Source organism: Mirounga angustirostris, unplaced genomic scaffold (genome assembly GCF_029215605.1).
Source record: "Mirounga angustirostris isolate CCGP_5_RB_7025 unplaced genomic scaffold, mMirAng1.0.hap1 SCAF_15, whole genome shotgun sequence".
Taxonomy (NCBI): domain Eukaryota; kingdom Metazoa; phylum Chordata; class Mammalia; order Carnivora; family Phocidae; genus Mirounga; species Mirounga angustirostris.
Window position 1 is genome coordinate 55,936,431 of NW_026991723.1, and position 71,127 is coordinate 56,007,557.

Here is a 71,127-nt window from a genome sequence, read left to right on the forward strand (position 1 = left end):
CTCCCACAACCCTTGGAATTTCCTAAGTGACACAAGGGACAAAGGTGTCTCTTGTTATGCTAACGACATGACTTTTGGACTACACCTAAGGATGAGGCTGGTTGCCAGAACAACCAACTCTGATTCTAGGGCTGGAATTCTCAGTCCCACCCCCTGACAACTGGGGAGTAGAGCTGGAAGTTGAATCTATCACCAATGGCCAGTGATTTGATCAGTCATGCTTATATAATAAAGCCACCATAAAAACCCAAAGGACAGGGTTTGGAGAGCTTCTACCTGGTGAACAGGTGGAGATTTGGAGAGGACGTGGGAACTCCTTGTCCTTTCCCACACCTTGCCCTATGCGTGTCTTCCATCTGGCTGTTCCTTAGTTATACCCTTTTCTAATAAACCGGTGATTAAGAAAATACAATGTTTCTCTGAGTTCTGTGAGCTACTCTAGCAGATTAATCAAATTCAAGGAGGAGGTCATGGGAACCTCTGATCTATAGCCTGTCAGTGAGAGGCACAGGTGATTACCTGGATTTGCAACTGATGCCTGAAGTGGGATGGGGTGGGGCAGTCTTACAGGACTTAAGAACAATTTCAGTATACTAAGGGCAAAAGTCAGTTTATGGGGGCGGCTGGGAGGCTCAGTCGTTAAGCGTCTGCCTTTGGCTCAGGTCATGATCCCGGGGTCCTGGGATCGAGCCCCACGTCAGGCTCCCTGATCGGCGGGAAGCCTGCTTCTCCCTCTCCCACTCCCCCTGCTTGTGTTCCCTCTCTCGCTGTCTCTCTCTCTGTCAAATGAATAAATAAAATCTTAAAAAAAAAAAAAAGTCAGTTTATGGTGGAAACACTTTCAACGTTTCGTTTGTTCATTCATTCATTCATTCCAGTGTGGCTACTGGGTGTACACTGGCAGGCAGTTGTGAAAGGAAGGATAGGAAAAGAAGTTAAGGCTTTTTAATTTTTCCCAAGTACTTAGAGCTCCATTGGCCTACAGAGTATTAGTGCTGTGATTCACTTGTGCTTTACATATGTGATACAGTTCAAACTGCTGAAAACAATAAACAGGGTGAAGTTAAGTGACGTACTCAGTTTGATACAAGCTTGGGTAAAGTAGCTTCACAGTGGTACACGCAATCCGTGACTGTACCCACTGGGGCTGATTTCTTCAGTCAAGGTCCATTCCCTGTAGCTAAAGACTGAGGTCCTGAGGTCATTCGGACATTTCTGTAGCATCAAAGGATCTCTTCTCAAAAGGAAAATCCTTCCACTTGGCATACAGTTTCTGAGCTCCAGTTGTAATATCCTCCACCACAAAGCTTTCTATTTTTATAACTGGAATCTCAAATGTCTTATACTTCACATGGATTCCCCAGTCATGGCTACAGTTCTGTCTGGCACAGAAGATCTTTGCTCTCTTCTCAAAATGCCCAAAGGTCTTTGGTTTGGGGTGTAATTTACTCACATAGCACTTCTTGAAAGCATCTCCAACCACAGCGTAATGGCAGTCCTACAGATGAAGGGATTAAATAACACACAAAACACAACATTAGAACTAGGACAGAACTGTGATTTTAAAAAACTCCACCACAATCTGAGATGCAGAGCAGATAGGATCCCACTTATTTTACAGATGGAAAGAAGGAAATATGGAAGGAAATATGCATTCACCTGAAGGCCAGACTAGAATCCATACAACCGGACTCCCAGTTACAAGGGTGGGGGTGGGGATGCAAGTGAGGTGATAGGGGCCGTCTCATGAAGAGGAGGACTAAGAAGTTTCCAGGCAACTGAGCTTCTGAAAATAGATGTTCTTTATTAATTCAGAAACAAAAGGGGGTATTTGTTGAAGATCTCCAAAGCCTGGGTTCACCTGACAGACACAATCCAAAGGATACAGAGAACAATGAAAGGTCAATGTGGATCTGCAGAGGGTCACAGACTAATGTGTCCAGAAGCTCCACCTACAGCCAACTTGAGAGTCCCAAGAAAAGCCACTCTCTACAGAACAAATGCAGACCCAACATGCCAGCCCCTCGGGGAAACAGTCACAGAGGGCCATTTCAATAGAAAAATCACTCAAATTGGAGCTGAAAGGACCTTTTCTAGCTAAAGAAGCAGATTCATAAAGGCATGGGAATTTGCTAGTACCACCCTTAATATTCCGCTTCTCGCTCAAACAGATGGACTGATTAGAGACTTCAGCTTTCCAAAGACCAAGGACAATCCTAATAACTCATCATCTGAACCAGCTTCCCCTCTATCAGCAGCAATGCAGTTACAGCCCATTTTTGTCTTTGGAGATTTTTCTATCCAAAATTTTTAAGAAAAAAAAAATAGAGAAAACTAACCGGCAGATGTTTTTAAAATGAGATATTTTGTTTTCATTATAAAAGTGATCCATATCCCAAAAGGAAAGTTTAGAAAACATAAAATAGTAGAGAGAAAAAATCATGGAGTCTCACTGCAAAATAGTAATATATTTCAATATATTTCCTCTAGTCTTTTTTTCTGGACAAAGATAATTTTTTGACGTTTTTGTTGTTGATGGTGATGGTGGTTTTGTTGCTATTATTTCACACTCCTAAAGTCCCAGCATATTTACAACCTTGTATCCTTGTTATTTTTTCTACTTCACCATTGTTTGTAAGAAGTTTTTCATTATACATAAGCTTTGTGATCATTTCATTTAATAAACTTTACTTTGGAATTACTTTAGATTTATAGAAAAAGTGCAAAATTGTCCAGACATTTCCTGTATCCCCTTCACCCAGCGTCCCTGAATGCTAACATCTAACATACCACAGTGTATTTGTCAAAACTAAGAAATTAGGATTGGAACCTTACTGTTATCTACAGATTTTTACCACTTTTTCTAATTAATATTCTTTATCTGTTCTAGGATCTAACCCAGGATACCCCATTCATTTAGTATGACCATTATTTTTAGTGGCTACATAATATTTAATTAAGTAGCTGCTGCTTCTTCATTGTTAAGGGTTTCAAAACTTTTTTGGCTTTTTAAAATATCATGGCCATAACAACAACAAAAATAATAATATTCTTACTATAAATATCTCACCAATAGAGAGTAAGCTTTGATTAGTGCTAAAAAATGACCCAGTGCTCTTTGCTCAAAGGCTGCTTACCTCCACCACTCTGATGTCAGCTGTATAACATGCAAAGCCCTTGCACTTCCGGCAGAGCAGCTTTTTATTTTCCTTATCAGGTACAGGTTCTACTTTTCCTTGACTATCCCTGATTAATTTTTCTTGAATCTGTATCTGGAGAACCTACATGCAAAAACCCAAAAACCAAAAACAAAATCCACTTAGCATAACGGTATAACTAGGAGGTATTTACGCACACGCACATACACCTGCACATACATGTTTATTATCATTCATTCATGTACAGCTTCCATGAACATACAGTACCTGGCTTTGTTTATAAAAATCCCATAGGTAATTTTATTGGGTTCTCCTAATTCTTTGTTAGTGTTTAACTGTGACCTCCGATGAGCCTTTTTAATTTTTGAATCAAAGATGCCCATAAAGGGAGTGCCTGGGTGATTCAGTCGGTTAAGCAGCTGGCTCTTGGTTTCAGCTCAGGTCATGATCTCAGGGTCCTGGGATTGAGTCCTGCATCAGGGAGTCTGCTTAAGGATTCTCTCCCTCTCCCTCTTCAACTGTCCTTCCACTCTCTCACTGTCTTGCTTTTTTTTTTTTTTTAAGATTTTATTTATTTATTTGAGAGAGAGAAAATGAGAGAGAGCACAGGAGAGAGGGGAGGGTCAGAGGGAGAAGCAGACTCCCTGCCGAGCAGGAAGGCCGATGCGGGACTCGATCCAGGGACTCCAGGATCATGACCTGAGCCGAAGGCAGTCGCTTAACCAACTGAGCCACCCAGTCGCCCTCACTGTCTTGCTTTTCACAATAAATAAATCTTTAGAAAAAAAAATGGTCATAAAGTACTAAAGATGTTCATAAAACAGTCGTGTGACCCCTGCTTTCTACTTTAGTAGTTGGCAAAATTTTTAAATCCGTCATAAATAAACATGTATTGACTGTTTCAGGCATAACTACACCCACTTCTAGGGCAGAGACCTCTTAAATGGAACCACAGGCAGAAGAGTCCCCAGCACGTAAATCTTTTTTCTCTCTCCCCTTCCAACCACAGAGAGTATTGTTGAGTTACAGGAAAGTTAAATGCATGTATAGTATGACTGCATTCTATTTCAAAACTTACAACTAAGGGGCGCCTGGGTGGCTCAGTTGGTTAAGCGACTGCCTTCAGCTCAGGTCATGATCCTGGAGTCCCGGGATCGAGTCCCGCATCGGGCTCCCTGCTCGGCGGGGGGTCTGCTTCTCCCTCTGACCCTCTTCCCTCTCGTGCTCTCTGTCTCTCATTCTCTCTCTCAAATAAATAAATAAAATCTTAAAAAAAAAAAAAAAAACTTACAACTAAGAAACTGGCCATTATAGGGGTGCCTGGGTGGCTCAGTCGGTTAAGCGTCTGCCTTCAGCTCAGGTCATGCTCCCAGGGTCCTGGGATCGAGCCCTGCATTGGGCTCCCTGCTCAATGGGGAGTCTGCTTCTCCCTCTCCCTCTGCCGCTCACCCCACTTGTGCTCTCTCTCTCTCTCACTCTTTCTTTCAAATAAATAAAATATTAAAAAAAAAAAAAGAACCTGGACATTATAGATAAAATAAACCTAAGAAGATTCAGAAGGGAAGGCAGACAGCTAGAAAACACAAAACCCTAAGAACAAAATGGTGGTGAGCAACCTGGGTTTTCTTATATATCCCAGACTTAGGGCTGAAGGAACTGGCAACCAGAAGTGTCTATGGACACAGATAAAATAAGTGTCTCAACAGAAGCCTACTACTCTCTCTAGCCAAAGGACCAGGAAAGGGGCAGCCTAGCGAGACAAGAAACTTTTAGACAATAGCTGTTCTACTCCTGCCAAACATCACAGAATAAAACAAACAACTGTAGCCTAACCGCAGCCCATGCCAGCAAAGACTGAAGGGGTACCTAGATTTCCACCTTAACGAAGCATCTCAACACTCCCACCTAATGGCGTCAGAGAAGGCCAAGCAGGGAGCCATGCTCTCAACCCTGCCACGTGGTAGCAGCCCTTGCCTGTGATGTTAGTGGAGACCCTGCAGGGAGCCAGAATGCCCACCCCCACCCACGGAATGACCAGCCAACAGGTCCCGGTTACACTGGTTCTGGGCTCCCTCTCATCCTTTACCACCTCTGCCCGTTGTCTATGGCTGTTAGGGCAATCCCAGATGCTATTCAACATATGTGTAACCTGTGTTTTCCTATCCCATTCCTCGTCCTGGTGAGCTGGCTACAAAAGAGTCTGTGTCTGGCCGAGCCTCCATCTCCCTCAGAAGGCTTTTACTCTTTTTTCCTGCCACACGAGTCTACGTAGTTGGTCACCCAGTGGAAAAGACAAAAATTATGGCATGGATATTAAAGCTATCATGGTTTTAAAGACTTTACTGCCAACATCAACATATGCTACAAAACGGGAAGATGACTCTGTGAAAAACCTCTATTTTTAGTAAAATTCAGGAGGAAAATTAAGAGGAACTAAAAAATTTCCCTGCAGTTCTTCTCAATGAAAATGTGGAAGAAGTATTTTTAAATATTTTAGTCTCTAAACTTTAGGAAGAAATGTTTCTAAAAACGAGTAAATACTGACATAAAGTTGTCATTTTATGTCCTAAAATACGTGTTAATTTGCTTTAGAGCACTGCTCAAAATTTTTTTGAGCAAAGAGATTATGACTTTTTAAAATTATGGACACTATGGAGTTGGTCTACTGAATTGTAAGGTTCATCTTTGTGAAGTTAAAGTCTGCCTCATGCCTCTGTCCATCACAATACTCATTTTTTGAGCACTTACTTTATTCCAGGCACTGTGCTGGGCAATGCATATACCCCATTTTATCTTCCAAACTGCCCTGTGAATTAAATACCATTACTTTCCCAACTTTACGAATGAGGAGACAGATGATTTAAGAGACAGAGTAAGTACCCGAGGTCACACATCTTCCAGGTGGCAGAGATCCCAAGATGAAAGTCTCTGCAGAGGGTCTGGAGAAAGTACGCGGGGCCTGTGTGCCTGTGTGTGCGTGTATGTGGTGTTTGTGTTTCTTGACTTTCCCCAATCTGGTTCCATGCTTCTGTGTTATAAAGGAAATTACAGTAAAATGAAGGTCACTACCAAGAGGCTGAACTGAACAGATAGGCCACTCCACAGCGTGCATTCATACCAATATCTACAAGCAGGCCTTCTAACACATGCACTATCCACGGGGAGCTTTTTTCTGAGGACTCTGGGTGTTAGAGAGAGACAGATTGGAGGGAAAGACCGAGAAGGGCTGTGTTTCGCCATGTTAGGGTGCAGTCCTCAAGATGAGCTGCCGACTTGAGGGTCATCTAACTCAGTTTGCCCTTTTATAACTAAAAACGTCACTTCAAATATTAGCACTAATAACATATATTTTAATCTCATTGAGACCTAAAGCAGAATGAACTGATGTTCACTGCAGGACAAAATTTTAAGCATAAACTTATTGTTCTTATGCAACACTCAGAGCAATATGATAAAAGGCACCAACTATCCTCATATTCTGTTTGTTACTCATGGTCAGATTCTGCAAGAGTGACACAGATTAAAAGACTTACCTTTTCTTTAAATACTGCTTTATCCCACGTCTGAAGCCTTAAAATGGAGTCATTCATCATGTTTTCTTTGTATATATTTATTTTTTCTTTTTCAATTACATCAGCATTGCTGGTCAGAAGGAAGCACTTGCTACCTCTTGCTCTTCCTCTGCCTATCAGAAAATAAATACCTTATTTGGTGTCTTTGACTTAAAACTCTGATAAATCTGAGAAGAAGTTAACAAAGGGGTACTCCTAAAATTCAACTTTCATAGGAAAGCTTTCACAGGTAGGCTGAGCTGTTAGAGCATGGACTCCAATGCAGGTGTGCACCTTCATATTAAACTACATGTTAAACTAGGAGCCCACCTTAGACTGGCTTCCTTGGGGGGTCAGTCTCCAGACAGTATAATTGAACAGCTACATTATCAGAGACAATGCCTTAAAGACAATCCAACATGAATACTCAGGAGGACACTGTGAGCACTGTAAGATGAATAATGAACAGATCTTCCCTCAAGAGCCTTCAAAGAGATGGGGAAATAGATATGTTCACAGCCACCAGAATATAGGTGGAGATAATAAGTGTGATAAGGAAGATAAATGTAAAGAACTATGGGCATTCGAAAATTTTTTGCCAGCTGAGGGAATCAGGGACAGGTGGGGACAAGAGGGAGGAAGTAAAACAAAGATTATCAGTAGCAGTACATGAGCGCTTTCTTCAACAAGGAGAAAATGATGAAGTCAGGTTGGCAGAAGTGGATAATGAATAAAGGGGAAGAATGAGAAATAGATTGGAAAGATAAGCTGGTGCTGGATTTTGAGCTTTTTAACATCACATAAATTGGGAATGACTAGAGACTCTATATAGGGAAGTGACATGCCCAGAGCTGTTTTTCAGGAAGTAAAATGGCGGCTGTCATTAGGGAAATTGGAAAAAGTAAGAGAGGCTAGTTAGGAGATCACCTAGTTCAAGTGAGACAGGAGAATTCTATGGAGTATCTCTTCTAGAATACAGGGGGCCCATCATTACCACAAGCACAACCATGAAAGTTCCACACATTGGCTGCCAGAGTCTCAATCCAAGTGGGAATTATCTTACCATAAATATGTCTGTCAATGTTGGTCAAGTAAACAGTATTCATCATAAACAAGAATCAAAATAGGGTATATATTAGTGGGCAAAACTGTACCCACACAATCCTGATCAAGTAAGCCACCGTCAGGGCCAAAGACGCCAGAGTCCACTGTGCCAATGGTCATACAGCCACTATGGCTCGGTAAAGGAGAAAAGACCAGAAGCACAATGACTGGGACAGAGTACGTTTCTAAATGACAGATACGCTCACAAATCAGAAAAATTGGCAGCCATTTAGTCATGGCATCAAAGCTTTTCTCACCTCTGGTTTGGATCATTCTGATGACATTGCCCACATACTCATACAGGATGACCAAATTACACTGAGCAATGTCAATGCCTTCATCAGCAACTGAGGTAGCAATCAGAATCTTTTTATCTCCATCGGTTCTGAATGCATCCAATGCACACTTCTGTGCTGGGAGCGTCATTCCTGTGTCAGAGTCAGAGGGCATTCATTATACAACTCACCAAAGAGGGAACTTTACCCTCGAAAAATAGCCATTAATTATGGAATGCTTATTATGTGCCAAATACTGTGATAAGTGCTTTATATTCATGATGTCAAAACAACGCTAGGCAGTAGGGCCTATTCCTAGCCTTGTTTTAGAGAGGACATTATGATGGTGTTTAACAATTTGGACTCTGCCCCAAGACTACGTGAGTTCAAATCCCAGCTGTGGCACTAACCAGCTGTGTGACTTCAGTCATGTTATCTCAAAACAAATACTGATTTTTTTAAAAAAAACTATCAACAACTATCAACAATTAATTGTTTTTTTGCAAAACTATTCATCATAATGACTTTGCATATGTATAGGACTTTATAGCTGGCAAAACAGTTTCACAACTAAGTACTTACTGGAACTTCACAAAGCCCTTTTAGGCTGATGTGGCAAGTGTTATAGTTCTCCTTTACAGATGAAGACTTTGAGGTTTTGGAAGTATGATAAACTGACAGGCTAGTTAGTGGCAGAACCTAAGTCTGAGACCCTAACAGTGTGCGGTTCTCAGCCAGTGATATACTGAGAAGAAAAAAGAATTTCAGTGGTCTCCACCTCCAAGTTAATAGAATTTATATAAGTTCTAATTTTTTCCAGTAGTACACTGGCAGCCAAAATCTTCAGATGTATTTTAAGGCCAAAACAAATTCTTTTTACCATCCTCTTCTACTGAACGATGAGCATGCCCAAGACAGACACCATACTTCATGAATTTCTAAACTTACTCGTCCACTTGTTCATCAAACATTTATTCAGCAATTATAGTTTGTCAGGTAAAAATACATGGTTAAAAGGTCCATTTTTATCTACAAGGATCTCATGGAAGAAGGATATCAATAGGAAGCTATAATTCAAGGTGATGAGCAATGGGATGGAGGCAGAATTGCATCTATGGAACAGGGAGGAGAGACACCTCTACCAGTCTTGGGTGGTTGGGGAAGGCTCTTTTGCAGAAGCTCAATAACTGGTAAGTTTCTAAATAAATGTGGATGGATGGATGGATGATGGATGGGTAGGTGATGGATGGATGGATGGATGGATGGATGGATGGATAAATGAACAAACAAGAAAATGTCTTGAGTGCTTATTTGTAAAGAAATAACAAAGTTTGAAAATCAACTCATGTTAGAGTCAGACTGCAGAGAACTTTGAATTCCAACTGCAATAATGTGGTTTTGGACTTCATTTGGTAAGTTAAATTTTCAAAATCTGAATATACTTTTTTCGATTCATGAAGTTTAAAATTTGCATAAGGGGAAAGTGCAAGAGTAATGATTGAGGACTGACAGGATAGGGACTGCTTATTATACACAAAACTAAACAGGAGGAACAGAGTGAGGATCTGTCCCAGCTGGTCACTGAGGGGTGGGGAGCACAGCTATGAGAATGTCAGCTGAGGGCTGGCCACCCAGGGATCCTGCTGGAGGATTACAGAGGCAGCCCTTCATCCTTCAGCCACTGTAGCTGGATTTCAGGATTGTGTGCTTGAACTTTTTTTTTAATTAAAAATATATATATTTCACATAAAAGCATCTATAGCTTAAAAAACAATAAAATGGAAACAGAACATTTTTATTTCCAGCTAATCTTAATCTACTGATTGAGAATTGGAGAAAAAGAGTGACGTGCTCAAACAATATTTTTAAAAATAACTTTGGTTTTGTCTGCAGGACCTATGGGAAGAGGAGATGTCTACAAGTTTTTGTATTCAAACACTGTGATGGCTTTCTGATGTGTCAATGTGGCTAGGCTGAACTACAGTACCCAGTTATTGATCTAGGTGCTTCTGTGAAGGGAATTCGCAGATGTAATTGAAGTTCCTAATCACTTAACATTTAAGTTACAAAAGGGATTTCATTCTCAGTTGACCTGACATAATCAATCGACCCTTTGTAAGAAGGCTTAGGCATTAGTCCCTGAGCTCAGAGACTCCAAACAGCTCATGCCTGTGAGGTTCAGGCCTGCTCTTGACCACCTGCCCTATGGATTTCAAATTCACTTTGCCAGTCCAGTTGTGCATGCTAATTCCCAAATCCCTATGAGTTTGTGCGTGTTTGCGTACACACACATAAACAACATATAGGTATATATGTATGTGTGCATAATCTCTTACTGGTTTTGCTTCTCTAGTCGAACCCTGACTGATACAAGCATTAAAAAAGAATTTGAATATATTATAAATATTCTTATACATACAGTATCCTAACTCTAATTCATATATAGTACCTGTGTTATGATTTGTTTTGCCACGTCCAGTCAATATGCCAGGTTTTAGAAAGCTGAGTTCAGAATTTTCTTCAATCCATTTCTTCAAAGCCTGAAAGTCAAAAGCAATTATCAGTTGGACACTATCTGTAGAACACATTTGTGTAACTATTAATTCAATGCTGATATACTGCAAGAAGAAAAAAAAACTTTAAGTTAGTAAACAGTTCAGTCAGTTGTCTGACAAACCTGAGAATAAAAGCTTTTTGGAATTGAATTCTATGCAATAATTAACTATAATGGTTAAGACCTTTGTGATCTGATACAATTTAATCTCTACGACATCCCTTATTTAAATGAAAAAAGCAATGTTTGGAATAGTGAGTGTGTAAAACTAATAAGTGAGTTTTAGCAAGATCTCAGGACATAAGATCAATATATGGAAATCAGTTGTATTTCTATTCACCAGCAAACAAGCAACTACAGGTACAATTTATAATAGCATTAAAAAATTGACACTTAGGTATACGTGTAATAAAATATGTGCAGAATCTGTATGCCAAAAACGACAAAACAGTGATAAAAGAAACCAAAGATGTAGTAGGTGGCCTCTCGGTTGGCTCCCAGTGATCTCCACCTGCTGGTCTTCAGATCCTTGTAATCCCCTCCCTTCAAGTGTGACCTGCTTCTAATGAATAAAAAATGGAAGAAATGCTCACTTCCAAGTCGAAGTTACAAAATGACTATGACCTCTATATTAGGCATACTCTCTCAATCCCTCTTGGATCACTCACTCTAGAGGAGGCCGGCATGCTCTGAGGCAGCCCTATGGAGAGGCCCACATGAGTGAGCTCAGAAGCACATCTTCTGAGGCCCGCCAATAGCCAGGGAGGTATGGTTGGAAGTTAAGCCTTTCAAGTAGAGTCTTGAGATGACTACAGCCTGGGGAGAGATCCTGAGTCAGAAACATCCAGTTAAGTTGTTTCCAGATTCCTGATCCATAGATATTTTAAGAGAAGAGTTTGTTGTTTCCAGCCACTAAGTTTTGAGGTAATTTGTTATCAGCAATAGGTAACATACAGAAACTATATAAATGAAAAGAGAGAGATATACTATGGTCATGGATTGGAAGACTCCATATTGTTAAGATGTCACTTTTCCCCAGTTTTATCTATTGATTCAATGCAATCCCAAACAAAATCCCAGCAGACTTTTTCATATATGTGAGTGAGCTGATTCAAAAATATAAATGGAAAAGCAAAGGAGGATAGCTAAAACAATTTTGAAAAAAGGAAAAAAGTTAGAGGACTCACACCATAAAGCTAATCAAGACAGTATGGGAAGGGTGAAAAGATAGATGGATATAGATGAATGGAACAGAAGAGAGAATCCAGAAATAGACCTACATAAATAGAGCCAACTGATTTTTCAAAAAGTAACAAACGCAATTCAGTGGAGAAAGGACATTCTTTTCAACATACAGTCCTGCAGCAATTGGATATCCACATACAAAAAGAAAAAAAAGCATCTTAATCCGTAACTCAAAAGGGATTGTAGACCTAATTATAAATTGCAGAACTATAAAACTTTGACAAGATAACAAAGAAAATCTTTGTGATCTTGGATAAGCAAAGGGTTCTTATATACAATACCAAAAGCACAATCCCCCAAAAGAAAAAATTGTTAAAATAGACTTTATGAAAAGTTAAAATTTTCAATCAGTAAAAGATACTATTCAGAGAATTAAAAAACCAGAAGAAAATATTTACAAATCACATTTCGGACAGAGGACTTTTGTCAGACTATATAAAAAACTTTTTAAACACTCAACAATAACATGGTATACAACTCAATCAAATCCTATTTTTAAATGGGCAAAAGATGTAAACGGACACTTCACCAAAGAAGATATATGGATGGCTACTAAGTTTATGAAAAATGCTCAACTGCATTAGCTGAAATGCAAATATAGTAAAATGAATTTTCAAACCCTAGGGAGATACCATTACATGCTCAGAGAATGGCTAAAATTTTTTTCAACTGACAAAAAAATTTTTAAAGTATGAAGTCCTTGTTCTACAGGTACAAAGACTTACTATAAACCAGAGTGATGAAGATAGTGAAGTGTTTGTATAAAGATAAACAAAGAGAGAATCAGAACAGAATAGACAGCCTAGAAACAAACCCACACATATTTGGGTGGGTGCCTGACTGCAGAGCAGTGAGGAAAGGACACTCTTTTCAGTAAAATGGTACTGGGTCGATTTGGTATCCACAAGAAGAAAGAAGCTTACATCCACAAGTGCTCTGGTTTTCACAAAGAGGATGGTTCTACTCTCTGGATTTAAGTGGTACTCCTCTTGCAAGATGAAGGAGAGATCTTGGAGTTTAGGGTTCTCATTGCTGGGATCCATGGAAACACTTTCCAGTTCCTTCAGCTTTTCTGCAAAAGGGGAACATTCTATAAATGGCTTATAAATTCTACAAATTTAGAACACACTGTGACCTTTAGCTATAGTTCAGTTGATCTCTCAATCTTTGACCCGAATTCCAAGAGTAATAACCACTGCTTTAATGCATGCATTAAATGCAGCAATAAATGCATACTTATTTTCCCCAGGCAGCTGGGTGCTCAGTGCATAGCAGCACACCACGGGGCTACATTTATGTATACTAAATACTTTGACATAGGCCAAACTAATTTATTAGCAGTAATTACCTTGGGGAAAAGAATTTTGAGAGAGGGAGAAGGCCGTACTTTTTATTTCAAATCCTCCTATAAACTTCTTGATACATGAGCAGTAGGATTATGGGCCATCTTGGTTTTCTTCTATATATAAATTTATATATAGCATATATAAATTATAATCTCTCTAAATCATTAAAACACTTTTTTAATATTTTTATTTATTTATTTTTACAGATTTTATTTATTTGACCGAGAGAGACGCAGCGAGAGACGCAACACAAGCAGGGGGAGTGGGAGAGGGAGAAGCAGGCTTCCCGCTGAGCAGGGAGCAGGATGTGGGGCTCGATCCCAGGACGCTGGGATCATGACCTGAGCCAAGGCAGATGCTTAACGACTGAGCCACCCAGGCGCCCCCCCCCCTTTTTTTAAATATTTTATTTTTTATTTATTTGACAGAGAGAGGGAGAGACAGCTAGAGAGGGAACACAAGCAGGGGGAGAGGGAGAGGGAGAAGCAGGCTCCTGGCCGAGCAGGGAGCCCGGTGCGGGACTCGATCCCAGGACTCCAGGATCATGACCTGAGCCGAAGGCAGTCGCTTAACCAACTGAGCCACCCAGGCGCCCCCCCCCCTTTTTTTTAAGATTTTATTTATTTATTTGACAGAGAGAGGCACAGCGAGAGAGGGAACACAAGCAGGGGGAGTGGGAGAGGGAGAAGCAGGCTCCCCGCAGAGCAGGGAGCCTGATGCGGGGGCTCGATCCCAGGACCCTGGGACCATGACCTGAGCCGAAGGCAGACGCTTAATGACTGAGCCACCCAGGCGCCCCAAACACTTTTTTTATATTTTTAAAGCATAGTAAAATTACTAAAAGTTGAACAAAAAAATGCCACTACCTCTCAACCATGAGAGATTTTGGACTCCGGGAAACAAACTGAGGGTTGCAGAAGGGACAGATGGGCGAGGAGGGGGGCAGGGTAACTGAGTGATGGGCATTAAGGAGGGTGCATGATCTGATGAGCACTGGGTGTTATATGCAACTAATGAATCACTGACCACTCCCTCAAAAACTAATGATATACTATATGCTGGCTAACTGAACTTAAAAAAGTCTCTTATAGATTTAAAAAAAAAAAGCCACTACCTATTATAATTTTTATGGGATGTATCCTTTGCAAATCCTATTTTTCCTTTTTCAAAATAAGAAATAGTGTAAGCAACATATTTTTTCCATAAGTACCAGATTTCACTGAAGCTTAATAGTCCTGCTGTCTATAATTATCTTCTTAAGCCCAGGACAACTCCTGAGCATCACCGTACACTAAATATAATACAAGTATCCTGCCACTGGAGTCACCAGGCTCCAGTGGCTTCTTCCTCTAGAAACACTACCCACCGGGCGCCTGGGTGGCTCAGTTGGTTAAGCGACTGCCTTCGGCTCAGGTCGTGATCCTGGAGTCCCGGGATCGAGTCCCGCGTCGGGCTCCCTGCTCTGCAGGGAGCCTGCTTCTCCCTCTGACCCTCCCCCCTCTCATGTGCTCTCTCTCTCATTCTCTCTGTCTCAAATAAATAAATAAAATCTTAAAAAAAAAAGAAAGAAAGAAAGAAACACTACCCACCTTCGAATCTCTGAGTGAGATGCTGCTCAGTCTCATCAAATCCTGCAGCTCGGACATCAGTGAAGAAGTCTTTCAAGTAATCCAGAGCATCTTTCATCCGTGCATGCTCATTGATAATGAGGGCATCATTATATTTCTGTTTAAAATGAAAACTGAGTTTCAGTGTTTCCAAGGTCTAATGCATTTGCTGTACTGAAATTCAATTAGCTGTACTTAGCATGGAACTAATTTTTAAAATAAGCTCTTCTTAAATCTATCCCAACTTAGTTTTTTAAGATGAGTGGTTTCTAATGGTACTGCAATAAAACCTTTGAACCAAATACTATTTAAAAAATCTTAATCAGCTAGAATCATTAATTAATTAGGATCATTTTGGAGTCTAGAATTACACCTTGGAAGAAAAAGAGAAAATTACAAGAAAAATGCATGTCAAAGATTAAAAAGCAAAAAACAAAAGCAAATCAACTTCCGCATCAACTTGCCTCGTGATTCAGACATTCAACTTAATCTCCTCATACATCCAGAGCCATCAGGGAATTGCAATAGCACCTGTTCAGAATGATGGCACTGACCACCTACCCCAAATATGCAACTAAGTTCACTAAAATTCTATAAATGCATGCTGAGTGCATTTTTAAATACTTTCAACAGCATGATAAGCAGAGGTGATGGTTGTTGTTTCTTAACTTCTTGGTTAACCAGAAAACAACCAAAGACCCTGGGTTTCTGAGCGTGTGGCTTTGCCAAAGTTAAGAAAACACATGCTTCAAGATAAGGCAACAGAAGTCACTTACTGAATTTTCAAGATGGCTGTCACCTATCACATATCTACAATCATGTTCATCATCCCCCAAATTCTTCCAGTCGTGTCAATCATGGGAATACTAGAGGCACATGGTATAGAACCCCAGCATTTGTTTCTATCCTGTGGCTGCTTGTATTACGTTTCAGTAAGCTGACAGAGAAGATGCTGAATGGGATAACTTTAAAGTTTGCCTCATAGGAACCCCTCGGAAAGTTCCTAAGTGAGCTCTTGGAAAAGGGTGAAAAGTTGATGTTCTCTTGGCTCCCAGAGCAAAGCTCCCAGTAGGTACTACAACTAAAATATATCGCTGCAAAGAAGCCACATACCCGCAAGTGGGAAGTGTACAAATAGAGGGCTTTACAAATCCTGCTCTCTTCATCTTTGTCGGGCAACTGAAACACCATGCATGCCTTCTGAACAGAAACGATCCATTGTTCATATTTCTGTGTTCCAAAATTCCTATTTTGAATTTGAGATACACTTTCTGAGGAAAAAAAAAAAGTTTTTCATTGTGCCATATGGTCAGTCATTTAAAGTTCTAAGCATGCCTCACCCTCAAATTTTCTTTCTTGCTCTCTGTAAGCAGAGTATTCCTCCTGAAACAGTCGGTTTGCAGCAGTAGTGAATCTGTGTTGGCATGTGATTTCTTACTGAATACTTTGCACCAAGAATCAAAGTGTCTTACACTCAAATCCATTTCATTTTCACAAACCTCTGAGGTGGATGTTATATTTTACAGGTGAGGAAAACAAAGCTCAGAAAAGCAAAGTAATTTACCCAAAGTGACAGAGCTAGCATGTGGGGTGAGTGCAGGAATGCAGATCCAGGTGTGTCTAATACTGAAGGCTTGCCAGCTCTATGAGCTGACGACCAAAGCAGCCCAGAGGTAAAACGATGGACAGGAAAATATCTAACTTTGCCTCTAACAATAAAGCAGTGAATAAAAATAATAGGTCTCATGAGCTTCATCAGGAAGATATATAAAACAAGTGAGAGAGAACTCAACACACTCTCTTCTACCTTGCTACGAACTTAAGCTGTCTGATCTCCACAGCACCATTCGCAGGGCCGAGCAAAAAACAGGCACTCAAAAGATGCTCGTCGTGGATGCTTCTGTATGTGTGCATCTCCTAAGCTACGCCTCAGTTGCTCGGTCCAAAAATTGAGCATCAGCTGTGGTCCAGGCTGTGTGCAGGGTGCTGGTGGTAAAAGGATGCAGAAAACAGAAGAAGCCTATTCTCAAGTAGCTCAGATCTCCAGGGCTCCCTGGGAAGAGCACAGTTTAGTAAAACTCACAGGCAAGAGTTATAATTCTGGGTTAAACTGCTCCTCTCACCCATTCATGTTTAGCAGGAGGAACAAAGGAGGCTATTCAGACAAGTAGCATTGACATGCTTCTTTCCCAGCTCCAACTACAAACAAGATGGTCAGCAGTAAACCAGATGAATTAACAAGTATTTCTTGAATGTGAGTAGGTGTGAAAATGAGCTAAGCAATCTGGAAGTGAACAGCTGACAGGATGTAGACTGGGGAAAAGGTGGAGGTAGGGAATTAGAAGTGGGGGGAATAAGAAGATAGAAATTCATGTCTCTCCACCCTTCTGCTACCTCCCTAGTTCAGACTACATCATAATGTTCCTGGAAAATATGACGGCCTCCTAACTTCTTGCCTTGGTCCCTCCAATCCACTGCCCACTCAGCAGCTAAAGAGAGAGTTTCCAAAATTGCAGATGAAACATTTTGCTACCCCACCACTTAAACGCCTGTAGTGGATTCCTCTAGCCAAAATCCTACCCAGTTCTCAGGATCCTCTGTGATCTAGCTTCTGATTCTCATCTCCAGCTGCTCTGCTTCCTGCATTTGACAGGACTAATGGAAGTCCTCATACCATCTCTGCTTTCCTGGCCTTTGCGCATGCTGTTCCCTCTGCCTGAAACACACCTGATCACCACCATCCACCTACCCTATCCCGTTGTTTTATTATTCCTTATCTAACTTTGGCTTTATCATTGTTCTGGAAATGCCACAAGGGCAGGAGCTGTATCTCAGGGTCCACGCTATCGCCCCATCAGCTAGCACACTGCCGAGCACCAAGTAGATGACAAGTGAATGAACATGTTCAAGGAACCGCTAAATCAAAGGATCCGAGTAGGGAAGGAGTGGAAGGTAAAACTGGAAAGAAAAGTAGAACCAGATTGTGCAGGTAGGGCCCAGACTGGCAGGTTAGAGGCTTGTAAGGCAGATTCAAGCAGGATACTAACATGATAAAACTGGTATTTCAGAAAGATCAACCAGGTAACAGGGGGCTGAATGGAAAAGTGAGTGTGGGTGGGCAAACCAGCCAGACAGCAGTCAGCCTAAGTCCTAAATCGAGCTGTGAAAGAAGAGAAGAGAAAAAGCAAAATAAGTGCGAAGAAAGGTGAATTCACAAATTCAACATCTCCAAAGCTGCTCCTAGTTCTGGAACCAGCACTCCCTACTGGTATATCAACAAGTGTGCAAGCCAGAAACCTGGTGCAAATCACTCCCCACTCCCACCCAAAGCCGGCTGGCCATGAAATCAGAACACTTCCTGTTTGCAGTGCTCAGCGCGAGCCTCCTCCTTCCACCAGCCTGTCTTGACTGCCTCTGGCCTTCTTTGTTCACTGGTATTCTTATCACATCGCGAATCAGTTTAAAATCTTCAGATGCTTCCCCCTGCTTTTAGGACAAAGCCTTTCCTGGTCTGGCCCCTGCCTCTCTAGCGTCACTCCTTTCTACTACTCATGCACTGGGAATACCACGAAATGCTTGCTGTTCCTAAAACTTTTTCTTCCATCAATGCCTTTTCAACCTCACGTGGTTGTCTCTCCTTCTTAGCTTGGCTGACTTCAAGACTGCCTCAGGCACCACCCCACCCCAGGAAGCTTCCCTGCAGCTCATTCCAGGCCAAAGTTCCTACGTGCTCTCAAGGCACCGAGGTTGTACCTCTGCCCTGCTGTGTGGGAGCTACTCACATCTGATTCTCATTATTGACTGTGAGTTCCCTGAGGTTGGGACTATGTCTTTAACCTTGTCCTTTCCATTAGCTGGCACAATGAGTATCTGGTGAATGAATGAAAGAACAAAAGAGAGAAGAGAACTTGGTAACTTCATGAGAGAGTCTCAAAAGAGGAAGAATCGAAGATCACTGCCTGTTGCAATCTGAGCCATCAGGGAAATGGTGGTTTCATTCATATAAATGGGGAAGTCAGAACTTAGAACTTTTCAAATTAGCTAATTTGAAAGCCATGAACTGATTTAAATATGGTATTGTTCAGGTATGTATGTCCAGAGATTTACTTTGAATTTAAAAAGAAAAAAAAAGGAAGAGAGACTAAAGGAGGACTTACAGGTTTCCTGAATAACCTATAATCAGGAAAGTTAACCTCTTGATTACGGTCTTGACCCTGTCTGAACTGAAGAGAATGCAAAAAGACACTAGTGAACAATATATGGTTATTCCTAAATGGAGAGAATACAAAATGAGATTTATCTCACCGAGAGTTACGGTACCGAGTTTGTCAAAGATATTCTTTGCCAGACTCTCTGTCTCCCTCATCAGCTGTGATATGATGCATTTAAATCTGTCAGTAGTCCGTGATTCCACTTTCCTGAAAACTAAAGCCATTAAAACAAAGTGAGTATTTTTCAGGAAGAACACATCATAGTTCGAAGCAGGCATCTGCACACCTTTGTCTGCCTCTGTTACTTCTGCAAGACCTGAGGCCCCAAGCTCACAGGGTGGTAGTCTAAATGATGTATCAAATGCTCAAAAACCTTGCAAGAGCTCCCGAGTGCTTAATGTACAGATTCTAACATCTCTGTCTTTCATGGTCTGGGTCTAATCCAACTTCTCATTCTGGTTTTCCTGTTACTCAACATGGAGCCTCTACTCTGACAAGGGTGGTATCCATCTTATCTCTGCAAGTACAACACTTTTTAACCCTCTCTTCTTTGATTTTCTCCTTTCCCACCCAACCCCCAGAAGCGCTCACACTGTTCCTAAAATTCATTATTGCATTGTTTCTGCAGAAATTTAATAACTGCCTACCACGTGGCACGTTCTGGTGATAAACAGTTGAAAAGAACACAGTCTGTGCTCCAGAGAGGTCTGTGTTCTCAGGGGAGAGAAAGGTACATTAGCCAAATAACCACAGTAAACTGCCATAATGTAAGTATGTGCCAGGTGTCAAGGGGCACAAGGAAGGAAATCTCTAATTCTTCCAAAGGAGGAAATGCTGGGGGATAACTAGGGAAAGAGGAATGAAGGAAATGCACTTGAGGAGCCCAGAGGAATGCAGCATGGTTAGACTTATAGGAGGGGGCAATGAAGTACAGAGGGCAGAGGGGACTGGATTCCAAAGAAGTTTGTACTTGGTACTAAAAAGTTTAGATTGGGTACCTTCCCTAAACTCCTTACAGGCAACTCCCAGGAAGGAACTGAATTGCCCCTCCCTGGCTATTTAATGTGTGTTTGCGATGCCTCATTCAGTCATACACTATCCCCAGAGCAAGGATGAAGGCATATATGTCTCCTCTTCTGCTGTCTCTTGCTGGGTTAGTATAGCATTGGAATTTAGTAAACATTTGCTGGTCAATCTTTTTAAAAAATCATATTGATCTGCTGAGGAAAAATATGAACTCAGATTAATTTCATTTCAACCCATATCATCAGATACATTATTCAAATAATGAATGATCACACAGTATCCTCCTCAGGTGTGCAACTCAGGGAAGGACTGAGCCCAGCTCTTGGCCATTTACATGCTTTGATTTTCTCATCTTGTCTCTCTCATTGTTAGTATCCTTATAAGAACTTTATCAAAAACAAAACAAAAACAAAAAAAGAACTTTATCAAACTGAAGAGTAAGAATGTTTGCTTTCAACAGTCCACACTCTTGAGGTTCATCCATTGCTTGAGGACAGAGTTTGATTGAGGAAAGAGGCATGAAATGTAATTATTTCCCAAGTTTGGGGTTAAATATTTTCTACCAAACAGAAAAGGTAAAAATTCAGTATTCATCCAAATGTCTCTGAACTAGGAAAAGCAGAGGGCAACGAAGTTCTAAAGGGCTTGTTACTGGATTCCACTTACACTTCTGGGGCTTATAGACAATTTCTTCCAATTCCTCCAAGTTGTCTTTGACTGTTGCTATCACTGATGTGTCAAGAGAAGCACACAGTTTGCAGATATATTCTATGGCTTCCATTGTGGTTTTGGCATCCCCAATGCCAACCGAGGCAGTCAGCCCAATGACCTGTGAGGATCATTCCAAATTGTCAGACATCTGGAAAACAGCATGCCATTTCCACACTCCCCCATGCAACCCTTTCCTGCTAAAGTAGGGGTGTTTGTTTGTTTGTTTGTTTTACTAATTAAAGAGTAAGAAAACTAATTTTTTCCCTGATATTCTCTATGACACTGCAAATGGAAAGGTCCCCATTAGGCAAAGCAGGAGTCACAACTTATCAAATGAACACGAATTAGCAAAGAAACCAAGAGCAAAAACCATTTCAAGGCAGGATTTCTTTCTTCTCTACCCTTGTGTCCTACATGATATGCAGAACAACATACTAAAAGGAAAGGGACCAAATCAGACACAACTTCATTCTAAACGCAACCATGTCACACTGGCTGTGGATTCTTGGACAAGTATCTTCAGCTCTCTTTAAAGTTGGGAAACAATAGCTATTTAAAATGGTGGGTGTGTGGGGCGCCTGGGTGGCTCAGTTGGTTAAGCGACTGCCTCCGGCTCAGGTCATGATCCTGGAGTCCCGGGATCGAGTCCCGCATCGGGCTTCCTGCTCAGCGGGGAGTCTGCTTCTCCCTCTCCCGCTCCCCACTCTTGTGCTCTCTCACTCTCAAATAGATAAATAAAATCTTTAAAAAAATAAAATAAAATAAAATAAAATAAAATAAAATGGTGGGTGTGTGAATTCAGTAAGATAACATTTGTAAAAAAAAAAAAAAATTAGCTTAATGGTCACCTAATAATTTATGTCTTCCTTGAATAGCCACTCAGTAAACACTGAATAATTGACTCATTAGCAAGGAATCTAATCAACCACCAATTTTTTTTCTAGAACAAAAAGCTGTAAGAAATGTGATTGCTACTGAATTTTGTCTATGGGTACCATACTGAATTTCTTCTAACCTATGCTTCCTAAACAGGTAGTTATTAGGGCTAGAGAACTTTAGGTACTGTGATATTGGTATACTATAAATTCAGGGTTTCCAACCTCATCTGGATCCTTAATGTAACCAAGAAATTCTTCTATATATTCCTCTTAGTTCTCTCTTTCATTTCAAATTCTCTCCATGTATCTTGAGCTCTTTCCCCCATTCCTATCTTGATTATTCTCAGCAAATAATTTGTCTACCTCTTCTACACATAAGAGAAAAGAGAGATTAAATGCCAGGGATTCCCTACCTTTCCTGTCCCCATCTAAGAACTACTACTCTCTCTCTTGACTCTTCTCACACCCTCACCTCTGATGACACCAAAAATGGTGTCCCATCTGCTCTTCTCTACTAATGCACATTCCTGCCTACTTATCCCATACCCTCTGGTCTCTCCTAACATCTTGTTCTATCGATCATTCCCTCTATCCCACTCTGCCTCACCTATTGCTATTTACCACTTCACATTTTACACTCAAATGATATGTAAGACCTTCAGGACTCTTGGGCACACCATGTCCTCTCATACCTCTGTGCCTCTGGACACACAGTAGTGCTTCCTGAAAACCATCCAGTTATCTACCTTGTACATTCTTGTTAGTTTTTACCTAACTTCTGTTGCGTTTTGTCTTACTTTCACAGCACACTTACGAGTTTTCACTTCTGTTCTGACTACACCGTACCCATCTCCATAGTGTGCCATCACCATATATTATGACACAATTCTTACATGTCTGGCTCCCCATGAAACTTCAACTGTTTGAGATTTATGTCTTTTTATATTTGTATCCCCAGTGCCTAGCACAGTGGATAACACAGGGGGGCACCTAATGCATATTTGTTAAGTGAATAAGTGAATGAACAAATAAAAATTAATGAACTATACAATATGGACTTAGGACCTGAGAAGACCATCCTCAATGTGGTCAGTAGAGTAAGTAAATAGGATTTAAGATGGTTATAGCTCTTCTGAGGAATCCACCCGACTCTGGAAATACCTGAGGCAGTGGGTCTGAAGAATCTCCAAGTTTCTGATCTAGATAATTAAACATGATCATATTATAAGGATGGTGTTTACCAGTGTTGTGACATTCATCAAATATCATCAAAGTAAAGACAGAGAGTGATGGAATAGTCCCATTTCTAAGGTTATTCACAAGAATCTGTGGAGTTAAAATGATGATGTCATTGTTCTCAACAATCTGTTCCATTAAGATATTCTCAGATGTTGCTCCAGAAACACCTGCAACTTTGTACCTGGGAAATGACAGAAATTCCCTATTACCAACCATGATGTGAATGAGGAACCATAAAGACATGAAACACTAGGTCAGAGCATTAACTGATTAAGTTCTCCCTAACTCCAAAAGGAATATATGGGAGACAAGTGCTTAGCACAGAGCCATACACATAGTAAATGGTCAACAGCTGCAAGCCAGCTAAAACTGCTAGTAGAGTATGTTAATTCCTTCAAGTCTTAAGAAAATAGTACTTAAAGGAAAGAGTAATATTAAAGAAGTTATAAAATCATTAAAAAGTTAAATGTGTCATTTAAATGTAAAACTGATCTCAAGTCATTTACTTACTCTGCAAGAGCTAATCAAAGGAGTTTAGGATTTCAAGCATACCTAACAAAAGAGACTTGCATCCATGAAAAATTAATTACATCTAGATTATATAAAAGCTAAATCTATTATAAATTTTTGAATCCTAGCTTTCCAAAATTAAACTAAGCTGAATACACACCAGTTAAATGAAGCTAGAGAAAAAGAAATGGGACCAACTGTTATACCTACCCAAGTTTTTCAAAATATTCGGAGAACACGGATTTCTGCTGTTCATACACTGGGAGTTGAATAGCAAAAAAGACAACCTTCCCCTTTTGTCCTTGTGGAAATTTTTTAAGATGATGTTCACATATAAGAAGGGAAATAAACGTTTTTCCACAACCTTTTAACATACAAAGAAAAAGAAAACATGTAATTGATATTATACTAAAATATTTCTATAGAAAGGTAATTATTTTTGGCTCCCCTAAAACCACTGCACCAACTAATAAACTAGGAATGTCGACAGAATTTATACCAGGACAGAAAAATATCAAGTTACTTCCTAGGTAACATGCAAATAAAATAGTCAAGGCATAAAGCAAGCTAAAACAGAGCATTTTTCTTTCCTTCCTCAGGTTCCTTAAAATACCTGGAGACTATATTAATGGGAAAGTTTTCTCAAAAGATATATGGAGCAAGGAAAAAATGGAAACTTGTCCATTTTGTCCCAGTATTCAATACAAGAAAAAAAAGGAAGCAAACACAGAAACAAACCATGTAAGTAGTGGCAATCAACTTACCAGTAGGAGCACATATTATTGTGTTTTCTCCTTCCTTAGCAGGCAAAGCGAGCTCTAGTTGGTAATTTCTTGGCTTCAGTGGGGTGCAAGTAGGAGAGGCTTATGTAATACAAAAGGAACAAAATTACCAAGTAGTTACAGTTCTGAGGAATCAAGGAAAGAGCTGTCATCAAATAGACAGGAATTCTGACTTTAGCAAAAAAGGGCCTCATTTAAGAAAATTTAGAATCCTTGACTCTTGTTAACCATTCCAGCCTCAGCACTGATGTGAAGTACAAAATTCTCCCTCAGTGACAAAGTCCCAATGGCAAGAATCCTTTGAAAAAGCCACAAAGATTTCTTTCTTAAATAACCTTGGAAGTCTAGTAAGGAGAAACTAAAGCAAGAATGGCCTAATTCAGGGCAAGACAGATGGCCACTGGTTAAAAGGAAATGCTATATGGAACAAAACAACAAATCCCTCCTAGATCTCTGAAAAGCAACAAACTATAAACAATGAATTCCCAGAGCAATCTCTTATTGAAGAGCAACCATGCTTTATAATTCTGCAGGCTCTCCCATGGTATCTTCTCTCAATAGGACCAGAAGTTTCAAAAAATAACCAGAGGCTTTTTTCCACAACAGATAAGCGTATGGAATGTTACTGCTAGAAAAGACCTTAGAAGTCATCTATTGACTCCAACCTATTTTAAAGAAAAGGAACTTAAAAGGTTAAGTGAGTTCACTAAAGTCCCTTACATGTCAGAAAAATTTAAAGCAATTTACATTCAGTGATTTTACTCTGAAATGACAAGAAAACTTGTATCATTTGGTTGCAGAAGTAATCTGTAGATCTTCTTGTGGTGTTATCCCCAAATCACACCTTTCTTCTCACACTACCCAGTATTAATCAGAATGTCTTCCCTGATGTTCTTTTGTAAAAAACTTTTTACTGTGGCTCATTATGCAACTTTCTGGTCCCCTCATGAAAACATGCTTCTAGAAAGACAAGGTGGGCCTTATACCTAAGTTATACAGTGCCTTTGTGTGAAATTAGAAAAAGGAGACCCTCTGGAAGGATACAGCCCTTCTGTGCACTGTTTGGCAAATAGCACAGGCAGGATCTCAGTCCTCACTCAAGCTCAGCTGGGTACATTTGTGCAGTGCACAAACTTCATCAACTTACACTGCAGCCCTGGGATAGTAAAAGGAAAGTGAGCAAGTGATTCATAAATATTAGTGTTTCTTTAGAGAGCAGAGCTGATTTTAGATTTCATAGACACTAAGTTTCTGGGAGGACCCTATGTGCATTTTCAATGTAGACATGCACATATGTTCTTAGTGACAAAAGAAAATAAAAGAGGCTGACAATAGCTTTGGAAGAGAGAGAATAATATGTTTTCATTATAGAAAAAGTATCTATTCTAATATAAATTATCTTTTCTTTAAAAAAGATAAATGATCTTTTCTTACTTTTCCTTTAAAACCCTTTCATAACACTATGGCTTTGGGCACTGCAGGCCATGTCCCCACACAAAATACCCAAAGAATACCATTATGGAAAAGAACAATGCTGGGTACCTGAAGGTGGAGATAAGTTCTGACTAAGATTCTGGCATTCTGGTTCTTCCTTATAGAAAATCTGTATGTCAGAAGTTTCTATTTCATCATCCTCAAGAACTTTCGATTCAGCATTTTTTGCATCTGTATGAGACCAAAAAGCATCTTAGAATCTTGATCTAATCTGATGATTGTCTTGATAGCACAAGTCCTACAAAGAGGTCATAATCCTAAAATTTTCAGCTCCATTAAAATTTCTCACAACCACTCCCTTTCACCTTCTAAAACAATGAAAAGAATCTTTTTGAGTGTGATGTCTCAATTTGCAGTCTGAACTTCAATGTCATTTAGGACTTTATTATTCAAAGTGTGAAACATGGGCCAGCAACTTCCAGAGCTTGTTAGAAATGCAGGCTGTGTCCCTACTAAGTCAGAATCTGCATTTTAACAAAATCCCCAGGTGATTCTCACAGACAGTAAAGAAGAGAAGCACCACTTAGCAGACATTTATGGCTTCCATTCCTGACTTAACCCAAGAAATCAGATGGGTATTTATATATATAGACATTTTCTAGAACAACTTGTGATGTAAAGAAGCCTAGGACAAGCGAAGACCAGGCAGTTGATTTACCAAACTCAGACTTTAAAACAATGCTCTGAGCAGAGGTTAGCTTCAGGAAATCACATGATGGCACAGATACTCCTTTTTCAATCCTGTTCTGGCTTAGTTCCTGATGGCTCAGGCAAGAGAAGTAGGCTATGTCTATTATGATTCTACTCTGAAAAGGGGGCAAGTCCTGGAGTTTGAACCTTTCACTCTAGAATTTTAAAGCTATTTCTCTGATAATCTAGACCCAGAGAGTGAGCTCAGATTCTGCCTTCCCCAAATCCTTTGGACCAGATGGGTTAATTCTGGATGAGAGCAGTTTGCCCTGGTCCATTTTAGGGGTTACACACAACCAAATTACTTCTGTAGGCAAGTAGCCACTTGCTTCCCAGAGCTCAATTTCATGCTGCTCTCTCACTAGAGATGTAGCCATGGGTCTCTGAAGGGCAAAATGCCTCTGACGGTGAGTGAAAGACAGGTAGGAATGAAAGAGACCCTAAGTAGAACTATGAGAAAGGTAGAACATGTTTTCAGACCCTCCCAACCTTTCAGAGCTCTTCCCTGGAATATCCTACCTTTGTCCACAATCCACAGTTGACTGAACTTGTTCTCGTCCATCTCCAAAGCAAGTTTCAAAGTTTTGGGCCAGTTTTCCTTGTCTGATCTGAGAAGGCATTCAACCATTTTCTCCGCACCTGCCATCAGCCCCTTGTTGGAACAAACCTAAGCAAGACAACTGCAGCTGATCAATCAATCATTTTAAAAGTTTTCCTTTTATGAGTTTTTATTGAAGAAATATCAATTCAAGCAATAACTGACTTAAAATAATTGTATACTATGGTTTAATAGGTCTTATTCATGACCATTTTTGCCCCATCCAACACAGTGTCTTTTAAGACACCCTTTCCTTTGTCATTGTCTTTACACATGGCATTGCTATGTCAAGCCAGGTGTTTTCACATCCTCTGAGACCTTATATGTATCATCCTCAGCAATATTAGGAAACAATCCATTTGACAACCATTCAAAATATGGGTATATTGGCATGGAGAGATATTTGGAAGAATATAACAAAATATTAACAAAAATTTTTTCAGGATAATGGGACCTATGTGATTTTTATTATTCATCATAACTAAAATTTATTGAGCACTTATTATTATGTGCCAGGCATATGTAAGCACTTTACATATATTATCTCATTTAATCCCTCTAAAAATATCATGTTAATAAGGTACTATTATTATTTCCATTTTATGTGAAGAAATAGGTTTAGAGAAACTAACTTGCCTAAGATCATATTACTAGTAAATGGCTGAACTAGGATTCTAACAAGATTTGTGTGCAGAGCCTGAATGCTCAACCATGAGAGTCTACAGCTTTTGTTCTTTTTATTTGCTAAAGTGTTCAACTTAAAATTTGCATAGAACATTATTCACAAAAGTAATAATAATTTTAACTGAAAATAGGGCAAACCTGAAAAAAACTCGTGACACTAAAAATTACTCAATTCACAACTAAAAATACTATTCTAGGTAATTATGCCTTAGATTTGAGGACTTCTGTGGATTTCAATGATCTTTCTCAGGTCTAAATCAGTGGAGAAAACAGAAGACATTTCCCATGTTCAAATTACCTCCCCCCAATTTAGTATTTTATATTAAATTAAATTAATTATAATTAATTTTGCTAAATAAATTAATTAAATTACCTGTATAATTTCTTCACATTCCTGACTAATTAAACATTCAGATATTTTAGGAAGGATATCTTTTGGATTAACTGTGGTTTTAAATTCTGGTTGTAAACGCTTTAAAAGTATTCTATACTCCTCTAGACTTTCAATTTTTTGGAAATCCCAAGTTTCAATGGCTTCATGAAGTCCAGAATAACCTGGAAAGAAAGAAGAAAATGGGGGCTTTTATGAAACCAACTAAAAGATATTTTAAGATTGTTATCATAGGAATCATGTTTGAATGTATATAGTAAGAGAACTCAAAAGATATCTGTAAATCACCTCAATAATTAATGATCTTTCAAAAAGCAAACTCAGTATTTATTATAGGCAGCCAACATTTTAGGTCCTCTAACAAAGTTTTTCCTCTCTTAGGAAAAAGTACTTAGGATAATGTGAAGTCTTACATTTGGTCTTAGTTCCAAGTGCCCCGTGGACCTCACCTACAACCTCTGACTTGTCTTCCAGTGAGTTAAATCATCATGAAATTATTATCTTCCCAGTGCAAAGTAGCAAAGTGGGCAAAAGGAAATATAAGTCTTAATTCCTGCCTCTTAGGAACTTAACCTTCTACATTACTCCCAGAAAAGAATATTAAGTATAATAGGAAATATGAGGAGAAAAAAAATTATTTCCAACTGTAATAATTCAAGAATGCTTCAATCTAAGTTTCTCAAATAAAATCACCAGATTTGTCTGACTATACAGCCCATATTCTTTTCATTTGGCTATAAAGAGCCTAACAACAAAATGAACACATGGGAACCCACTACCCAACTTAACTAGGATTTCCCAGTACTTTTGTGGGAGTGTGCCGTCTTTTTCCCCACCTTTTCACCTCCCTGCAAAGAGACTACCATCCTGTATTTGATGTATCACTCCCTTCATTTTTTTGAATAGTTGCATGGCATACACTTGATTCCTTCAACAATGTATGCTTAGGGGTGCATGGATGACTCAGTCAGTCAAGCGTCTGCTTTCTGCTCAGGTCATGATCTCATGGGTCCTGGGACTGAGGCCCACATGGGGCTCCCTGCTCGGCGGGGAGTCTGCTTCTCCCTCTGCCTCTGCCCCTTCCCCCTGCTCATGTGTGTATGTGCACTCTCTCTCTTTCAAATAAACAAAGCATCTAAAAATTTTTTAAAAAAAAATAAAGGCTTTAAAAAAACAATACATGTTTAGTTTGGCTTGTTTGGAACTTCATGATTACATCCTACTAAATGTACTTTCCTCTGCTTTTTAAAAAGTTTACTATTACATTTCAAAGCTTCAGCTGTCTTGTTGTCTGTAGCTGCGTTCATACATTGTCACTGCAGTACAGTGGACCCATCATGTGACTATTATAGAATTTTATCATCCATTTTCTTTTTGAAGGATACTGGGTTGCTTCCAGTTTTGTTTGGTTGGTTGCTTGCTTTTGTTATTACAATTATTCTATGAACATTTTTGTATGTGTATGCTGCAATATATGTGCAAGAGTTTTTCTAGGGTACATACTTAAGAGTGAAACTGTTGGAAACTGAGGGTTGCTGGAGTGGTGGGGGGGTGGGAGGGATGGGGTGACTGGGTGATAGACACTGGGGAGGGTATGTGCATGGTGAGCGCTGAGCGCTGTGAATTGTGCAAGACTGATGAATCACAGACCTGTACCTCTGAAACAAGTAATACATTATATGTTAAAAAAAAAGAAGAAGATAGTAGGAAGGGAAAAATGAACGGGGGGAAATCGGAGGGGGAGATGAACCATGAGAGACGATGGACTCTCATGAGAAACAAACTGAGGGTTCTAGAGGGGAGGGGGGTGGGAGGATGGGTTAGCCTGGTGGTGGGTATTAAGGAGGGGCACGTACTGAATGGAGCACTGGGTGTTATATGCAAACAATGAATCATGGAACACTACATCAAAAACTAATGATGTAATGTATGGTGACTAACATAACACAATAAAAAAAAAAGAATGAAACTGTTGGACAGGTGGATACAAGAGAGTTGAACTATATTAGATGATGCCAAATTGTTTTTCAAAATAATTGCATTAATTTACACTCTGTATAGTGACACTTAAGATTTCCCATGATTAAATATCCTCTTCAAGCCTTAGCATTGTTGGACTTCCTAAGTTTTGCTATCTAGTAGTTAATAAAATGCTATCTCATTGAGTTCCTAATTCACAATTCCCTAATTGCTATTTGGGCTGAAAATCTTTTCATATGTTTATCAAGCTTTCTTACTCCCTATTCTTTATAATGTCAGTTCACACTTTTGCCCTGTAGATGTTTTCTTTTCCAAAATGATTTTAAGGCCTTTTTAATATATTCTAGATATTAATCTTTTTGGTGATTATATATTTTGCAAAGATCCTCTCCCAGTTTGTGCCTGTTTTTTCACTTTCTTTTGTGTTTGACAAACAGATGTTTTTAATTTTAATGTCATTAAATATATCAATTTGTCTTTTATGGATAATGCTGTATCCATAAATCCTGCCATACCCCAAGGTTTGGGTAAAACCTTTTTTGTTTCATAAATCCTGCCATACCCCAAGGTTATAAAATATTATTCTATATTCTTTTCTAAAATTGTTAAAATTTTGCCTTTTAGAATTAAGTCTTTAATTCTTATTAATTCATTTTGTGCGTATGTGTGAATGGAATGAGCTAAGGAATACAAATTTATTTTACATGGGTATGTAATTTAGGGTTTGTTTGGTTTTTAACATTATCCTGTTTATAATGGCCCACTGCAACTTATTAAAAGCCCCTCTGTTCCTAATGATCCTCCTTTCCCAGTGATCTCAAATATATCAGGTTTTCATAAATATATGAATTTAATTGAAGACTCTCTATTCTATTTCATTGGTCAGTTGGTCAATGCCAGGACCAACGTTATGCTGTCTCAATGCCTAGCATAAATCTTGCTATTTAGAAGGGGAAACCCCAGCCTACTTAAGTCTTCTTCTTCAGGAATGTCCTGACTATTCTTGGATCATAATTCTTCCATTTACATTTTAAAATCATTTAGAAATTTGTCAAGCACATGAAAAAGCATGTAGGATTTTTATTAAAATTGTATTGAATACAAAAATCAGTGTTGAAAGAGCAGATATTTTTATGGTATCAAGTCTTTCTCTCCATGTGCATGGGTATATATCTCCACTTAGATAGGACTTCTTTAATATCTTTCAATAACATTTTATCATTTTCTCCATTTGGACTTTACACACCTTTTGCTACATTTTTCCTAAATATATCACAACTTTTGTAACTATTCTAAGTGATATTCATTTTGGACTACATTTTCTATTTGCTTCCAGTGGCTAGAAATGCAGCTAATTTTAGTGCTTTATTTTTATTACAGTATAATTAATATACAGTGTTTTATGAGTTTCAAGTGTGCAACATAATGCTTCAACAATTCTATACATTACTCAGTGCTTAATATGATAAATGTACTCTTTATCCCCTTTATCTGTTTCACCTACCTCCCTACCTACTTCCCTTCTGGCAACCACCAATTTGTTCCCTATATCTAGGAGTCTATTTTTAATTTGTCTCTTTTTTATTTTGTTCACTTTGTTTCTTAAATTCCCCATATAAGTGAAATCATATGGTCTTTATCTTTCTCTGACTGACTTATTTCACTTAGCATTATACCCTCTAGATCCATCCATGTTGTTGCAAATGGCAAGATTTCGTTCTTTTTTTTTTTTTATGGCTGAGTAATATCCCATTGTATATATACCACATCTTTATTCATTCATCTATGGATAGACATTTTGGTTGCTTCCATATCTTGGCTTTTGTAAATAATATTGCAATAAACATAGAGGCGCCTGCATCCCGTTGAATTAGTATTTTCGTTCTCTTTGGGTAAATACCCAATAGTGGATCATATGTTAATTCTACTTTTAATATTTGGGGCACCTCCATACTGTTTTCCACAGTGGCTGTGGCAGTTTGCATTCCCACCAACAGTGCACGAGGGTTCTTTTTTCTCCACATCCTCACCAACACTTATTAGTTGTGTTGGCCATTCTGACAGGTGTGAGGTGATATATCATCGTGGTATCTCAGTATCTCATTGTGGTTCTGATTTGCATTTCCCTGATGATTAGTGACGTTGAGTATCTTTCTATGTGTCTGTTGGCCATCTGTATGTCTTCTTAGGAGAAATGTCTGTTCATGTCTTCTGCCAATTTTTTAATCAGATCGCTTGATTTTTTGGTGTTGAATTGCAGAAGTTCTTTATGTATTTTGGATATTAACCCCTTATTGGATATGTCATTTGCAAATATTTTCTCCCATTCAGCAGGTTGTTTTGTTTTGTTGATGGTTTCCTTTGCTGGGCAAAAGCTTTTTATTTGGTGTAGTTCCAATAGTTTAATTTTGCTTTTATTTCCCTTGCCAAAGGAGATAAATCTAGAAAAATGTTTCTATGACTGATGTCAAAGATATTACTGCCTATGTTTTCTTCTAGGAACTTTATGGCTTCTGGTCTTATATTTAAGTTTTTTAATCCATTCTGAGTTTATTTTTGGGTATGGTGCAGAAATGCAACTAATTTTTGTATACTAATCTTATATCCAATGAACTTGTTAAACTCTCCCAATAATCTCTCTGCAGATTCCTTTGGCTATTTCAGGTAGGCAATTATATTATGTGACTGAAAATAATCTTTACATTGCATCCAATTAAGAGACATGAGACACATGAGGATAGCTCAAAATTAATAGCATTTCACTTTTACAGCATTCTGAAACAGTCAAATAATATCCTCTGATTCATGAGTAAGAAGAATGAACTAACCTGCATGAACAAGGGCATCCAAAAAGCCACGGAACCAGCCTTCTTCCTGGAGCTCCAATAGGAACTTAAGAAAAAGTGAGGCAGCCTCCATCGTGCCCTTATTGTTTTTCTCAGCCTGAATATGCTGTACCTCATCTACAAACAGAAGCAAGAGTGGCTCATCAAACTGCACAACCACTAATCACTGGAAGAAAAACCTGAAAAGGGTTGTCAGACTTTCTCAAATGGGGATGGCGATTGTAACAAATCCCAGCAATGGAAGGAACTGCGAGAAGGCAGCAAATTCTCTGTTCAGGCAGATGATGCCCATTCTTCACCAACCGACCTTCCCTCCCACCTCCCATCCTCTCTAGAAACTTCTCCTAGTTTGGTGTGGGAGTCTGGGAACATATTCCATGGCAATCCTTTAAAAAGGGAGTCTCTTAATGATGTGTGAAAAAGTATCCCCATAACAAAGGAGAAACCACTGTAACACTGGATTAGGTGGAGGAACAAAGGCTTCTCCAACATTTGGATACTCCCTTGTTCAAAAGTCTGAATTAAAAGCAGGACTACAAAAGTGTGAGGATAGGACTACTCCTTGGCATCCTTAATTACACCAGACTCAGAAAACAGAGTTAGAAATAAAAAAGATGCTTTCGTGGTCCTCTTTCCAGGTTTTTGCTTAGACAGTATGAAATACGGGAGAAAAGAAAAAGCAAGAGGAGCTAAACAGAACATGAGGCCAGGGTGCAGAATACTATCCACCAAACTGTTGGTGGTCACACGACTTTGTACACTACCTCCATGTCTGGGGCAGTGATGATCAAATGGTTGCCTACACATGACCTGACATTTGATAGTGTTCCTTTTTTCCCCCTTAATGTCAGTGGAATGTAAATTCCAAGCAATAAGTCTGGTTAACTGCTGTATCCTCAGAGATTAGAAGAGGACGTTCTAGCACAGTATAGACACTCCACAAAGGTATACTGAATGAATGAAGAAAGGAAGGGATAGCTTCCTTTTCTGCCAAGGTCTCCGTCTTGGGAACAATAAAATTAACAATTTTAATGTGTAAAACCCAGTGGTTTCTAGAACTGTGGATCTATCACCACTATCTAATTTTAGTACACTGTCATTACTGTAAAAAGAAATCTTGTAGCCCCTAGCAGTCACTCCCATCTCCCTTCCCCCTTAAACCCAGGCAACCATTAATCCACTTGGGTCTCTACAGATTTGCCCACTTTGGACGTTTCAAATGAATGAAATCATACAATATGTGGTCTTTGTAACTGGGTTCTTTCACTTAGCATAATGTTTTCAAGGTTCATCCATGTTGTAGCTTATATCATTCGTTCCTTTTTTATTGCTGAGTAATATTCCATTGTATGGATACACTACATATTGTCTACCTAGTCATTAGTTAATTTTGGGCTATTATGAGTAGTAATGCTATGAACGGTCATGTACAAGTGTTTATGTGGACGTATGTATTCACTTATCTTGAATTTATGCCTAACTGAAATTGCTGGGTCATATGGTAACTCCATTTAACACTGTAAGGAATTATCAAACTGCTGTCCAAAGGAGCTGCACCATTTTACATTCCCACCAGCAATTAATGAGGATTTCAATTTCCACACATCCTTGCCAACACTTTTTTTTTTTTTAATTTTAGCTATCTATATTAGTTTTCTGTGGCTGCAGTAACAAATTAGCACTAACTGGTTGGCCTTAAAACAATAGAAACTTATTCTCTCACAGTTCTAGAGACCAGAAGTCTGAAATCAAGATGTTGGCAGGGCTACACTTCCTTTGAAGGTTCTAAGGGACAATACAACCCTTATAGCTCCTAGTGGCTGGTGGCCTTTGTGGGCCTTTGTGGGCACATCAAATCTTTGCCTCTTTCTTGTGGCCGCATCACTACAACCTCTGCCTTTGTCTTCACATGACATTCCCTTTGTCTCTCTGTGTCTTCCCATGGCTATCTTCTTATAAAGACACCAATCACATTGATTAGGATCCCACCCTACTCCAGTATGATCTCATCTTAACTAATTACCTCTATAAAGATCCTATTTCCAAATAAGGTCACATTCTGAGGTCCTGGGGCTTAGGACTTCAACATATCTTTTTTGGGGAGGACATAATTCAACCCATAAAAGCAACCTATCTTATCACCTATCCCAACTTTTCTGGGCACACAATTTAACTCTATTCCTTTAAGAGAGTTAATCCTGTTCCTAAACCCCATCCTTAGAGCTGGGTTCTTACTCCCAGGCCTCCCTGCTGTTTGTTCTTTCCTCAGACATGCTACCAGCCATTACTGACACTCCACATGAAGGCCCAGATATATCCCACTCACAGCTGAGCCTTTCCCAGTTAAACTGTCTTGCTGTATCAGGGGCAGTTTAGCTTTACTCTGCACATGGTCGGGCCCATCCTGCTGCTACCTGGCCCCGATAACTGCTTCTAAGTAGTGCTACTTTCCTCAAAAGTACTGGGAGTCCGATGCAGAGAAAATTCTATTTTTGGCTGTCAGTATTACCTTTGCCATGCTGGCCACTCTGTGATGCCATCCTCAGCTTCCCAAGGTGGAATTTCTTGATCTCTTTTCTGTGCTTTCTTGGTCTCTTTACATGCCTCTGACTAGAGCACTGACACTGCACAGTATATAGTAACTGTTTGAGAGTCTACCTTTTCCCATTGACTATGATCATGGACATGTTGTATTCATTTTTGTCTTCATCTTTGCATTCTAATCATCAACAAAGTGCCTGGCTCATGCATGTGTCCAGAGCATGTTACTGAAGGAATGGATAAATACTCAGAATTCTGCTCCCTCCCAGATTACTACCCAGGGCTCCTCCAGGATAAGAGTTAGCTTTTGACTCCAAAGGGATACTACCAAAAATTTGTAGCCCACAACCTGGTCTACCTTCAAACATCCTGGATAATATGTGAATAAGCAAAGCCCTGCAGTACCCTAGTCACCATGCAAGGTCTCCAGAAGAAACATGGCTTCGATTCTCCTTTCCCAAGATTCAACTAGTACACAATATCCAACACGTGGAAAGCAGGATTATGGTAAAAGACATACTGGTTATTGCTGGTGTAATTTAAACATATTGGTGTACTTGTGTGTGCATGGGGGAATGTATGGGCATAAGGAGAGTGTGGATAAGCTCCCACTTATAAGGGCAAAAAAATGAGTCCAAATGTTTATAGCCAGCCATAACACTCATGTCTCAGCTCCCTGACTGAATCCTGACTGATAGAATATACTTGTCACAATTAAAGTTAACTAATAGATTCCAGAGATTCCAAAGCATCCAAGAAAAAAATGGGCGATGGAGAAACTTTATCAATCTAACAGAAAACAGAAAAAGATAGGAAGAAAAAAGTTTATGGATACATGTGCACATGATAAAGTATAAAGAAATGAACAGGAAAGATGTAAGCCAACTAAATGACAATAGCTTCCTCTGAGAAGGAGCTGGAAATAAAACCTCTATGGTGTCTTTAACATTAAAAAATAAGACAGTATTACATATAGTGTTCTTCAGCTTGCTGTCCCTATTTACCTTTTGGTATTTTTAATGTGATTGCATTATAACTACAAATTAAAACTAATATATATATTAAAAAGTATGCCACCTTTGCGCTCCCACAGCACACTATAGTTTTCTGGCAGAGCACTTCTGTTTTGTCATCTATGGTTTGTTTAGTAACCTGCCTTCACATATGCACTCTGACTTCTATTACGGGCCATTTCTATCACACTCACCATGAATTTCTCAGTTCCTACTAGGACACTTCTTATTAGATAATATGTGTAATAATATGTGTCAATTCTGTCCAATGCTAACACAATGCCTAACACATATGAGTTGCTTGAATCGACACGAGTGCAAGAAAGAATGGGATTCACACCAGTTTGTTAGTGTTTCATTCATGACAAGATTTCTAAAAGAGATGTCCTGAAGGGGCTTACACTCTTCTGGGGCCCAAGCTACTCTGTGGTCATTAGGATGTTACTTTGTTACCTCTCTCTGAGCACAAATAGAAAGCAGAAGCCCACTTTTGTTGGTGGTATTCTTTCACTCCTCACTCCACAACCTGTGGTTTTTGCAGAGCAATGGGCACTCAAATTACGTGTCTGCTTTCACACAATTTCCCCAAACTGCCTCACATCAGGAAAGATATTTAGGCACTTGGAGCCTGAAAAGGAGTTGCCAGATGCCCTCTCTCATTTCAACTCCTTCGAAGCACCACCTCCCTTTTCCTCTTTCCTCAAAGCCTCTGTGCATCTCCAGCATAGTGCACCTGGATTCAAATTTACAAAGTGGCATTCATCCATCATCAGGTGTCTCACAAGCTAGACAGAAACACTGGAAGTGAAGCCTGTAGCCATTCAGTCCAGAGAGTCTTGCCCTCTCAAGCTGGTTATTACTAAGTGCAAATAAGACCTGGCAAGAGTTAACTGTCAATTACCTTGTAGCTCTGACAGCATTTTGTAATCATTTATGTACATCTGTCCTCACCAGTATCCTGCCCCCAAAATCTTGGCTGCAAAGTATTTTAAAGAGCCAAAAAAAAGGGGGGGGGGGCTATATCTTACTCCTGAATCTGTCAGTACAAAGCCGGACACCTTAGACATAACCATTAGAGAAAATAAATGAAATGGACAATGGTTTGTCTCCCCAGCTTTGAACTTAAATAGATGTGCAATCCTACACAAGTCATTTCACTTCTCTGGGACTGTTTGTCCGTCTGGACCTCCAAAGGCTCCTCAAATTCTCCTGGCAATCTCCAGTCTTAAAATGCTGTGAGGATCTTGCCTCAACACCCGCGTTCCTAGCAGGCTACTTCGCGCTGATTAAAAGGAAGGGGAAAGCAAGTCCTGAGTTGTTTCCTGGCTCCAAGGGGCAGGCGTCACTGGGGACCACTCACCGTCCTTAAACCAGGGGGCCATGTAGCTCAGGATGCAGGTAGGGTCCAGAGTCTTCGTGACATAGTCCCGGAAGGCGTGCAGATTCCGCCGATCCTCGGCCGACATGCTAGCAGCTTGGCTCCCGGTGGGGTCCCTGCTTCGCCCGCGTCCCACTCTCTTGAAAGCCTGGTGGCGGCGGGCTGACACAGATCTTCTGACAAGAGAACTCAGACCCAGTGCTGAGGGGTGGAGCCGCTTGGGAATCTCAAGAGCAGACAGGAAATCGAAACTGCAACCAGCAACCGGCTGGGGCATGCCACAGCAGCTGGACTGCCGCAGGTCCCCGCCTCCCCGACCGCATTTTTCCCTGAGCTTTCGCGTCCTCTGGCTGCCTGGATTGCCAGCCTGTGGGCGCTCGCTCACCCAGAGGGGCCGTTTTTTTCATTTTGCTTTTATATCAGGAAAGTTTGGACTCAAAAAAATGCACAGATTTTAAGTGTATAATTCCATGAGTTTTGAAAAATGTGTATGGGTGTAACTGCTTCCTCCAGGTCGTGTAGGTCCTATGGTAAGTGCATGTTTAACGTCACAGAAACCTGCCCCGTTTTTCAAAATCGATGTACCGTTTTGCATCCCCACTGGTAGAGTAAGAGCTCCAGTAGATACACATTGGTCAATTTGCCATTTTGGTCAGTGTGAAACAGTGTTTCATTGTGGTTTTAACTCCTCAAACGGTTAATGATGTGAGCACATTTGCATGTATTTATTGGCCATTCATTCATCTATCTTCTTTAGTGAGGTATTTGTTCCCATCTTTTGCCTGATTGAGTTTTCTTTGTATTATGGATTTACAAGTTATTTATTCTGGATATGAGCCCACTGTCAAATATATGTATTCTAAATATCTCTTCCCAGTCTGACTTACATTTCATTTTCTGAAAAGTTCTTTCAAGCAAAAGTGAAATGACACAAAGAAAGCAAATGGAGTCATGCGACAAAATAATGGAGGCTGGAAAAAACTATTTCAATACGGTGGTAAAGGCATATCTCTCTGGGTCGGTCACATTTCAGCTGAGTCCTTAGGAATGAGAAGGAATGAGCTATTCAAAAAAGAAGAGGGGTGCCTGGGTGGCTCAGTTGTTATGACCTCAGGGTCCTGGGATCTAGCCGCATTAGGCTCCCTGCTCAGCGGGAAGCCTGCTTCTCCCTCTCCCACTCCCCCTGCTTGTGTTCCCTCTCTCGCTGTGTCTCTACCAAATAAATAAAATCTTTTAAAAAAACAAAAACCAAAAAAGTAAGAAGAGAGGGATTCCATGCAGGGGGACAGAAAGCACAAATGAGTCAAAGAGAAAAAGTGAACGAGGGATAGCCCTTCTTGAACAAGGGATAAATGGCAGACAGTCCTGCTGAATTGGTAAAGAGGGCCTTGTAAGGCAAGGAATAAAGAAACACATTGCAGGATTTTAAGCAAGGAGTAACATAATTTGATGATTTTTTTTTTTTTAATGTAAAGCCTTTCTCTCTGGCTCCTATGCAGAACAAGTAGATCAATGAGCAGTGACTCAAGTAAGAGATGATGAGAGCACAGATAAGACAGTGGCGGTGGAGAATAAGAAATGAAATGTTTCAGATATAGAGGACTGAGTGACTGGCAGTGGAAAGGAAGAAAGAAAAAAAAAATATCAAGGCTACACTGCAGGCATCTGGTTTGAGCAATGAGGAGAACGGCAGCACCATGCCTAAAATGGAGAAGACAGGTTTACAGCTTATTATATCCTAGTGTCGAAGACAGGCAAGAAAGTAAATAACAGTAAGTTCAGGAAGGAGAAATAAAGCAAGATAAGGGAATAAAGAGTAATGAGGGTTGCTTATATAAGATGAGCTAAATCAGGGAAGACCTAAAGAAAGTGAGAGAGAATGTCATTTGGGTGAAGAGCATTGTACTAAACAAGCAAGCAAAATGCAAAAGAGAAAAAAAGAAAAAGCACACACACACAAAAAAAAAACAGGAGTGAACCAGGCCTGCAAAAGAAAAAGGAGGTGAGCGGTCTCGCTAGAGTGAAGTGGGCTGTAGGAAAGAGAGAGAGAGGGGTGGCCAAGGCAGTTCACATACACCCTGACCGACCACAAAAAGGACTTCAGCTTTGGTTTTGATTTTAAATATGATGGGGAACCATGGCAGGATTTTGAAAGGGAATATAAGATCTGTTTTTAAAGGATCACTGTGGTTGACTGGAAGAAAACAAGCTGCCAGGGGACAGGGTAGAAGCCGAGTAACCAGGTAAGAAGCTGGTACCAGCACTAGTCCAAGTGAGAGATGAGGGCATCTTGGATCAAGATCAAAGCTGTGGAAGTGGTAAAGTTGCAGGATATATAACCCTAAAATCACACATAATTTGGTGATGAATTGATGTAGGACATGTGAGAAAGAAGTCAAGGAGAATTCCTGTTTAGCCTGAGCAGCTGCATGAATGGTGGTGCCATCCACTAACAATGGAACACTGGAAGATGGGCAGGCTTGGAGGAGGAAATCAAGAACATGCTTGCTTGCTTGCTGATAATGATCCACAGGCAGTGCTTCCCAAACATGAATGCCCACACAGGTCTTATTAAAATACAGATTCTGACCTAGTAGGTCTGAGACTGCATTTCTTACAAGCTGACATTGGTGATACTGATGTTCCTGGTCCACAGACCTCGTTCTAAGTACCAAAGTAACTAAAAAATATGAGATAAAGGAAAAGGGAGGATAATTTAAAAATCAACATTCCTACTAAAGTGGGGGGTAAGTGAAATCCTGAGCGCATGTGGAAGGGATGTCCTAGAACAGTGGTTCTCAAACTCTGGTTTGTAGGCCGGTAGCATCAGAACCACCTGGAAACTTGTTAGAAAAGCAAATTCTTGGCATCCTAGATGTCCTGAATCAGAAACTGTGGGTGTAGGCCTCAGCAATCGGTTTTAACAAGCCTTCCAAGTGATACTGATGCATTCAAAAGTGTGAGAACTAAAGGCCTAGAGGAAGAGAGCTTCATCCACTGATGGAGTGAAGATGGATGCTATGGTAGGTTGAATGCAAAAATTACAATTCCTCACTTTTCCCAATATTTACACCTTTTGCTACAGAGGTAACTTTTTGGTAAATAGGGTTTATGTTTGCCCAAACCTGGCACTGGCCAGAACTGCCCTGCCAATATGGAAAGCATGTGGTAGAGACAAGTGGGAGGTTTGAGGAGGAAAAGGTATGAAATATACCCATTATACCAATGAGCAAGAACACTAAAGAAAATATTCCACTAACATATTGTATGAAGTTGAGGCTGGGGATTGTGTTTCCATGGTGACACCAATCTGCAGTTACTAATTTCCTTCAAAAACACTCAGCAGGATGCATGTAGGCACAACTGAAGAGTTGGGTCGATCCAAACTGAGGTCTTGCTAGGCCAACTATTGCTGCGGAATCTGGCATGTGACTTATTTTTAAACAGGCCAAAGCTAAAAATTGTTTTAACATTTTTAGTGTTGCAAAAACAACCAAACAAAAAAAACGACTATACAACAGAGACTACATATGACCCATAAAGCCTAAAATATTTACTATATGGCCTTTGCAGGAAAAGGTTGCCGACCCCTGAAATAAGTTAACAAGGAGAGACATAAGGGCAAGAGAGTTGTAGGGTACTGCAAGGGAGTGATTTAAACATAATCTGCAAAATCATAGCTGAGCATGAAGAAAGTATAGAGGAAGAGGGTAATTGATAGGGTAGGGTCAAAAGATTATACTTCTTAATCCTGTATTCTAAAAATGGTATTAGATATTCTTGTAGGTGGCCTAATCTGCTCCACCCTGAGCAGAATTACCTGATTCAATGACCACATGAAGGTAACAGTGACATGCTCCAAGAATTTAAAATGAAGATTAACCTCTTAGAAATTCTGTTTATACCTGGTGGTGGGTATTGAGGAGGGCACGTTCTGCATGGAGCACTGGGTGTTATGCACAAACAATGAATCATGGAACACTACATCTAAAACTAATGATGTAATGTATGGGGATTAACATAAGAATAAAAAAAAAAAAGAAATTCTGTTTATGTCCTACTGCATGCAGGACACCGCATTTGATATTTAGTAGATACAACATAAAACCGAAGAGGCAAGAAAGTATATGGGACTAGAGGGAACACTTGGGTCTCCTTCGAAAGCTTTCCTTCTTTTGCCAGCCTCCTTAATCTTGTATTCTCTACAATCTTCTTACACCTGCTCCTCTTCTTGTTCTACTCTCTGGGAGAGCTCATCCACTTCTACAACCTCACTAGTACTCCCTAGTTTCCCAGGGACTTCTAAATCACCTCCCTAGTCCCAATCTCTCCTCCAAGATTCATACTCCTAGTTCCAGCTACCCACTGGAATTCATCTGCCTGGATGTCCTCCATGCTGTCCAACAGAATTTTCTGTGGTGACAGAAATGCTCTCTACCTGTATTGGCCAATATGGCAGCCATAATCGTCCTTAAACAAAATTTAAAATTCAGTTCCTCAGTTTTACTAGCCACATTTCAAGTAATATCCACGTGTGCTTGGTAGCTTCTATACTGGACAGTGCAGCTGTAGGCAGCTCTCTCTCAAACTGAACTCACTGTCCTCCCCAAACTATCCCTATTCCTCTATTTCCTACCTTGAATATTATCACCAGGCATCTAATTCTCACATGGGGTAAGAAAAATCTCATCATACCAGACTTTTCCCTCTTCCTTACAGCCCATCCTCATCTACATGGTACCCAAATTGTGTCTACTCTACCACAGAAATTTACTAAATCCAGCCTCTTCACTGGATCCCTATTCTTCTACAGGCCCTTCTGATTTCTGGCTTGAGCTACTGCAGAGCTTCTTAGGCAGTCTCACTGAGGCTTTCCCACTCCAAACTTTCTTCTACATTACTGCTGGTTGTTTAAGAACAAATCTAATCGTTCCATTCCCACCTTCTTTAAAATTCCTGTTGGTTCCTACCCAATTCATTGTTATACCCCTAGCATTCAGCATGGACTTGGGCCACATGTACTTGGTGTTTGATGAAAAAATGAATTTTACAGACAGAAAAGCAAAGAGATATCCTTTTCCCTAGGAGAGAACTGTTTACCTATCTAAACTGCAGATGTTTAGAGAAGCAGCTTACTCCAGGCAAATACTAGATACCTAATTCTGCCCCCTCGTGTCTATATAAAAAAGTCCATCATCTAATGTGGCAAACATCACAGCTGCAGCTTCTATGGGGATAAATTTATCGACTCAGACCTTGGCCTAACTGGACTTCCATTTCCCTTACTTCTTGCTTTTCTCAGGCACAAATCCAGTGGATTTACCGTCCACCAATATCCTTGCAGGTAAAGTAAGAATTTCCTAATTTTCATGACATTTTAACAACCGATCTTTCTGTACTTTTTGAAATGGTCCTATTGTGTGGTTTTCTAATACCTAAGTGGTCCAGGCATTGACTAAAAACTCAGAATGAGAAAATAATCAATTCTTTACCAGGTTTTTATTACATCTGTACACGTGCCAGCCGCTCTAGTGGAACACAAGCACAGTTGTCATACCCATGACACAAGCCCCCTTTTCTTCTCCTTTATCTGCTGCCATCACCTGCAGCATCTTCCCTGTACACTTCCAGCCTCACTGATCACTATCAATTCCAATCACCTTCACCTCTACCCATTCTACTTCCAATCATGCCTAGAATTAGGCACTCTTTCAAGTATTTCTTCAGTCTTCTTACACCTACCTCCACTATATCTACTTGAACCTCATTGGAAAACAAATGCTTTGTTATCTCCCTGTTCTTGAAGTATAATGGTCACCTCATAGCTTCACTTCCTTCCCTACACAGCCCAGATACCAGAATGCATCAATTCAACCATACTCACCAGTATCTCAGTTTCCCTTGCCCCTGTTGTTTTATTAGTCACATTCAGCAGAACTCCCAACCGTAAGCCATCCGTGTATTCATTCACTGTGGAAATACTGAACACATACTAAATGTCCACCATTAGTTTCTGCTTCTACTCCCACAGTGCTGAATGCTACCAGGACAAAATCACAAATCTTGGTGTCCCATACAATATGCCATGTCTTAAGGGGAGGCCTCAGGCCTCAGCACTCATCAGTAATTCTTAGCTAACCCTCTCTCCATGCCCCTCAGTGGCCATTTTCTCATTCCTCTCCTCAAGCCCAATCTTACTTACGAGCCACCTTTCTCAGAAGTTGGCACTGCTTCCTACTTCATGGAGAAAAGACAGGCTTTACAGTGTGAACCACCTCATCTCAAATATATCTACTCACATTTCTTTGGGCATTACCTTCTTCTGCCACTTTAGAGTAAGATTTGCCTCTGCTTCTATCCATTACCAATTCACTTACCTGTGTTCTGTGCTTTGCCATTCAGGAACTCTGCTGCATCCATTACCACTCTCCTTTGCCTTTAACTTTTCCTGTCCCATGGTCTCCTTCCCAGAAAGCTTGTCTTCCCTCCATTCTAAACTTAAGAAAAAAACTCTCCTTTGATTTTATACCCCTCACAAGCTTGCTTCTGAGCATGGAACCAAGAGCAGTTGTAACTGTGTATCTCGGACTAAGATCTCAACAGGCCAGGCCTTATAAATGGGATGAGAACGCCTCTCTAGTGACTCTGGCTCCTTCTCACAAAGTGGCTTTAATAATTACTGCATGTTTGCCTTTGTGACTTTTTTTCCTTTTGCTGAGTAAACATGACTGAAAACTCTGATGGACACATACAGGTAACCTGCAGGCCCATAGAGACAATTTTATTAGCTTGTTTTAAAATTATATCAAACTTACAGAGAAAATAGACTTCCTGTATTTTTACCCTCAACTTTCAACATTTTGCCACAATTCACTTTATCACTGTCTCCATCTACGCATGTAGTATTTTTTTCTGAACCATTTGAGAGTAGGAAACATACGCAGTGATCATGATTTAGCTTCCCATGTAGGTTTTTCTAAAGGCATCAATCCCTGGACAGGTCTATATAGTAGTGCCCTCGGCCCCCATCTGCAGTTTTGCTTCTCATGTTTCAGTTATCTGCAGTCAACTATGATTCAGAAGCCTTTTGAAGTCTCTTGAGGTCAATCAATAGCAGCCAAATGCTACAACACAACGCCTAGGTCATTCACCTCATTATGTAGGCATATTACCATCTCACGTCACAAGAAGAGTACAAGTTATTTTGAGACCACATTCACATAACTTTTATTACGGCATATTGTTATAACTGTCCAATTCTTATTATTGTTAATCTCTTATTGTGCCTAATTTATAAATTAAACTTTATACCATAGTTATGTATGTATAGAAAATACGAGTGTTGGGTACTATCTAGTTGCAGGCATTCACGGGGGGGGGGGGGGTCTTGGAACTTATCCCTTGCAAGTAAGGGGGTACTAAGTTCTGGTCTCAGTGATAGCACATTATAGTAATTTAATGTTAACATTTCAATTGCACATAGCTTTATGAGCTTAATATTAGAAATGGACCCATGCTCAGAATTCTGATGAAATCTGGTTTGTGAAGAGGAACTCTTCTCCTCTACTTCCCATCCCCTGCCCCCATTGGTGGGAACACCAGGGCTGGCGACAACCCAAACCAGGTTACACATGGTTTCTGGTATCCTGAAGAACCTTCTGAAAATTTTTCTGAGTCTAGGGATGTGCTGACTGGCTCACTGCATCCATACTCACTGGCAGAGGATTGCAATTATTCCCCATGATGGAAGAACTCCCAGTAAGAATGGGCCATCAGCTTACCTGAATAAGTTGTTGCCCCTTTATACATACAGCCCATCATTATTACACATTAAATAGGTTGGGGAGGCCCTTGGATTGGCTCCCACAGAGCTTCCTGAGAATGGGAAGCGAAAGTAAGAAAAAGTTTTCCCGTCGTCAATCTGAAGATTCATGAAGGAGCAAGTGCAAATGCTTGGCTGCATTTCCTTTAACAAAAAAGTTGCAAAAGTCACAAAAACACTGAAAACGTGAGGTAAGATAAAATGTCTCGTGGACACTGAATTCAGATGAACAGAACAGTGCCAGGCTAAAATCTGACAGAGAGTGGAGCCCTCTGAAAGCAGAAAGCAGGTCTTGGCCAATTTTTAAAATCCCTACCACCTGGTCATCCATCCAGTATGTGCTTCGAGCACTTGTCATGTGAAAGAAAACAGAAGGGATTTACCAGTACACATACATACAGTTGCCAAAGAACTGCAGACTGATGAGAGAACATTTAGTCATCAATTACTACGGAAAGAGCCCAGGATTACTAAAGGAGCAAGTAATTGAGGGGAAAGAGTGGAAGAGGGGCACACTTTACCAGAAGCCTCCTTTAGCTAGGATGGAATTCAGTTTCCAGCAGAAGAAAAATCCACATATGAAGGCTCTGCATTAGCAAGGAGCAGCACCTCCACAGACCTGAAGCAGGTTAGGATGGCCAGAGCACAAGTGAGGTGAGAGAAAACCTGAAGATGAACCAGAACCTGATTAGGCAGAGGTATGTAAACAATATTATGCTGGATTTCTGTTTGCTTTTATTAAGTATCCTAAGAATAACAGAAAGTTACTGAAGGATTTTAAATAGGGGAATGAGAAAACAAAAACAATTTTTTAAAATATCTTTTGAATGCCACATCAAGAATGGTTGGAGGCAAACGGGTAGGTGTAGAGCAACAGTGGACGCAGGCAGACCCATTATAAGAGCACAGGTGGGAGCTCATGGCTGCCTGGATTGGATGGTACAGACACATTAGAAATATTCAGTGACCAGGATCTGGGGATTGAATGAGAGGGCCGAAGGAGGAGAATCAAAGACTGGGAAATTTTTGGCCTGAACACCTAAGAGGATGATGTGATGGTGCCTGTATTAAGATGAGTTTCATGGGTTCAACTGAAAACATTAAGATAGGTTTTCACAAATGTTTAACTAAAAATACCATGTAAAATCAGAAAATGAAAGTGCATTAAGTTTTTAAAACTTAAGAAAAAACAAAATCATGTCATAATTTCAAAGTACATTCCTTGATCAACTAACTATAGCCTTCCCGTAATTTCTCAGTGTCTGAGCTTACTAAAAATGCTGACATCAATTTAGATTGTCATTTGTCATTTTAAAAGAATTTCCTACTGTCATGAGGACAAATACAAACATGACCTACAAAGCTTGGTCCCACACTCTTTGCCCTTTGGTTAACTTTGCCTTCTCTTAGTTCTTGGAATATGCTAGGCTACTCTTCTGCTTTTGGATCTTTAGACATCTTTTCTTTTGCTAAGAACACCTCTACTCCTAGCTAACATCTACTTGTTTTCCGAATTTCAATTCAGCCATCACTTCCACATGAGATTAGGCCCCCACTGTATGTTCTTATAGGAAATTATACTTTCTCTTCAGAGAACTTATAGTTTGTAATATTTACCTATGACCCGTGAAGGCAAGAAGATCTGCTTTGTTCTATCACTGAAATCCTAAAAACATAGTATAGAACCTGTCACACTGCAGGCATTCCAACTTCTGTTGAACAACGAATGAATATGGTAAGCAAGGCAAACTGAAGGCTGAATTAGACTTAATCCAAGTTCTGTTCTCCCCTGGCAATCTTACTTTAGGATAGATGGAAAGCACTTTGTCATCTCTAAAACAGGATAAAACATAAACATAACCACTATGTTTTAGAACTACCAAATGTAAAAAACAACCACTACTAAGAACTACCAATGTAAAAGAAGTTTGGCAAGGGTTTTTTGTTTTTAGTAAGCTAAATGCTACATAGCTGCATTCTGTTGAAGACATATTCCTCATAATCAGATTAAAGAACTAAAATAATTAAAGCTGCGCAGTTAAACACAGATCACCTTCAATTTATATATCTTGAACTATTTTCAAGATTTTAGCTCCTCTAAAATAGTTTTTTTTTTTTTTTTTTAAGGCAATACTGCATAGGAAAATTTCTGGATTCTTGTTTTAAAGTATTACTATTTTATTTTTTATTTTGTTGAATACACATTTGTTTCACTGGCAGCCCAGATAAACAAGTATATAAAGGAAATATTTAAATTTTTCTTTTGGCAGATGTCAAGATAAACTGTGCAGATTAAAATGCCTCAATTTAACCTGAAGAAATGGTTTTGAATCATACAAATTTTTAAGAAGAAAAATAAAGACTGTCCAAAGGGATTCTCCTAGCTTATAACACATTTCCAGAATAACTCTCAAAAAAAAAAAAAAAAAGAAATTCAAAAATACTCATTGACTACTTTAAAAATATGTCAATACCATATGGCTTTATGAAATAACTTCTAAAATTTATATTTTTTTTATTTAAAAAGGATCCCAAGTTTTAAATAAACTACTAGCAGTATCATTTTCCTCACTTAAAAGTGCGTATCTCTGAGGGTAGGACATACATACTTTTCGAACAAATAATGATTTTTACAAATTTTTAACACACACAAAAAAAATCACTTAAAATATTTTTAAGAGGGCAAAGAGCTTTCACCAAAAGTCATCTTTAAATAGACTGCAGTAGATGACACTGTTTTTTCTTTTTTTTTTAATACCATCAGAATTCTCAATGAGATGCTTTGGCAGTTTTAAGACATATCATGGTCTCTACCAAGAGACACTGACATTAATGATGTCCGTGGAGATGGCAATTGCCTTGATGGCTCAGTTTGAAAAGAGATATTACCGGGCTGATTCTCCAAATCAGAGGCAAAAGTACTCTCTTCTCTTACATCAAGAGTTTGTTCAACTGAAGCTGCCTGGAGTGGAATATTATCCATAGTTTTGTTGGCATTATTCAAGTTGTTATTAAGTGTGGTAATACTACACTCCTTGTCTAGGATGCCAAATTCATCTTCTATTGTAACTACCTCTTTAGCTTCAAATGGTTCCAAGGGAGGAGGCAAAAACTCATTTTGTAGAGAGTCCTGAGGACCACTATTGTCACATTCTGTATCCTCCTTTACTTCTGAATCCTTATCACTATCACTATCAATGGTAATTACAACTGGCGAACGTGAAAGATTGTCCCCATGATGTTTCTTATGTTTCTTCTTGTGCTTCTTCTTTTTCTTTTTATGATGTCTAGTTGTATCAGTAGCTTTCCCTTCATAAACTATCTCTACACTTAGGCTCCGGGTCCTCCTTTTTTTCCTCTTGTGTTTTGTCTCTCTGTCTGATGATCGGCTGTCTGAGAAGCTGTCACTCTCATTTTTGTGGCTGCTATCCAATTTTGATGAGGATTTTTGGTAATGACTTTCCTTTACTTTAGAAGCAAATTCACGAGAAGGTTGAGCCACTTCATTAGTACCCTCCAAATGCCGTGTCTTGTATTTTCGTTTCCCTCCAGGCTTTTCATTTCTTACCCAGTCAGGCCCCGTAGATGCAGTCTTTGATCTATTACTGGATAGGCTCCTTGATCTATGCCTTTCATAGTAGTAATACTTTCTTTCACTGTGATTATTTTTCTTCCTAGCATTTGTTCTTTCAGAAAAGGACTGAATTCTAAATTCTGGACTTGAAGATTGTCTGGAATAATGAGCTCTGGACAGAGTCCTCCTCCTATAAGATGATTCATAGCCATCCCTGTCCTTGTTTCTACTATAGTAAGTATACTCCCACTTATATCTGCTTCCATAATTATTTCTTAAATAATAACGATCTCTATTTCTGCTCCGTGATCTTCTTTTACCATGATCACTGCTACGAGATCTTGATCTGCTGGTGCTTTCACTACTGAGAGAGAGAGTTTGGCTTCTTCTTGACCAACTGCTATCTCTAGTTCTTGATCTCTTTTTGTCTCTTCTACCTCTAGGTCTGCTACTCTCCCTGCTTCTGGACCTTTTGCATTTCATCCTTTTCTTCCCATGATGCTTTCTACGATTCTTCTGATCATGCCCACTTCTACTCTGGGAACGTGAATCTGAACTTCTTGATCTTCCCCTCCTCCTGTGTCTACGGTTATATGGGGAATATACTCTGTCTCCTCTGATAGATGAGCTCAGGTCTCTGGGAGACGACAAGGACGTAGAGTGTTTCTCTTCCTTTTTTGACTTGATTCTTTTACCAGAACCACAGTGACCTTTATTTATTTGCTCATCCTTTCCAAGGACAGAGCGTGGAGATGAACATCTACTAACATCACTATCACCAGAACTGTAAGACTGTTCTTGTGTCTTCACGGTCTCTATTTTCTCATAAGAGCCTAACTCCTCAGAATCAGAGGACAGTTCAACAAGTTCTGGGGTCCTCTCTGCTAGTGGTTTAACAAACCCAACAATGACACAATTATCTGAAGAAGAATCACTGTCATTATTTAGGTCTTCATTAGTTTGTACTCCTTGTATCTGAGACGTGGCTCTTCCTCCTGTTACAAGTTCTTCATCTGAACTATCAGAAGTATTTAAAAGGGAAGACATGGCAGCGTGCACCTGCTCTGAGCTTGAGTAAGATGGCCCTGGAGTTTCATCATCCCATGGTGCCTGACTAACAGTGGTTACATTGATATCCAACTCTTGGGTCTCAGCTTCATCAGGAGATATTGTTATGACTGAAGAATCAGAATGGCTACCTTCTTCATATGAAGGAGCAGGGCAATCATAATTAGCATGCTGGTCAAAAGCTGCCATGTTAAAAGGAGATCGAGCAAAACTGATAAATTCATGTATAAAATGCTCAGTCCGATTAAGTAGAAACGGTCTTAAGTCAGACACAAATTCCCGACTCTCCAAGTCATAGCGAGTAACATTACTCATGATGATGTGCTGGACGATATTCACTAAAGATCCATGAGCTCCAAAAAGAACTGTAAGTTCACGTTTTAACCAGGGGACTAATCTGTGAAGGCAAGCTGGATTTCTACGGAAAAATTCAGCTGAAATATCCCTGCAGCGACCACCATCTTCAATATTTCTAACACGGGCACCAGCACGGTACAGAGTTCGTCTAAAATTAATAATGTCCTGTTCTTGAATTTTCCGCAAAGATCTTTCATCTGCAGTAGTTGGCCTCCTAATTGCAATCTGTCTCATAAGTTGAGGAATTTCACCATTTCTAGGTCTTGTTGAAATGCCTAACCCTTCAAATAGTACTCCACTATCTGGTGGAGTTGTTGTTCTTCTATTCATGGTATTATTAGGTGAATAAACAGAAGCACTTCGATCCCTTGTCATAGTTGTACGATAGCGAAATCGTGGAACATCAGGGGTTGCAAAAGAACCATTATATGAAGGCCTTAGGACATACTCCTTGAAGTCATCTTCTGCCCTCACAGAATGGAAAATAGAATCAAAGGGCTGTTTACATAGTGGACATTCAGCTTTGTTTTTTGACCACTCCTGTACACAGCGAAAACAGAACTTATGTAAACAGCGATCTAAGTAAGACACATTATCGAATCTATCCAAGCATATAGGACACTTAGAATCAGGAGATGCATCAGCTGGTACTGTCTGTTGCAATTTGCTAGTACCAGCTTTAGGTGAAAAGTTGTCCATTTTAAATTCCTTAGCAGCTGATGCCATTATCTGTAAAACGGAAAAAAATACATCAGTAACTGGATAAAAATAATAAATCTGAAAAAAAAAGTGCAAATAATGACTGTGAAACATACTTTGGTGAAAATAGTTGAGTAGCTCATTATCCTTGTAATATGAAGGGGCAGTGTAGCACAGCAATATAGTACTTAAAACACAAACTCTAAAGTTAGATATTTCCTGGGTTTGAATCCTCGTTCTATACCAGCAGTGTGACTATGCACATCAGCAATAATAGAACCTGCATCACAGGGTTTATGAAGATATAAAAAGCCCTTAGAAAAGGTGCCTAGTACATAGTAAGCTCTCAAATATTCTGTAGCATTCTATTCTTTTAAAAGAGAATTTAATGGAGAAATATTTAACTGAAAGTAACTGAGAAAAGAAAATCTACCAAGTACCCATGTATCCAACACTCAGATTTAACAACTTAACATTTTCTCAGGGCTATTCCAATTTTTTTTAAATGTCCTCCCATCCTTCTCTAGAAAACAAAAACCCAAAACACCACAGTCCTCAGCAGGTGTTATTTCTATGTATGGTTTTAGATCTTTCACACATATGCCCTGAACAATATAGACTACTGACTTGTTTTATTTGTGGAAAGCACTGTATATGCACCTTTAAAAATAACTGTAGTGAGATAATTTGCATACCAAAAAGTTCACCCATTTAAACCAATTCTGTTTTAGTTTAGTTAGTTTTTAGTGGAAGATTCTTTCACACACACACAAATTATCTTTTAGTGAAGACTAAATTAAATAGTAATTGTAAAAGCATTCAAAGATAGTTCCTGACTCCTAGCAACTACTGCGTACATGTTAGTTGTTGTTATTATTATTTTTTTTTTTTTTTTTTTTTTTAGATTTTATTTATTTATTTGACAGAGAGAGACACAGTGAGAGAGGGAACACAAGCAGGGGGAATGGGAGAGGGAGAAGCAGGCCCCCCGCGGAGCAGAGAGCCCGACGCGGGGCTCGATCCCAGGACCCCGGGACCATGACCTGAGCCGAAGGCAGACGCCCAACGACTGAGCCACCCAGGCGCCCCTAGTTGTTGTTATTATTACTATACTATTGTTACACTACCATATTCAATTCCTCACTGATTCCTTAACAGCATCCCTAAAAAGCCTTGCTTAGCTTTTTTATTTAAATCCAAAGTCAGCCACAAAGTTTCCTGAAATCATGCTTCCAGGGCCGTTCCCTTATTTTTTCCCACAAGGATTGCTAAAATGTTAACGATTAGTTTTGTTTTCTTTAACTTTATCAGTTTATGTTGACCCATAACTTTCAAAATAATTTGCCAGAGCTGAAATTTGGTGTGCATCACATTTTTGGCCTTGTTATCTTATAAAATCACTCTTTAGCTGCATTCTATACTAATCATTGAGTATATATTAAGTATTTGCTTCTTCCTTTATGTTTCCTGGGCCTATTATTCATCTGTCTCCACCTCTTCTATCACAGGAAGTTCCATCGTGGTCAACTGCTATCAGGTTAGTCAAATAATAGAATTATAACTTTCTAAACACCGGCCATACCTAACTCTTAACAAAAACAAAATCCATAACAAAAATTCATGACTGTGAAATGTAACTATTTCATCATGGTTTTCATATTAAACTTAAGAGCTCATCTAGGGCATCTTAACTTTCTCAGAGACATAACTTAACTGGAAATCAATTAATGCTGAACGAATGCTTCTTCAGGCATCCAAGTATTTCTAGTCTTCCATTTTCTAGACTAGAAATAAGAAATCACCACTGTTCTTAAACAGCATATAATTATAAACTGCTTTTATTAATATATTGAACTATATACAATACTAATTGTTAATATATTTAAACCTTAATATTACATAAATTTCTCAGCATTTCCCCTTACTTCTAACATTTTTATTCTCCCTCAGAGGAAAAAAAAAAAAAGCCTAAAAATAAAAATTTTTAGGATCACAGAGTCTGTACATTAGGGGAAGGAAGAGTGGAGAGGAAACTGGGTAGGTTATCGGAGAACCTGGATTGAAGAACAAGTTTCCCCTAAAACTAACTCTATAAACTGGAGACATCCAATTAGATCTAGATTTCAGTTTGCCCCTCTATATAATAAAGGAATTTTTAGACTTTTTCAAAAGACTGGTGAATTTAAAGTTAATACATTGTATCTTAAGTTGTGTCTCGTAAATATAGAATTTTAGTGCTTACTGAACATTTATAGTTCACATAAAAATTATAAGCCTGAATGCATTTTATTAAAGGAAATTAGTAGGTAGTAAACTTGAAGTTCAAATAAAACAAAATCTCAACTAAGTAGAATTTTTTTTAAAAAAATGGATTCTTTTTTTTTTTTTTTTAGATTTTATTTATTTATTTGAGACAGAGAGAATGAGAGACAGAGAGCATGAGAGGGAGGAGGGTCAGAGGGAGAAGCAGACTCCCCGCTGAGCAGGGAGCCCGATGCGGGACCCGATCCCGGGACTCCAGGATCATGACCCGAGCCGAAGGCAGTCGCTTAAGCAACTGAGCCACTCAGGCGCCCTAAAAAAATGGATTCTTATGGGCGCCTGAGTGGCTCAATTAGTTAAGCATCTGCCTTCAGCTCAGGTCATAATCCCATGGTCTTGGGATCGAGCCCCACATCGAGCCTCGCATCAGGCTCCCTGCTCAGCAAGGAGTCTGCTTCTCCCTCTCCCTCTGCCCCTGCTCATGCACTACTCTTGCTCTCTCTCCCAAATAAATAAAATCTTAAAAAAAAAAAAAAAGGAATCTTAGTTTTCCCTTCCCTAGTTTTATAAGCCCGTTAACCACTTTGACAGCATAGCATAAAGCTAAAGGATGATTAGTAATATCATCCATAATAGATAATTCATAGAGTTGTATTTCTCACAGTAATATCTTTATATATGAAGAATGGTATTCATCAGAAACATCAAACAATGGCAATGAATGTACATCATCAAATAAGAGATTTACTCCTTCAAAAGCATCACTAATGCTAAAATTAAAACATTTGCTAATGGGGCATCAGGCTGGCTCAGTCAGTAGAGCTCGTGACTGACTCTTGATCTCAGGGTCATGAGTTCAAGCCCCCCATTGGGTACAGAGATTACTTTTTTAAAAAATTTGCTCAAATATTTGCTGAGATACAAATGAAGTAGGATTACCATATGACTCAAGAATTCAAAACCTATCCAAAAGAAATGAAAATTTGTCCCACATAAAAACTTGCGTGTGAATATTCATAGCAGCATTTGTCGTAAGAGCTCAAACGTGTAAACAATCCTATCAACTGATGAAAAGATAAATAAAATGTGGTATATCCATACAATGGAATATTACTGGGCAATAAAAAAGGATGAAACACTGATACATGCTACAATAAGGATGAAACTTTTCATTAGGCTAAATGGAAAAAAAACAAGTCACAAAAGACCACATGTTGTATGATGACAATGTCCAGAATAGGCAAATCTAAGGTTGGAAACAGACTGGTGGTTGCTGGGGGAGGGAGAGGGATTACAAAGTTTATTTCTGGAATGATGAAAATGTTCAATTATAGTTGCACAACTCTTTAAATATACTAAAACCCATTGGATTATATACTTTAAACTGGTGAACTTTACAGATAGAATATAAATTATATTTCAACAAAGCTGTTTTAAAAATACAAATTAAGACATAAAATAGGAATGGCTAGGAGGCAGATTAAGATTCGCAGGTTTATAAATTTGGGGTTTAGATAGTAAAGATGGACCTGATGGTAGATTTAGTGCTCAGGTTCTAGAAGCCTGCAATAAAGGTTTCTCTATCTTAACACTCTAGGAATTGGGACTTTAAGTTATTTTCCCCATAGGCATAAAGATGAAATCAATTCTCCTGATCCTATTTCCTTAACCACCTCCCAAATTATAAATAAAGTTTACCATCTTTAGGATACAATGATTAAGCCAAACCTTCCCAAAATTTTCAAATCTACTGGCTTTAACAGAGATAAGAATCCTTCCTGTCACATTTTGGGGGAATTTCAGATAATTAACAACCATACTTACCTAGGGAAAAGGATGAGAGGGAGTAAAGAATCAAAAGGCTGGACTCTGAATTATAGACTGGACATTTAAAGATGGTGCTGATTACATACAGGGAAGTGACATTAATTCTAATGCAGAGCCAGGGTTGAAAATCAAAAACCACGTACTAATGGTGTGATCTGGAGGAAATCATTTAATTTCTCAAAACCTTAAATTTTCTCAATTCTAAAATGGGTTAAGTACCAGTTCCCACCTGAAAAGCTGGTTGTGTGAAGGCATATATTCTATGTAAATTTTTAGCACAGCAATTAGCATGCAGTAAGAATTTAATACTGTTTCCCCATGATATGTGAAAATAAAGTTAATTTTAGTCCTTTCCATCACCTATAACTGATTATAAAGATCCAGAAAGATGACAGCCTGTAACAATTTTTTTAACATTATTACTGTATTTAATATATCCAGGCAAAGTGGCTAAAAAGGGTTCACAAGTAGATGAACTAGAATAAACCCCAAGTATTAAAAATAATCTGGGTCCTATCTCTCATGACCTTTGAGAACATTATATTACTGCAATTTAATCACCAGTTCCAAAAGATCATACAGATTTTACAGGATCCACTGACCAGATCCTATAAATATTAACTCCAATTCCAATCATAAAAAGAACTGCTTGGGAACCATTCCCCGCTAAACCCACTCATTCCAGCTAAGCCTTGATTGTTTTTGGCTGACTACAGCTTTGAATTTCATTGACTAAAAACAAAACAAAACAAAAAGAACCCAACCCTCACCATTAACTTAAATGTCGGGTAACTCTTAATTTAACTTAAATATTCTTGAAAATTACCTACCAAAAATTCTGTTCACTTTTACCCTTAAAACACTGTTTGATCCATCTCAGTACTGCCCCCTTCCAGTCTAGGAATCAGCAGCCCACGAGGAAAGCTGAACTGGATGGATGGAGAAACCACAGGCAAGCGAGCCCAGCCCACAATGAGTAACACAGCATAGACAACTCTAAGAGTCACGGTGATAGTGGCTTCCTTGGGTTAAGAACGGCCACCAGCCAAGATCGCAGATAAATCCCACGTGCGTTACATAATCACAACCAACTAAAACAATGTTACTCCCATTGGACAGGCAGACAGCGAGATTAGGGCACCTAACCTAACTCTGGCACACCTCTGAGAGAGGCGATACCACGAATGAGACACGAACGTTTTGTCTTACGGGATTTTTTTTCCCTCCCAGAGACCAAGCTCTTTCCAGTACACCGCTACGCTCGTGCCCCTCGGGAGAGCTTCTAGGAAACGCAACGCTCCCCCGCCCACCCGCACAAATCCACAGGTGCGCCACCGGAGCCGCCGGCCCGCCCGCTGGGAGCCCCGCCCCGCCGAGGCCCGGACGGCCCCTCAGGCCAAGACCGCGGCTCCCAGGTCCCTGGGCCTCATTCCAGGCCGGGAGCGCCAGCCCGCCCAGCCCTTCCGACCCCGGCGCCCCATTGTTCGGGATCTCACTCACCTCGGAGGATACCGGCGCAGTCCCGGCTGGGGCGCTCGTGCCAAACTCCCGGCGGCCCAGAAAGCTAGGTCGGTGACGGCAGGATCCGCGAAGGCGTACCCGGCGACTTCTCCGCCGGCCTTCAGGAGCGGGAGCAGGCGGGGGCGCTTCACCCTCCTCGCGAGACAGCGGAGACCCCGGCGGCTGCTGCGACCCCTGTGACGTAAAGCGCTCATCACCAATGGCAGCTTGGGGGACGGCAGCAGAAAGCGAGACCCACTCCACAAACCCCCGCGCGTCAAAACACAACACCCGCGTGCGTAACGCATGCGCGGTAGAAGGGCGCCGGCACTGAGGGCGGGGCCTAAAGTGCTCGGCCAAGCCCGCGCCCTTCCCCCACCGGCCCCTCCATTCCTGGAATAAGAACTACGAGAGACCCTCCCGGGCACAAATCACTGCCATCACTATCATTCTTGTTACCAGTAGTTTCTGAGGGTTACAGGAGTAATACTTAATATTCCCTCCTAAATTACCCGGAAAACACGATAACTAGCTTGGTCTCATTTAAATCTCACCAAACTCTGGGAGAAGTTACTAAAATTATTTTTAGTGTATAAAGGAACTCAGTTACTTGAAGTGACCGCCTCCGGTTGCACAGCTAGGTCATAACACGGGGATTCGAATGCAATCCAAAGCCAGAGCCCAACCAGGGTCCTACCCAGTCTTCATAAAGAAATCTACTCCAGTCTAGGGATAAACAGGGATTACCTAAGAGAACAGGACCTTAAAATCTTCCCAAGACAGACGACATTCTTCTCTCAAAGGAATACTTTTCCCCTTCCCCATTCCCCGGAATCTGGATTAAAAACCTCTTTAGGTGATATCTGAGATGTACAGAGACAACGTCTGAGCCTAAAGCGGCCCACTGCCCCACCCTACCCACAGGCCTCAGATGTGAGCGTCCCAAACATTCTAGAGCTAAACTAGGTATAAACCGCCCACGTACAAAATAACGTCTTTGGCTTATTATCCGATACGTGCTACCGTTCTAAGCACACCATAAACGCTCAAAACACACTTGTTGATTAGCAGGTACATTATGCCAAGTAATTCGTGCTACGTTATTTCTTCTTAGAAATACCATTTACATCCACAAGCCATTGCGTTCTCAAAGACTTGTTTCTTGGGGGGCTCAATTAACAGGCACTCCCACAACGATTCGTCGCTGTTATATAAAAGTGGGTGGTACTCTTGTTTAAGTCAATGACGACTATACAAACGTCTCTCTGTATTATGTGGAAACAACTAGGGGAGGAAACGTTAATCCCTCCAGCGTTAGAAGCCCGTGTGATATTTAAAATGATTTTTTCAAATAAAATTTTAAATGCTCACGACGATACATCTTGCGTGAATACCGCACTGCAACTGAAAGAAGACCGGTTCGCAAGGCACGCCCATCTAAGTAGCAAAAAAGGTCATTTTTAACATGTTTTCTCCTTCATCGCATCCCCTCCCTCCACCGCGAGCTAGGGCCCCGTATCACGTGAGCCCGCCCCCAGCTCCGGGCGGAAGAGGCCGGCCCGGCTGATGGGAAACGCTCCCGGAGGCGAGGGGCGGGCGCTTGTGCCCGGCTGAAAGATGGCCGCCGCCGCTCGGCAGCCGCCGCCCCGGGGGTTACTCTAGGGCCTGCAGTTTCCCTCCGTTACCGCGGGCCGCCGCCGCCAACTTACCATGAAGCCAGTGAGTCGCCGCACCCTGGACTGGATTTATTCAGTGGTAGGTCCCTGGTCTGGCGAGGCTCTACGGTGTCGACTCCGTAGGCCCGCAGGCGGAAGGCCCCCTATTTCTTCAGCGGCCAGAAACTCCAAAATCCATTCCTGTATTAAGGCTTATCACTCTCTCACCTCGACTCCGCCTCTTCCTGGAAGACACGCTCTTCCGCTTCTTACGTAAGGGCGGCTGGGTGTACTCGCCTCCGGAACCCCATTTATTCGAGTTTTTCACTGAAATTCCCACCTTAGCAATGTACGCGGCAACCTCTTGGGGCGAGGGGAGGGAGGCAAGTATCACTTACAGTAATTTTTTTAATTTCCGCTCTTGCTTTTTTTTAGTTGCTCCTCTCGATCGTGTTGCTCTCTTGGGGATATGTCATCTATGCATCAACAGTGGCCGCACGACGACAGCTCAGCAAGGAATACCCAGACAAAATCTCGGGGATGGATGAAAATTTGTAATTCCTCTGGATTTAATTCTGTGCACGCAGTCCTTTACCTGATGCTTATCTGGCACGTGTCTAGATTTAAAGTAAAATCCATTATGCAAAGTTTCCAAAGTTATTTTTGCAGTCCTTTGTAATAACCACTAATCTGCTAATTTTCACAGAGGTTTGTCTTCTACATTCTTACATAAAACAAATCAGCCTAGATCTGACAACATGTGAGTACTGGATCATAGGTGGAATGACATGCTTTTCAACCTAGAGTTTCTAAATAACCTCTTAAAATGCCTCAGTCTTCTCTAAAAGTGGGTGCAATTGCTGTTCTTATATTTGCTTATTGCAACATCTCATTCTGTTGCATACCTTCACATAAGATTAGATTAGTGTGTAAGAAAAAAAACTACCACGTGACTACTTTTCTATCCTGTTTTTCAAGTTAAGAATGGCCAGAAAAAGGTGATCACTCATATTTCTTTAGCTTATCCAATTTTTACTTATTGTTAAATAATTCAAAGAGTTGCAAATTGTACAATATTTGTGAAGAAATAGACAACACATATCTCAGAGTAAACTTTATTAAAGTTACTTTTCCAGAAAATATATTCAGTAAATACAGTAATACAGCCACAAACTTGGCCTCATACGCCTTTGAAATTTTAAAGTAATCTTCAATGATGTTGATCAGGAAATTCTTTCATTGGTGGAATTACTTCTCCAGTCTCCAGAATTGTATCACCCTAAAAAAACAAAGATGGATTAGTAGAAAAATCTTTGTCTGCAATGATGATAGTTCCACTTGATCAGATCGCACATGGAAAATCTAGTTCAGTTCTGGCATTCACATTTTGAAAGGGACTTAGACAAAGTAGAAGCTGTCTAAAGATGTAATATTCAGAATCTAAAGGTATAAGTGAAGGAAGTATAAGGGGAAGTTTCACTCAAAATGTCCAGAAGGGGCATGAAAGTGGTTTTCATAAAGTGATAAAAAGATAATGTTTATTTTGCATGGCCCCAAGAAATAGGAAAAGCCCTAAAAGAAGTTACAGGGAAACATCTTCAGTCCAACCAGCAACTGAATGTGTTAGGCAATCACGTTTACCACTTGGCTCAGATGTGAGAGACAGAATGCAAACTTTGGGTAGCTGATTTAGGTTATCTTTTCAAACCTAGATACAATATGTGTGGTAGAAAGGGCATGGGCTTTGGAGCCAGAACCAAGAGGTGAGAATCCTAGAACCTTCACTAAGAAGCTGTATTATTTTAGGCAAATTACTTAGCTTTAGTTTCATCTGTGTGTTTAAGAGAGCAGATTTTGTGAGCCTAACAGTCCATGAATGACGGTAGAGTAGAATTATCCCCATCCCCACACTTGCCATTCCCTGACCCCAGTAGTGTTCAGGACTGTTATCTGATGAAGAAATAAACTTTTATTATGTTTAAGCCATTATACATTTGGGGGGTAATTCGTTACTCAGTTGGCATTACCCTAACATAGCAATTAATACTCTATAAAGTGGTACTAATGCCACTGTAATGAAAATCGAACCAATGGCACTGGCTTCACAGTGGAGGCAAGGTAACTGACACTGGAGGCTAAAAGATGGGGCAGCAGTAACTTGGAAAGAGTGAGGTTCTAGGAGAAGTAGCTGAAAAAAAAAATTGTAGTATCTGTTTGACTACTACTAGCTGCCTTGGGAATGTACTTTTAAGAAACATAAGCTCAGGTAGGAAGAGGCTGATTTAAGAGGAGAAATAAAAATGGAAAGAAGAAAAAAATGCAGGACCTTGCAGTATTGGCAAATCACGTTGCTTCTGGTTCTTTAAATACTAAGAGTTAACAATGAAGAGATCCTGAGATACAGAAGCCCAATAAAACTCAAAGGGACTCTGTCCCATGGCAAAGATCAGACTGATCTTGAACCAGTTTTTCTAATGTCTTTCACATAACTGACACAGAGTTAGAGGCAGCTGCATGAGTACAAAGAAATGAGAGAACTTGGTAACTACACAAAGCATAGATGCATATGGGACTGACTAGAAGCAAACAGACTCCCATCAAGTATTTTTCTTTCCTAACTACCAACTGTTGTGGAAACTAGATGGTCAAAGAAACCAAACATACGCGACAAAAGCCTATGAATGTCTGAACTTAAAACAACCTCTGGCACTCGGGCGCCCGGGGGCCTGTCGTTAAGCGTCTGCCTCCGGCTCAGGTCACGATCCCAGGGTCCTGGGATAGAGCCCCGCATCGGGCTCCCCAGTCAGCGGGAAGCCTGCTTCTCCCTCTCCGACTCCCCCTGCTTGTTTTCCCTCTCTCGCTGTGTCTCTCTGTGTCAAAAAATAAAATCTTTTTAAAAAAATAAAAAACAACCTCTGGCACTCAACCTATGAGAAGGAGGCAAATTTTAAACGCTATACAACCCTAAGAAGGGCATGCTTCCCGTACCCATTTTAGAAGTGGTCTAGGTTGAAAATGGAAAACAAAACAAAACAAAACAAAAAACCAAAAACTCTGGACAAAGCCAGGGGCCAGGAAGAACAATGAACAAAGGTATTCCAGAAAACAAAATCAGTGCCCATGCAGGTCACTTACAGCACACGGGGGTTAGGAATCTTTGTATCTGACCACTAGGATTTAAGAATTGCCAAGAACTAATAACTGAATTCCACCACTGAGCAATGGGTGTGTTTGGGGGTGGTGTGGGGGAGACAAGGCATGCAGTTAACTGGCCTTCTTAATTCACTGATCCTCAGATCCCAAGAGAAGTCACATCATTGTACAGCAGCCACACTACTGTACAATATCTGGATGTCCTACATTTGGGGCTGGTTGCAGTGAAGGATGGGACTCTGGGATTTCTCCCTAGGGAAGGAACTGTGTTATATGTGTGGGGAGAAGGAAGCAAAGAGCTATTTGGTAATTAGAAGGATGGACTGTGGCACAGACTCCAGGCATGGTAGGCTGGGAAATATAAAAGAAGCACATAGATATGTGGGACAACGACAATGGGTTCTGGCCAACAGGATCTGAAGAGAAGTGATATAAGCTAGTTCCAAGTTCAGACCTTAAAATCCTCCTGAGATGTCCATCCCTCTCTTTCCCTTAACATGATCTTTGGAAGCCTCATATTCTAGATGGTGTAACTGTAAGATTGTGGAGAAAACCTGACGTGTATCAGTCTATGATGTCAATAAGAAACAGACCTTTGTTTTGTTAAGCCACTGAGGCCTGAGGGTTTGTTACTGCCTATCCTAATATATGTACAAATGAGCATTCTTCAGGTCCTCACAGGGGAAGCTTCTTAAAGGGTCAATGGCACAGAAACAGAACCACAGTGGCAAAAAAGTAAAATAAAATACAGAACTAGGCGAAATGCTATGGAATCACTGTGGTCTTCTAAAGAGAGCCTCACCCTTCCTTTCCTTTGAACAGCAACAGCAAAATAAAGTGATAAATATGTCAATGGAAGATTAAATAAATTACCCAACTGGTGAAACCAGTAACATAGTTTCCTATTCTGAGACTACATAGGCCCTGACACACATTAATTATACACAACAAAATATAGAAGAAATCTCCTATTTCCTAAAGCTGAGTTTCAACTGAAGGATTAGTTAATTTTGGTGGTTCACCCTTAAATTCCCTTCTGTTGCAGACGATTATGGATTATTGTGACTATGTCATTTGATTGAAGCAAGAGCCAACATTGAGTTCTGTTTTTTAAAATTACAGAACTTAGAGATTGATGGTAGTTCATTATCTATGACTAGAAATTGGACAAGAACATAATCTGCATTTTGTTATGCTTTAAACAAGAACCTTACAAAACCAGTAAAAACACCAACTGATGACTAAGTAATCTTTTAATGCTTTAAAGACTCAATTTTAAATTAGGATAATAGCTTACATAGTCACACCACAAAACTTAAAGTACACATTAACAGGATTTTAAATTCACAGGTGGAGAGGTTAAGGTCAAACTGCCATAAGAAATGGCAGTTTGGAATAATAACAGAGGAATTCAGTTGCTGTTACTATGCTCAAGTGTCTGCTCAGGCTAGTGCCCTAAGTCCTTAACCCTACATGAAACAGGGTACCAGTGAAAAACTGTTGGTATCTTCAATTCACTTTAGGACTACAAAGGTTATACAAGTTTTACAGCCAGCTTCAAAAGAAATATGCCCACCTCCCATTTTCAACTGTAGCTGCTGCCTCACAATATTTCCTATTTTTTTTTATAAGAATATACAAAACAGGTACTTACAATGACAGTGAGGAGAAAGGAGCACTTTAATGATCACTTAGGGAGGTAAAGGAGGGAGAAAACTAATAAAAGAAAAATCAGATATATTAAGACTTACTGGGAATATTCTGGGCTTCCTTTCAACAATGGCATATGGTTTTGCCTGCAATAAAAGTAATGCTCTGTTAATTATGGTTTTAGAGTTTCTTCTAAAATAAAATAGATCATATCCCAAATTTTTAACTAAGCCCCAAACTTTCACCAAATTCCAGACTGAAACATTTAACTCAAGATCTTCACTTGGCTATCTCTACTAGTCATCTCAAATTTAACCAGGTCCAACTTTTAACATCCCCCAGCCCCAAACAGTTCCTTACTGTAGCAAATGGCACTTTCATTCTCCTAGTTACAAAGGCCAAAAACCTGGATTCCTCAGCAGATCCTGTTGGTTCTATCTTGAGATTATATCATGAATCCAACCGTTTCTCACCACCTAGTACTACTACCCTTGTTCAAGCCTCTATCATTTTTTTTTTTTAACCTGTTAGTGTCCTGGCATCCACACATGCCTTCTTAGTCTATTCTCCACACAGCAGAGGTGAGTGATTCTAAGATGGACCACGCCTCTGCTCAAAGTTTCATAACTCTTAGAGCAAAGGCCAAAGTCCTTGCTATGATCTCTAAGACCCTACACAATCTGGCCCTTGGCCACCTCTCTGATCTTCTCTCTTTCTCTGTATTGTAGCCACAGTGGTTCCTTTACTATTAGTCTAATCAGTTGGGCCAACTTGTGCCTCAGGGCCCTTATATGTAATAATAATTCCTCTACCTGAAATGCTCTTCTAGATATCTGCTTGATCCATATCATCATTTCATTTATGTTTCTCTTCAAACAGCACTTCCCCAGAGAGACCTAGTCTTTTACCCTGTTTAGTTTTCCTTCCATAGATTATCACTTCCTGTAACATTATATGCCTCTTTATTGCCAGTCTCCAAGACTAAAATAAACACTTCATGAGGGCAGAGACTCAATCTGCTTTGCTTACTGCTATATCCCTGTGTTTAGAACAGTGCCTTGCACACGAGGTGCTAAAAATATTTGTTAAATAAATGTATTTATTAAGCATATACATCTGCACAAGATACCACATGAACAAAATTTTATTAAAAGAGATTGGCATACTGTAAGACTCGAACTGGAGCCAAAAGCAGGAGATAAAGCCAGAATACAATGTAAATACATTAATATGTCTCTCAGTACTGGGACCAGCGGCAAGAAGACACTGAAATGTCCTTAGAAAGACTGTAAAATTCAATTGGTCAGTAAAGGTGTTAGCTGAAGCAAACTGGCTACAACATTAATGAGGATGCAGACCTACCCCAAACCAGAGAAAAAGTAAGGGAAGGGAAAGGCTTTGGAAACTCTATTGACACAAACCTTTAATTACATCCATCTGTGGCTTAGGAAAAATCACCTGGAAGTATGACTTCCTCGGATAAACAACTATATTAAAGTCTTGGATTGTCAAACCAGTAACTGCACCTTATTAAATCTGCTTCTCTTAGAAGGTAAGTGTCTTTTCAATCCTAGAAAAATTTAGTTAAATGCAGATATAACAGAGATTAAACCTAGAGAATAAATGTATGTCAAATTTAGTAAGTTCTTAAAACACTGGGATAATCCATATATTCTGTTATTTAGAGCATTTGTAATGTTTAAGGTAATCAATCTGGCTATTAGAGGTTCTAAAAGATTAGTTTTAGGATTCTAGTTACAATGCATAATTGATTTAGGCTTGTGATTATAAGTTTAAAAAGATTTTTCTTCTTAGGGTCATTAATTTGCTCCATAAATACTTAAAAATAAAATTAAAATATAAATATAAAATGTATAAATGCAGCTTAAAACATGAGAGAATATGATTGTTTGTAAGTGGAATTGTTTTAGGAGAGTTCAACTTGAATTAATCCAAAGACAATAAGAACAAAGGAGACTGTTTATATTTTACTAGATGTGTAAGTAGTTTAACAGAATTTTGAAAACTGAATATAAAGAATTAGGAAAAAAGGTTTTTAAAATTGAAACTAACAAAATGAATTTAAATTTATATTCCAGGTAACTGTGAACAGTTCTTCTGCACGTAAAAACCACTCTTGGATGTTAAAAAAAACTTGCACTGACAGTAGTAATATATTTTTCTCCTCTAGAGTCTTGCATGTTAAGATAGTAAAAAAATAACAGACATATGATGATATGAAATGGCCTGTGGACTTGCAGGTGAACATAAATATAAAATTTTGTTTAAGTCTATCAACAAGAGAAACAAACTATACTCTGACCCTTAGACATATAAATTGTTACCCCTTTTAATGGTTGCGGAAAGATTTTCTGTTTGTTTATGAAGTGAAAACACTATACTTCAATTCTAATGCCTACTAGCCTCCACTAATTTCATATTTCTAACACATAAGACAAGCCATGTCCACTTGGACATCCCCAAAACATGTTGACAGCACACGCTCCTACACAAATTGACCTTTCCAAAACCCTACTTACAACTTCCAAGGCTAGAAATTTTAGAGTCATAAATACCTCTGAATTTTGCTTTCATCCCCAACTTGAGCTGTCTTCCTTAAATAATGTCTTCTGTCTTCACTTTTCTTTTCCATTCCTGCTATCTTCACCCTAACCAGATTCTCATCAGCTAACATCTACTAAACTGCAACAGCCTCTAGCTGATCTACCTACCTGATGTCAGTACTTTCCTCCCTCCAATTACCCCATCATATGAACGTTTATGTTTTCCTAAATATAGCACTTTTATCAACTCACTCACCTGCTGAAAAATGGAAAGCTTTCCATTGCCTACCAGATAAGGTTCAACCTCCTCTGCCTAGTTTTCAAGACCTTCCATTAAATGGTCCCAGCCCACTGGGCCAAAAGACCTGCAATTCTAGTCACCTCCTCAGTCTTGGGTAGGTATGATATGCACATTACTGACTCCTTACTTTTCCTCCTAGCTGGAATAACTTTTCTCCTCCATACTCTTACCTAAATCATACCCATCTTCCAACTTTACTACAAACTCCAGGAATTTTATCTTGCGTATTCTTTCCAGAGCAATAAAGGAAGATGACATACTAGGCACTCCATAATTTATTGATGAACAAACATAATCTCCTTAGTGAAGAACAATAATGGTGTCAGCAGCCAGAATTTTAAAAAGACCATGCAATAAAGAGAGAACAAGTTATGTTAAAGGGAATTTTCTGAAAACACCAATTATTTATTTCACACTCCTTTCAACAAGCTAACAGAAAGCAAACCTCAATTGGATTATCTACAATTTGTTTAGGGAGTCCCTAACTTCTGTTTTATCTTGAAATAATTTTAAACCTACAAAAAGTTGCAAGAATTATAAAAATAATTTTTTTACTGAATCACTTTAGGAAACTGCAGACTGGTTTATTACTTTAGTATTTCCTACAAATAAGAACAATATTCTTAAAATAATCACAATACAGCCATCAAGATCAGGAAATTGATCTGTTTCATTACTGATACAATACTACCTTCTAGCTAGTCTAAAGAACCTATTTAAATGTTACCAAGTGTCTCGGTAATTGTCCGGAATTCTGAGAAAATCCCCTCTTACATGACTTGTTCCTCATTGTGTAGGCTCTAAAATTCTGAATGCCAATGCCATCTTTATTCTTTTAACTAAACAGATAATGCCATTAATCAAGAATTGCATTTAGCTGACATGCCTCTTTAAGTTCTCTTCAATCTAGAACAAATTTTCAGTCATTCCTTAACTTTCATGATCTTGACGCTTTTGAAGGTAACAAGCCATTTACTATGCAGAAAAGTCCCTTGTTTGGTTTGTCTTATGCTTCCTTATGATTAGATTCAGGTTATGCGTTTTGGAAGGGAATAACACAAAATTGATGCTGTTTTCTTACTGCACCTATCAAGTAGTACACAATTTCAGTTTGTCCCATTATTGGTATGTATTTAAGTATGTATTAAGTATTTAAGTATGTATTAAGTAAGTATTTTATGTTAATTTAGATTTCTTGATGGTGTCTACCAGGTTTCTCCACTACAATTACTGCTTTTCCCTTTGTATCAAATAAGTATGCTGAAGTTCGGTATTTTGAGATTAATTTTAGCAACTTTTGCTATTCCTTGACTAAAAAAAATGTTACTCTGATGATTCTCAAGTGGTGGCTTTTCTAATTGTATCAGTCCTTGTCTATTATTTAGCAATCCACTGTACAAAAAAGCGCTGTCTCTTCTAACCATTTATTAATTGTTTATATCCATATGGACTTCTGCATTTGCATTTTATTCAGTTGGCTATAATCTATAACTATCATTAGTTATTTTGATGCTCAAATTGTCCCAAAGGGAGTCCTCTCAAGCTGACTGTGTCCTTTTGGTAGATCTACAACATTCTTTGAACACTTCTTTACTTTCTGGCACAACAGAATTGGCCATTTCTCCAGAGAGCTTTGGATCCTTTCAGTGGAGAATTGGGTAAGACTAGGCTGCTAGATATGCTAATTACCATGCAGTGGCACTGCTCCCAGGTCTGTCGGTGGACAGACCTAGACTATCCACATTTACAGCTATATAGAATTCTGTATCAATACATATTAAAAACCATGAGTTCATACCAATAATTCCAATTCCATTCCAGTACAAGTTTTTCTGTCTTTCCATGTGTGCAACTCCCTTTTCTGACAATGAGAATTCTGGGTTCTGCTATCATCGATACATGTACTTACTTGATCAATCTTCCTATATGTAACCAATCTCCTGTCACTACCATAACACGCCAGTATAAATAACCTCACCTCATTCAGGTCCTGATATCTTACTATAGATTGCCACCTCCATCATTGCCCCATCATTGCCCCAAACCACCCTTCTTGCAGATGTCCTCCTCCCCTTGCTCAGGTTCCAATATTCTACCCCAGGTTACTACCACTGCTTCTCTCCAAACAGGTATACTCACCAACTCCCCTCCACTCCAACTTCCCCCTCTCCCTGAGACCTAATATCCTCCCTGGGTACCAGAATGCCCTCTTCAATCTGTTTGGGTTACGATACTCCATGCTGGGCAGCCGCCACTGCTCTCCCTTCTATACCATTCCCTCAAATGCACTCCTTCCTCATATTGCCTTCGATCCAACACCAGACTATCCCTTGGCTTTAAAATATGGCAACTGCCTCAGTTCAATCACCACACACAAGATCTTTCCAAGACAAAGTTCAAGCTTTTGGACATCCTGGATTCTAAAGAAAGAAAATGGTGAAAAATCAAGACAGAATGAAGGAAAGGGAAATGGGATGATGATAAAGACAACCTTTGTCTAATTTGAATTTATCTTGTATCTCTGCTCAAAGAAAGGAGCAGAAATTCTTTGCTCCCTTCCTATTTAGAACCCCAAGTTTACACTAGTATTATTAGGTCAACTTCATTCTGATCATTTAAACATTGTTTTTAGGAGAAAATGTATTTCAAGTTGTAATCAACTAATATAAAGATTAATTTTTTTGAAAAACTGCACTTTACTTAAGTTTCATTAAACCTTTTACTTAACTACTTTATTCAAAGTAGTTCAAAATCAGTTATAAGTGGCAGATTATTTCCACCAAATAAAGCAGGGTAAGGCATGCCCACAAAATTAGGAAATAATTTTGTACGACATTAAAAATAAATTCTGCAAAATACATACTTAAAACATACTTACATTCACGTGATATTTGATATAATAATGAATAATCCAGGCAGGTATAAGTACATGAGTAAAAGCAAAGATACTGTGTCGGTATGCCTTATAAATCTGGGGGGAAAAGAAACATAAACAGATATACCTTTTTTTATGTCTGTGGCAGAAAAAAAGCATCAATGATATAATAATGTCGTGATTATTTTAAAATGTCTACCTGCTACATACTTCCTTACAGCCTGTAACTAATCTCACCCATTCAAATATTTTTATTAAACATAGGACCAGTGGCGCCTGGGTGGCTCAGTCGTTAAGCATCTCCCTTTGGCTTAGGTCATGATCCCAGGGTCCTGGGGGATCGAGCCCCACATGGGGCTCCCTGCTCAGCGGGAGGCCTGCTTCTCCCTCTCCCACTCCCCCTGCTTGTGTTCTCTCTCTCGCTGTGTCTCTCTCTGTCAAATAAATAAATAAAATCTTAAAAAAAAATAAACAAAGGACCTGCTAGGGGATACCTACAGAGTTCAGAGCAAACAAGGTTTAAGACAAGTAACATTTTGCAAAGCTACAGTAAGGTATTCATAGATATATATAAATATTTTAAAGACTTCTAAAAATATCCTTATTATAAGTTTACTAAAGACAAACATGGCATAAATAATGAAAGAATAATTTTAATCAATTTAATTAGCGTAATCAAACCTACAGAATTTTTCAGGAACAGTCAACCCCCTAATTTATCAATTTCAATACCCACAATCAACATCTAGGTATAAGGCAGACAACCTTGAGCACACCAAAGCTCGAAAAAGAATGTTTTACATACTGGGATAGGGGTGTTCCAAGCTTACTTTGAGATGCTTTCAGCACACTATTTTAAAAGAGAAAGGCAAAATAGAACTGAAAATGGAACTTTTCCGAGGCAGCCAATTTGACTGAAACACATCTATCTAGGATAACTAGATTCTAGGTGTTATAGTATATATGATTATGGAAGAAAAATTAACTCAAAGTAACGAAAAACAGACTAAAATACTTATTTACTTCCTTACATCACTGGCTGATGGGTGGGATGTCAACTTTCAACCAGAAGCTGCCAAAATCAACAAGTAATGTCAGGGATACAAAAGGTAAGACGAGGGTTGAGTTAGAGTTTAATTTTACCACTCTAAATAAGTATCTAATACCACTTTCCCAGAAAAATTTGCACAAGACTAGGTAGCACAGTCAGAAAGTAGATCCACTTGGATCTCAGTGTGAACTCCTTCAATTCCTCGCTCTGTGACCACGGATAAATCACTCAATTTTTGTAGGTCTCCTTTTCCACACATTTAAAATAAGGATTAGGAGTAGTTTCTACCTTACAGAAGTAAAGAATTAAATAAAGTAACACATGTCAAACCCTCAGCAAAATGCCGGGCAGAAAATAAGTACTCAAGTGTTGCTTAATAGTATTACCATTATTATTAGCCAATGTCACAGCTTATTGAAAACAATTCTGAGATACAGTGTTCATCACTTAAATTGATGTAATTTAATGACCTCAAGAAAATGTCCAGAGACCCTGAAAATAAATAAAGGGTGATCTTAATAATAATCAATAAATGAGTGATTTTCTGTAGTGTAAAGTCTAGAAATGCACTTTTAAACTAAACTGTGTTAAAAGAACATAGTGGTAGTTCAGAAAGGTGGCTCTTGAATATAACTCATTAAGGAAAGGAATAAGACCCTATCTTTTTCATGGTGATCACATGCGGCTGTACAACCAATTAGAGACCCCCGTGTCTTCTGGTAGTTGGGTGTAGTGTTATTCTCTATAACCTCAACCTTTTTTTTTTTTTTAAAGATTTTATTTATTTATTTGCGAGAGAGAGAATGAGAGACAGAGCATGAGAGGGGGAGGGTCAGAGGGAGAAGCAGACTCCCCGCTGAGCAGGGAGCCCGATGTGGGACTCGATCCCGGGACTCCAGGACCATGACCTGAGCCGAAGGCAGTCGCTTAACCAACTGAGCCACCCAGGCGCCCCTA

The 71,127-nt window shown here is 39.5% G+C and overlaps 4 protein-coding genes across 8 annotated transcripts in view; 1 reads left to right on the forward strand and 3 right to left on the reverse strand.

Moving 5' to 3' along the window:
- Positions 1 to 930: 930 nt before the first annotated feature.
- Positions 931 to 38,089, reverse strand: RIGI (RNA sensor RIG-I). 2 transcript variants are annotated; one of them, XM_045882516.2, is made up of 18 exons: positions 37,795 to 38,089; positions 32,863 to 32,997; positions 28,037 to 28,218; positions 26,901 to 27,048; positions 25,740 to 25,862; positions 24,180 to 24,278; positions 23,626 to 23,779; positions 22,828 to 23,086; positions 20,744 to 20,906; positions 19,146 to 19,265; positions 15,954 to 16,111; positions 14,823 to 14,958; positions 12,811 to 12,959; positions 10,538 to 10,628; positions 8,071 to 8,241; positions 6,692 to 6,843; positions 3,138 to 3,281; positions 931 to 1,498 (listed from the first exon to the last, which is right to left on the reverse strand). In XM_045882516.2, exons 1-18 carry the CDS (start codon positions 38,087 to 38,089, stop codon positions 1,202 to 1,204), a joined length of 2,976 nt encoding a protein of 991 aa, XP_045738472.1. In that variant the 3' UTR covers positions 931 to 1,201. The 2 variants fall into 2 exon arrangements, with proteins under 2 accessions (XP_045738472.1, XP_045738473.1); XM_045882517.2 differs by lacking the exon at positions 8,071 to 8,241.
- A 9,699-nt stretch (positions 38,090 to 47,788) lies between these two features.
- On the reverse strand, positions 47,789 to 58,771 carry TOPORS (TOP1 binding arginine/serine rich protein, E3 ubiquitin ligase). Of its 2 annotated transcripts, XM_045882519.3 has the most exons (4): positions 58,631 to 58,770; positions 58,293 to 58,358; positions 56,922 to 57,116; positions 47,789 to 51,362 (listed from the first exon to the last, which is right to left on the reverse strand). In XM_045882519.3, exons 1-4 carry the CDS (start codon positions 58,631 to 58,633, stop codon positions 48,426 to 48,428), a joined length of 3,201 nt encoding a protein of 1,066 aa, XP_045738475.1. In that variant the 5' UTR covers positions 58,634 to 58,770; the 3' UTR covers positions 47,789 to 48,425. The 2 variants fall into 2 exon arrangements, with proteins under 2 accessions (XP_045738475.1, XP_045738476.1); XM_045882520.3 differs by lacking the exon at positions 58,293 to 58,358 and having other exon boundaries at positions 58,631 to 58,771.
- On the forward strand, positions 58,493 to 59,226 carry SMIM27 (small integral membrane protein 27). Of its 2 annotated transcripts, none has more exons than XM_045882523.3 (2): positions 58,493 to 58,676; positions 59,012 to 59,226. In XM_045882523.3, the coding sequence occupies exons 1-2, from the start codon at positions 58,632 to 58,634 to the stop codon at positions 59,132 to 59,134; spliced, it is 168 nt and encodes a 55-aa protein (XP_045738479.1). In that variant the 5' UTR covers positions 58,493 to 58,631; the 3' UTR covers positions 59,135 to 59,226. The 2 variants fall into 2 exon arrangements, 1 of the variants encoding a protein (XP_045738479.1); XR_010407688.1 differs by lacking the exon at positions 58,493 to 58,676 and adding an exon at positions 58,788 to 58,925.
- Positions 59,227 to 59,677: 451 nt separating this feature from the next.
- Positions 59,678 to 71,127, reverse strand: part of NDUFB6 (NADH:ubiquinone oxidoreductase subunit B6) — a 12,137-nt gene continuing 687 nt past the window's right edge. The window contains exons 2-4 of one of the 2 annotated variants that reach the window (XM_045882521.2): positions 69,123 to 69,215; positions 63,481 to 63,525; positions 59,678 to 59,855 (exon numbers count right to left, since the gene is read on the reverse strand). In XM_045882521.2, the coding sequence (XP_045738477.1) occupies positions 59,787 to 59,855; positions 63,481 to 63,525; positions 69,123 to 69,215 (207 nt within the window). In that variant the 3' untranslated portion in view covers positions 59,678 to 59,786. The remainder of the gene's footprint in view (positions 59,856 to 63,480; positions 63,526 to 69,122; positions 69,216 to 71,127) is intronic. The other variant, XM_045882522.3, reaches the window with a different exon arrangement.

What these genes read in the sequence shown, in the direction of transcription:
- RIGI (XM_045882516.2), bottom strand. Translation starts at nt 38,089, where the DNA reads ATGCCCCAGCCGGTTGCTGGTTGCAGTTTCGATTTCCTGTCTGCTCTT. An exon ending in GGATGCCCTTGTTCATGCAG is followed by an intron (nt 28,219 to 32,862) that starts GTTAGTTCATTC and finishes CTTTCTTTCCAG; the next exon opens with GTTATTCTGGACTTCATGAA. An exon ending in TGTCTATAAGCCCCAGAAGT is followed by an intron (nt 19,266 to 20,743) that starts GTAAGTGGAATC and finishes TAATGGCTTTAG; the next exon opens with TTTTCAGGAAAGTGGAATCA.
- SMIM27 (XM_045882523.3), top strand. Translation starts at nt 58,632, where the DNA reads ATGAAGCCAGTGAGTCGCCGCACCCTGGACTGGATTTATTCAGTG. An exon ending in TGGACTGGATTTATTCAGTG is followed by an intron (nt 58,677 to 59,011) that starts GTAGGTCCCTGG and finishes GCTTTTTTTTAG; the next exon opens with TTGCTCCTCTCGATCGTGTT.
- TOPORS (XM_045882519.3), bottom strand. An exon ending in TTCACGCAAGATGTATCGTC is followed by an intron (nt 57,117 to 58,292) that starts GTGAGCATTTAA and finishes TTTACGTCACAG; the next exon opens with GGGTCGCAGCAGCCGCCGGG. An exon ending in CTGCGCCGGTATCCTCCGAG is followed by an intron (nt 51,363 to 56,921) that starts GTGAGTGAGATC and finishes TCCGTTTTACAG; the next exon opens with ATAATGGCATCAGCTGCTAA.